This window comes from Orcinus orca, chromosome 4 (genome assembly GCF_937001465.1).
Source record: "Orcinus orca chromosome 4, mOrcOrc1.1, whole genome shotgun sequence".
In the NCBI taxonomy this organism is placed as follows: Eukaryota; Metazoa; Chordata; class Mammalia; order Artiodactyla; family Delphinidae; genus Orcinus; species Orcinus orca.
The window spans coordinates 49,062,932-49,126,323 of record NC_064562.1 but is presented as its reverse complement, the minus strand read 5'-3'; the positions used below and the strand labels follow the sequence as shown (position 1 = coordinate 49,126,323).

At 39.9% G+C, this 63,392-nt stretch overlaps 2 protein-coding genes across 14 annotated transcripts; one reads left to right on the top strand and one right to left on the bottom strand.

Moving 5' to 3' along the window:
• The first annotated feature begins 5,093 nt into the window (after positions 1-5,093).
• ODAPH (odontogenesis associated phosphoprotein) lies at positions 5,094-13,610 on the top strand. Of its 2 annotated transcripts, none has more exons than XM_033406523.2 (3): positions 5,094-5,400; positions 6,347-6,976; positions 12,938-13,610. In XM_033406523.2, exons 2-3 carry the CDS (start codon positions 6,910-6,912, stop codon positions 13,300-13,302), a joined length of 432 nt encoding a protein of 143 aa, XP_033262414.1. In that variant the 5' UTR covers positions 5,094-5,400; positions 6,347-6,909; the 3' UTR covers positions 13,303-13,610. The 2 variants fall into 2 exon arrangements, with proteins under 2 accessions (XP_033262414.1, XP_049564947.1); XM_049708990.1 differs by having other exon boundaries at positions 5,094-6,525; positions 6,839-6,976.
• Positions 13,611-21,563: 7,953 nt separating this feature from the next.
• Positions 21,564-57,109, bottom strand: CDKL2 (cyclin dependent kinase like 2). Of its 12 annotated transcripts, none has more exons than XM_033406514.2 (14): positions 56,946-57,099; positions 54,203-54,401; positions 45,626-45,820; positions 43,285-43,463; positions 42,061-42,173; positions 40,537-40,676; positions 38,547-38,635; positions 36,570-36,705; positions 35,241-35,539; positions 34,546-34,639; positions 30,665-30,788; positions 30,329-30,435; positions 24,663-24,751; positions 21,564-23,681 (listed from the first exon to the last, which is right to left on the bottom strand). In XM_033406514.2, exons 2-13 carry the CDS (start codon positions 54,368-54,370, stop codon positions 24,686-24,688), a joined length of 1,710 nt encoding a protein of 569 aa, XP_033262405.1. In that variant the 5' UTR covers positions 54,371-54,401; positions 56,946-57,099; the 3' UTR covers positions 21,564-23,681; positions 24,663-24,685. The 12 variants fall into 12 exon arrangements, 10 of the variants coding, with proteins under 10 accessions (XP_033262405.1, XP_033262404.1, XP_033262407.1 ...); XM_033406513.2 differs by having other exon boundaries at positions 56,607-57,080; XM_033406516.2 differs by lacking the exon at positions 56,946-57,099 and adding an exon at positions 46,301-46,411 and having other exon boundaries at positions 54,203-54,339.
• Between the last annotated feature and the right edge of the window lie 6,283 nt (positions 57,110-63,392).

Here is a 63,392-nt window from a genome sequence, read left to right as displayed (position 1 = left end):
TGCGCGTCCGGAGCCTATGCTCCGCAACGGGAGAGGCCACAACGGTGAGAAGCCCGCGTACCGCAAAAAAAAAAAAAAAGATAAAATTATTATAGAAATAATTTGAGTGGTGAAGAATCCACTATATATTTGAAGAATAAAAAATTTTTTTCCAGTAATGTTCTCTGTGTGGTTTTTATACATTCAGTTATTCAATAAAATGAGCAGAGAAAAATCAAGAGTATGTATACAGTGGTTTTGCTTTAACTTCTGCTACATTTTTTCCTCCACCAATAACTGTAATATCTTAGGGTCTGCTAGGTTAGGTGACCCAAGTAGCAGGCCTGCTTCCACCACAATATGAATCTGCCATAGACCTCTTTCCTTTCAGCCTCGCTCGAAACTGGCAGCCTCATGTCACCAGTATATAACTGAGAGCGGTATTCTCAGATTTGTAATACACTGCCGTCAGAACCCAGAGAGGCTTATTAGGCATTGTGCTTCCTTATTCATAGTGAGAGATGCAAGTTGTACTAATTTGTCTTTTACTTCAGAGGGCATGTCCTAGCGTGCCCCTGGTCACTGGACACTCCTCCCCCAAAATTTTACTCATGTGGTAGGCCCCTGAATTTCATGAGTTTTATCTCACCCTCTAGAGCATAGGTACTTTATCAAGGCGTCAAATTTACTAGTCACATCTTGCTCATCCCATTTGATTAACATAATCCATCAATATAGTGAACTAAGTGATTTTCTGTAGAATATCTACCTGGATTGGGTCTCTTTCAATTATAACAGAAGCAGGAGAGTTATAACGTAGGCTGTTAACATTGCTTTTTATTAATTCCATGTGAATGTGAACTGTTTCTGATCTTGTTTTTTAATAGGGATGGGAAAGCATGCACCCAACCGATCACTGATTGCATACCATGTACCCAGAGCCATGTTAATTGACTCTAGCAAGATGTCACATCTGGCACACAGCTGTAGTCAGGGCTACTACTTGGCTGAATTTGCTTTAGTCTGCTGTCGTCCTGCAGCATCTATCTAAATCTGCAGGAGCCAGAGTGGTGAATTAACTGGAGATATGATGGGGGCCACTGCTCCTACATCCTGTAAGATCTGTAGAGGTGGCACACCCCCCACACAAACCTGAAGCTGAGGGGTCTGAAAAAAAGGAATTAGCATAGCAGCCCTGAGACTGCTGGCCGTAGAAAGACCTGATTGCAAGGTTGGCTGGCATCTGGGAATTTGGATTTCAGAAGGGTTTCCACCATTCCCTAACTGATAAGAGGGGCTCTGTGTGCCTCAACAGTTTGTAGAAACTATGTGGTTTGTGCCGAGCACATTTGATAATGTGCTGATATTGGGGAATATCTTAGGCAAAGAGTACCTACATGAGCAGCCCCCAGGAAAACTCGGACACTGAATCTTTCATGAGCTTCCCTGGTAGGCAGCATTTCCTATGTGTTGTCACAGTTCCATGCTACAGGCATTAAGTACTGCACTAAGAGAGGACTCCTGGAAGCTTACACCTGATAGACTTGGATTCCTCAAATTGCATTTCACCATACTTCTAAGAACTGTCACATCTCCCTTTTGGAGATTTGCTCAGGAGAAACCGTGGTGCCCATGCTCCCACATCCCTCACCTTCCTCCCAGCTGTACTTCTGCTCAGAGAATTATGCCTGATGCAAAGCAGGAGCTGGAAGAGATGGAGTTGGGAGAAGAAAATGTCGGACCAGTACAAGGAAACCTCAGAAGCAGAAGCCAGATACAATCTGTCATTTAAGAACCGCATGGGGGTCCATAGTAAGCACCAGTAACAGCAGTTTAAGAGGAAATGCTGAGAACTTAGCACATTCAACCATTTCACAAGTATTTTTCAAGTTTCAGGAACTGTATGCCAGAAAATGTAGGCACTAGAGAACCGATAAAGAAAAGACCAGTTCCTACCCTCAAGGAAGTTAGAGACTAGTAAGACGTTCCAAAAGTCATAATCCAGGGACACCAAGGAGTGCATTTCAGGAGGACGGGCTGCCTGATGCCTTTCTTCTCACTGTGCCCTGCTTTATTAGTAGACACACACGTGCAATAGAATTCATGCCGCAACATCTTAAAGTATAAGGGCTTCAGTCTCAGTCTCATTCATTTAATCTTTATCTTAGGCGCATAAAGAAGTTTATAGACTAGCATATTTAACATCATAACCCCATCGAGTGTGCCGCTTTCAAAGCCCCATACACTGTTGCGAGGGATACAAAGATGATTAGATGAAGGAATTCACAGCCTACAGGGACGCACATGTATGTAACACAAACACAGAGAAGTGGGCCACATGGCAGGACCATGGCAATTAAAGTAGGTGACTATGAAATTAATGGAGCCTCCAAGTTCCAAAATGGAACTTAAGTGTGTCAGTGTGGGCACCTTAAAAGGTTCTGTCCCAGGGCCTGGATTCTGTTAGCACCCTCCTTAGATGTGAGAGTAGGAGACCCAACCACCTGGGGAGAACCAAACAAACCTGGGTTCAATTCTCAAGCCTGTCAGTTTATTACATATGGGACCTGGACCAAGTTAACTGAGCTTCTCTATTTACACAGTGGACAGTAATACCTTCCTCACCCTGTTGTAGTGAGAATTATATTTAACTGGTTGTAAAACATAGACCATACAATGAGCTCTCCATACATTATTTTTCTCTCTTTAAATGCCATGGCAGGAGCATGGGAAAAGGAGATAAGAACAGGAAGAAGGGCAAAACACGAGAAGGGGAAAATGAACTTGATAGGGAGATAGGGAATAATAGTAGTACGGGCAACAGTGGCCAGTTGAGCTATTTGTGCCTTAAATAAACTTTCCCTCTCTGTGGCAGCTCAAAAGCAGGCAAGGAACATTGTCCCACTGAAAGGGAAAATTTTATTTAATCATATCCTCCCACGTCAACCCTGAAAAGTCATTTATCTTAGATATGTCTCATTCATTCATTTATTCATTCGATGTCACTTTAAACAGTGCTACTCATCATGTGGTTCAGAAACCCGTGTCCAAGTGAAGGAGCTGGCACCAGAAAGTAAATCAACTACATCACCAAGCCCACTATTTAGTCAACATTTTTTCACAGCAAGATTTTCTCCCTGGATGAAACAATGTGTCGATTTACATTGTAGAACGAGGAGCACCTTATCTCATTCTGGACTAGCTACTTTGAGTAGCACTGTCTCAGAGTACCCAGTCAGTTACTAAATAGACAGTCTTTGAACTAACCTTAGCTGAGGAGTCCCCGACATATTTGTGTCAGATAATAAATTTCCCAAATCCTTGTGGTAGAGCTTGTGCAGTTCAAAAATAACATCACATATGACTCAGCAAATCTGGCCTCATGCTTTTCAAGAGACAAGTGTTTTATCAAACAAAGATAATGAAGCATACAGGCTGTGCAGAATGCTAACCACAAATACTAGAGGTGAGCACCTTGTGGAGATGGGCGTCAGTTGCAGACTTGCCAGCAAAGTGTACTCAACATAGAATTTAATTAGAAATGAAGGGTACTGGTGCTTATAAAAGAGGTAGACTTTATAATGGTACAACGTGCTGCCAGGCTTTACAGCTGAAGGGAAAGACCTCTGAAATCCTGAGGATTTAAAAAAATGTTTTGGCTGCCACTCTATGAGTGACTGTGAGTTGTGGGTGGGTCTTAAAAATAGGGAATGCCTTATTGAGATGTACATTTCACCTTTCTGTGGCTGTCACCATTATCTGGACATATTTTGTTGAAAAGATAGGAAATGGTTTTAGCCAGCAATGAAATGTGGCTATCCAAAGGATCAAACTCACCAAGGCCCATAGGGACTGGAAAATTTTAGAGTGAAATGAAAATGTATTCTATAATTTAAATCTAAAAACAGTTTCAGCAAGTTATTTTTAAATGTACCTTATAGCAAAGGCACTCTGCATGTGCCCAGAGAGGGCTATGGGAGGATTGTTTGTAAGAGCAGAAAATGGAAAGCAACCCAAATTCCACCAAGTGGTGAATCAATAAATAAAACTATGGTGCACCCGTAAAGGCAATAACAAGCAACAATTCAAAAGAAAGAGACCAATCTATATGGATTGGCATGGAAAGAAAAGACATATTTTAAGTGAAAAAGAAAGAATTTAGAAGGCAACACAAAATATCCCATTTATATAAAAATTTTTTAAAGCCACCTACAGAACAGTTTCTGAGTATGCATGTATGTAAATATATAGGAAAAGGTATGGAAGGATATATGGCAAGCTGTTAAAAGTGCCTAGTTCTAGAGAAGGGAGCATATACTTCCGGTGGGCGGGGGCGGTGTGAGAGAGAGAGAGAAAGGAGAGGAAGGAAAAAGGCAGGCAGGGAGGGCGGGAGAGAAAATAAAATGTTAACAGCATTCTACAAATTTAAATCAAAACTATGCCATTTCTGAAAAACTAGTAGTTGCTTGTTACCATTACCCTCATCATCTCCTGGAGACATTGGCTAAAGTTGAATCCAAGTCTTAAATTACTACCATTTCCTGTTACTCCTGGATATTTCCAAGAACTCTCTCAACCCCCGCCAGCTTTACTATTGCAAGTTACAGAAACCACTGTCTGGGAAGGTATGATGACAAGATTTTAGTTAGCTTGCCTGTGACTGATCACCTAGCAGAACCCCAAAGAAAACCCCCTTCATTTCCTGTTGAGAAATTTCCCATTCAGCTTTCCAACTGACTCAATACCTCAAAAAACTAAAAAACAGGACTTCAAAGTACTGCTACCTGAGAAGTATTGCACACTCTCATAGAACTTTTCACAATCTTCATAAATCCTCACATTCTGCCTTTTCTTTGTTTTGTTTCAGATATCCAGGTTCTAGAGGAGATGTTTGTCCAAGACAGAAAGTTATATTATTTTTCAGTAGTAATGATAGCTAACATTTACATGGCACCAATCTCCACTGAAAGTGCTTAAATGGTATTAACTCATTTAACCTATGAGGTAGGTACTCTTATTATTCTCATTTTATAGATGAGGAAATTAGACAAGTCAGGTAACTTGCTCATGGTCTCACAGCTGGTATAATGACACATTTTCTCGCTATTATACAGAGACACGTTGTCGACCCTGATCTACAACGCCAGACCCAGAGATTTCGATTCACTGAATGCTGAATTACTATTGAATATTCAAAACACCTGAAGGCCAGACTTCAATCATTCCATTCAGGAGCTCCTACTGGGGCAGTTAGAGGCTGAAGGATAAAATGTGAACTCACCCTATGTCTGAGGCTGGGGAAAGCCCATAGTGACTCATCGCCACAATCTGGATCTGTCTGATGCTACTGCCAAGCATAAACAGGGCGGCTGAGCACGCAGGGTGAAGTCACCTCACCGCATATATAGCCAAGACATTCAGGTATCCACAGCTTCCACCTGCTCGGGTGTCTGTCTAGTCACCGGCTTTCTCTCAGCTCTCAGGAAGAATGCATGGAATGAGAAAAAGATCGGTCTTAATCTCTGCAAATGCCTTACCCAGCCACTGGAACTGACGTAATTTTCTACTCCCTGTCTACTTCTATAGTTTGTAATCAAATACAAGAATATAAAAGTTAATAGCTGCTCTTTCCATTTAGCAAGCAGCACTAGACTTAGAATCTTTATTCTCTATGTGATTTGTTTCTATAAGTCTATGTTGGGAATACTTTAAAACCCATTTTAGCATACCACATGCCGTGCACTGTGTACGGCTTCAGGTATAGCTGGATTCAGAGGTTCAAATGTTGCTGTCAGAATCTGATAACTCTCCACTCTGCTTTATTGAGCAGACTCTCTCTTCATGTCTCTTCCCAACTTCAAGTCCAAAGGCAAAATGTGTGCCTTTTTTCCAATCACTTATACAAAAGACCCAGGACTAGTTTTTTTTTTTCTTTCTTTCTTTCCTTTTTTTTTTTTTTTTTTTTGTGGTACACGGGCCTCTCACTGTTGTGGCCTCTCCCGTTGAGGAGCACAGGCTCCGGACGCGCATGCCCAGCGGCCATGGCTCACGGGCCCAGCCGCTCCGCGGCATGTGGGATCTTCCCGGACCAGGGCACGAACCCGTGTCCCCTGCATCGGCAGGCAGACTCTCAACCACTGCGCCACCAGGGAAGCCCGTGTCTTTCTCTTTCTGACCTACTTCACTTAGTATGATCATCTCTAACTCCAACGTCCGTGCTTTTAAGCACTTGTGACCGCCCACTCCCATTCCTCCAGCAGCTGACAGGAAACAAACCAGGCATCTTACGGGCAGTTTGATGAATCAGAGGGGGCCTTGGAAGGACAAATCACTAAGTTAATCTCCCAAAATTTTCATGTTTGTTTAGACAGTGACCATGATGGCTACTAGAGAAGATAGTTTTCTGACTCTGCTGCTCTTGGCTCCTTGACAAAAGCAGAGAAGAAGTCGTAATCCCTGATCCAAGATCTGTGAACAGCCTCTTCAAACTGCCGGGGTCACAAAGCCTTTAGATAACGTCCTCCCTGTCCTGTTTGGTTTTGTTAAGTAAGTAAGCTGCACAGAAGGAAGCGGTGCTGTACATTTCCTGGACAGATTCTTTCTCTTGCTGAGGGAGACCTATATACACAAGTAATGAGAAGGCACTAAGAGGGGAAGTTTGAAGGAATTAAAAGGATAGTGAGGGCGTGGTTGTCCACAATCCAACTCCAACCAAGGACAGATGAATGACGTTTGGCTGTCATTACAAGAAGCTCTGGTTGACAAATACTGTCTGGTATTTCCTTGCTGATTTCTTACCCTCACACCACAGGCCCTAATCCCTGTGGTCCACTATGCAAATGAAAACTCCCTGAATCAGTCTGCGGGTGACTCACCAACCCCTTTTAAGCCACGTTGGGTTCAAGGCAGTGACTGCTTGGGGTAGAAGCCATGGCTCACAGACTCTGCTTCTCCTACTGGCTACTGGTCTGCTGGTTGGTGGTAACTGTGGCAGAAGGTAAGGGTTTTGTTTTTATTCTACTGTGGGTCCAGTAATTGATAAGTTGTGTGAAAAGACAAAATTTGGCTCCGTGATTATGCATATCGTGAACTGGAACTATTTGCGTCAGCTTTCATCAGCCTGTGTGGTTAAAGAGGCTGAATTTTATCATCGGAAGGTCCTAGTCTCAGGCCTAGCTATGTGACTTTAGACACACTTAACTGTTCTGATTTCCATTTCCTCAAGTGTGAAGTGACAGCATTAATGATGTCCATTATTATGGGGGTCGTGAGGACCAAATGAGCTATCATGCAAGAAAAGCTCTTCATCCTTCAAGCACTATATGAATACTAGTTATTATTGATATAGAGCTAACAATTTCCACCCTGAATTACAGCAATGTCCACCTCTTTATATGCCCAACAGCCTGGTATTTTGCCCATGGTGGGTGTTCAGTCTCTGTTTATTAACTGCTTTAATTAATCACATCTAGTCAGTTGTGTCTTGGTGCTGTGGAGGTTAGCCTAGACTTCTTTCTTTAAGGTTCTATTAGATTCAATTTCTCCCCTACTCCTTTCTCTTTCCTTTTCCCCCACTACAAAATTTCCAGATGGCCTGAGCCAGAGCATTGGTTTACAAACGCTGGGGACAGGAAAGAAAAGGGGGAGAGCCCCAGGAGTCAAACTGAGTCCTCCACCACTTTCACGTGGCCTGGGGCTTTGCAGGAGCTCAGTCAGACCCTAGTCATCCCCTAGCAAGTTCCCTGCACCCATCCACCAAAGCTCACAACAGAACAGAAAGGGGCAGGGGCATCAGAGGTGGTGGTGAGGCCACCAGAGATCACCTTGTCCAATCTCTGCATGAACTCAGGCGATCAGAGGGCAAGGAGACAGATTACAAAGAACACCTGCCCGATTCCCAAGACAAGACTGCAAACATCACCCGCTAAAAGTGACATCTGAAAGTGGCACCATAACACAAAACCTGACACCGGGCACCTTTCCAGAAAGTCAACCACTCTTCAGGAAACCTTGTAAATACGTAGCTAAATAAGTTATAATGAGATTAGAGGTTTACTCACATTTTTTTTAAAAACACCATTAAAATGTGATTTCTGATTTAGGCTCACTCTTCCACACTATCCCTCAGACTAGCCTCAAAGACCTTCAAATGCAGCTTCACTCTCTCCAGGCAGCCCTGGCTCCAGGCCATCACCCACTTACACATGCCCTGGCTCTGCCAGACGGGGTCATGTGTGGGTCTCCAAACCCACCCTGTTCTGTCTCTCCTCCACAGCAGCAGCTATGGTTGCCCCCGCTCCTGATTTCACCTCTGTTTATTGCAATTCTGCTTCACATGGTGACGTTTAATGTCACTATAGTATTACCTTCACATAAGGCTTTCTTAAGACACATAGCTTTAAAATTGCAATCTCCCTCTCTCTGACATCTTTGAATTCTTAGAGCAATTTGTATATCACCCATGGTCCATACTGCATTCTGCTCTGCATTATAGATCCATGTATTTGTAGCGTCTCCCCACCTCTCGAGGGCAGGCCCCGTGTCTTTATCATCTCTGCATTTGTCACAGCACTGTTGAAACTACTAGACTTATAGCATAGGATTGAAAGAGGCCTGTGTAAACTGGTATGAACTGGGCTCCTATGTCTTTACCTGTAAAATTAGAGATTTGGCTAAAATAGCCAGTTACTCTGTGAGTCTACAAAATGAAGTAAGTTGCAGTTACTGTGAGCAAATTAATCACAGGACTTATATTTCTTTTTGGTTCGACTCTAAAGGCACCTGAGAATTTTTGTGATACTCCAAGTGTAAAAGAAGAACTGCATGCTTATACATCAAGTATAAAACTTACTTCTCTTAGAAATCAGGGTAGTTCACTACAAACCAGCTATTGTCTGCCCAAATAACCACAGAGTACAGATAATTATATATTTTTTAAAAAGGTCATCTCACCCTTACTTTTTTTTTTTTTAAAGTACTAGTTGTTAGCATACGATGAATTTCATGTCTAGACTATAGTAAACCCACTTAAAATTGATGTCCAAACTCCAAGCAATATTTTGGGTCTTGATTATTTTATTAGCCTTTAATTTTTTTAATTTATTTTATTTTATTTTTGGCTGCATTGGGTCTTCGTTGCTGAGTGAGGGCTTTCTCTAGTTGCAGCAAGCGGGGGCTACTCTTCGTTGCGGTGCACAGGCTTCTATTTGCAGTGGCTTCTCTTGTTGTGGAGCACAGGTTCTAGGCGCACGGGCTTCAGTAATTGTGGCTTGTGGGCTCTAGAGCACAGGCTCAGGAGTTGTGGCACACGGGCTTAGTTGCTCCACGGCACGTGGGATCTTCCCAGACCAGGGCTGGAACCCGTGTCCCCTGCATTGGCAGGTGGATTCTTAACCACTGCGCCACCCGGGAAGCCCTATCCTCTAATTTTGAATGTAAGTTATTATTGCAATTTTCCTGGGACTGGAGGGACTTCCCTGGCGGTCCAGTGGGTAAGACTCTGCACTCCCACGTCAGGGGGCACAGGTTCAACCCCTGGTGAGGGAACTAAGATCCTGCATGCCGGGCAGCGAGGCCAAAAAAAATTTTTTTCTGGGACTGGAATGAAATACTGAGCTTCACAAAACTCTACAGAGAGGAACTCAGCATCTTCACTCAACATCTGCCTCATTCAATTAATCAGCTATGTACGGGGCATGAGGCCAAGCCAGGGACTGTTCTGGGTACTAGGGACATAGCAATGACCAACAGAGTCAACAGGCCTTGTGTTGATGGAGGCCAATAACAACAGCTAAGACCTACCAAATGCACGTGTCAGGCATGTTCTCAGCACTTTACAAGCCAGTGAGATAGGTAGTTATTATTTTCTCCATTTTACAAATAAGGAAAAGAAGACTGGGAGAAGTTAAGGAAGCTGTCGATGGTCACACAATTATTAAACGGCAGAGCTCAGGGATCCTATGCCGTTCTGCCTCTCAAAATGTTTCCAATCTGCACTTAAATATTTGACCTACTTTGGTCAAATTATGGTTGCAAAAGAGCTCTTTGTGTTTGATATTCAGTATCTTTGGTGTCATGTCAGTATGTTACATAATGAGAAATATTTGCTTATTAATGATCACATTATCCCTGAGAGGTAGGAATGTGGTAACTTTTGAAATTATGGAAACTGAGATTTCTCTCAGTCTGTTCAAGTCCACTGTAGGCACTGGGCTAGCGATGAGACCAGGTGTACAGAATGATCAGACAGATACTTCAGTGCAGGAGGAATACAACCGCTGAATGGTAATCACATGACTGATGAATATGATGAAAGTGGACTCACGGGGTGCTAGGGAAGCATATTGCCAGGGGCCTTAAGCCAGCCTCAAGGGAGGGAAGGCCTCCCTGAGGAAATGAGACATGATCTACCATAAACTTCTTTGGTTCTACTTCTCTCACTTCTAAGAGAACTCTACACACTTCTGAGTCTATTTTTTCCCACCTATTTAAGCCACTGGAATCTGACTCGGTTTCCTCCATTCCACAAAAACTACTTCAAAAAAATCATCCATGGCTCTGGGCTTTTAAAATTCTGGTTCCAGATGCCTAGAGCACCGTTGTCAGGAGGATTTGGAGAATAGCCTCAGTTTTAAGAAGTAGAAAAAGCACAAGGGGTGGGTGTTTTTAAAAACTGGAGTCCAGCTTACTGAGTGGCAGAGCCCAAGACCTAGCTAAGCCTGATCTGATAGCAAAATGTCAAGATGGAGCTTAAGAATAAGGCTAGCTTCAGACTCCCCTGGTGGCACAGTGGTTAAGAATCCTCCTGCCAATGTATGGGACACGGATTCGAGCCCTGGCCCGGGAAGATCCCACATTCTGCGGAGCAACTAAGCCCGTGCGCCACAACTACTGAGCCTGCGCTCTAGAGCCCGCGAGCCACAACTACTGAAGCCCGCATGCCTAGAGCCCATGCTCTGCAACAAAAGAAGCCACCACGATGAGAATCCCGCGCACCACAACGAAGAGTAGCCCCTGCTCGCCGCAACTAGAGAAAGCCCGTGCATAGCAACGAAGACCCAACGCAGCTAATAATATATAAATTTTTTTTTAAATTTAAGAATAAGGCTAGCTTCTCCCCTAGTGACTGGATTCTCAGCAGAAAGTTTTCATGTTACAAAGGTTCAGAATTGATCTGATTGTGTAGAGGAAAGAATGAGCAATATGGGATTTAATCATCTTCTGTAGTTAGAAATGTCTTAATCTAGTTTCAGCCATAAGATTTTAATACTCAGTAGCCTGGGTGGGTATGGGAGAAAGGGTCAGTATTTAATTCAAGAAACAGACACCCATTCAAGCTGGCTTAAAAGAAAATGAATAGAGCTGGAGGTGGGGTGATTATTATAAAGATATTTCCAAGGAACTTAAGTACAGCCAGCCCTCAAAAAGACCAGCCCTGAGAAAGTCAAGAGTCAAGGTTACTCTCATCATCACTCTGTTACCACAGAGGCACTTGTCTCTTTTTCTCTTTGAGAGACTTTCCCCATTTTACAGCTATGGAAATATTGGTTTCTCTGTTTATTAAACATTCAACTGGCCAATACCTGACACTCCAGCCCCCGCCCTACCACTTCCAGTAACATCTTCCACTAGCTGTGTCTCTGTTGAAATTCTTGAGTGAGAATCTGATTGGTCACTGGCCAGCCAATGAATGAGTTGAGTGTCTAACAACAGTCCAATCATCCATAGCCGAAGGAGTGTAGTACTGACCTTTCCAGATATTATGGGTGAAACAGAATCTCTAGAAGGGGCTTTGAATAAGCAGACCCAGTATAACCAAGAAACCTGAATTCAGCTGTTTTAAAGGTGAGGGGAATCTAGCTCTCAACTTACTGTGAGGAATTCATTTTTCCATCATTCACACTCAGCAACCCTTTCCAGGCCTGTTTTGGTAAGTCTCTAAGGGAGTGAAGAAATAATTTCCTAAAGGAAAGCTTGCTTTTTTGCAGCCAGTTTGATTGTATGATACAGTTAGAGGGAAGACCTTGACACTGGAGGTTGATCCAAATTTCTTCTCAGAAATTAATGTCATCCTGGTCCTCAGTGCTCATTCCCCTGGAGCAAGTAGATGTTCCCTCCCTTCCTCTTCAGGGAATGATTTCACTGCTGGGGAAGTGAAGCAGGCCTTTTCTTTACATTACTTTTTTTCCATCAAATTTTCTTTCTTTATGTATAATTTATGCACAATAAAATGCACAAATCTTAAGGGTATATATTGATCACATTTTAGATATGTGTGTGTGTACATTTGTATTTTTGTGTATATAGGTATGTATGTGTAAATATAAATGTGTGTGTGTGTATATCTATCTCCATATTCATGTAACAACCACCCAGATCGAGATCTAAAGAATTCACTGGTTACTTTTTCCACTAAATAACACCTACGCTAACCCTAAGCTAACTATTTTTGACTTTTTTTTTTTACCATAGATTAGTTTTGCTTGTTCTTGAACTTCATAAAAATGGAATCTTACAGTATGTATTCTTTTGTGTCTAACTTCTTTGCTCAACATAACATCACAGGATACATCCATGTTGTTGTATTAGTAATTCTTCCTTTTCATTGCTGAGTATTCTTTCATTGTATGAATACACAGTTTGTTTATCCATTCTCCTATTGATGGACACTGGCATTGTTAGCAGGTTTGGGTTAATGTTAATAAGACTGTTGTGAACGTTCTTGAACTAGTCTTTTGTAGATATAAGCACTCATTTCTCTTGGGTAAATTCCGAGTGGAATTTCTGGGTCATAAGGAGTGTCCGTGTCTCATTTTCCTGGGCTGGGCAGTTCTCTCAAACATGCTTTGAGACTCTAGAATTCTCTCTTCCCCTCTTTCTCCCCTGCCTCCACCTGAAGACTCTCCCCTCTGCTCGTGTCATCAGGCCTGTTTCCTGACTTGCGCTTTTCTCCCCACAGGACAGGAAGAGGTATTCACCCCTCCTGGAGACTCACAAAATAATGCAGAGCCTACAGACTGCCAGATCTTTACACTTACCCCTCCTCCCACCACAAGGAACCCAGTGACGAGGATCCAGCCCATCACCAGGACACCCAGGTGTCCCTTCCATTTTTTCCCACCACAAAGGCCCAGAGTCCACATTAGGTTCCCATACAGACCTTTCCTCCCTCCGAGGTGCTACCACCATTTTCAGTTCCATCCATTTTTTCGGCCGCACAGTCGCCTTCCTCCTTATTATTATTTCCCCAGAAGAAGACTCTGGAGAGCAAGCTCCTCTGAGGAAAGCAGAGAAAGTAGAGAAGCGCCAAACGTGCTGAAGTAAAAGAAGCCAAGGCCTCAGGAAAAAGATTTCTGTTTTCAGTGACTAAACTAAAACTATTGGACTGGAAAATTAAGCATCGGTGATATCTCATTGTGGTTTTGATCTGCATTTCCCTGATGATTAGTGATGTTGAGCCTTTTCATGTGCCTGTTGGCCATCTGCATGTCTTCTTTGGAAAAATGTCTATTCAGTTCTGCCCATTTTTTAATCAAGTTGTTTGTTTTTTTGATGTTGAATTGTATGAATGCTCAGGTACTTTTATATGTAAGAAAAAAATAAAGAAAACCACTTCTTTCCTTTTTCAAGCACAGAGCATATTTGACTAATTTTTATAATAAAATTTAAGTAAATATGAGGTTCCAATAGGAACTTCCTTGTTCTAAACAGCAGAAGAACCAAAGCATTGAGGAGTGGGAGGTACAAACGAGCAGACACAACTGGAGCAGTGTATTTGGGGCAATAAATTCTGTATACCTGAGCAACTCCTAGAGTTATCACCAGGTAAAAGCACTGAGTCATCATAAAACAGCTCTAAACTGGAAACAGCATGAATGTCCACCAACAGTAGAAAGGGTAAATAATGATCATCTCATATCCTAGAATACAACACAGCCATGAAAAACAGCAGATCGCTGCTTCACACAACAACATAAATGAATCTCACAATTTCGTGTTGAGTGAAAGAAGCCAAACACAAAAGAATACATACAGTAAGATTCCATTTATATGAAATTCAGGAACAAGCAAAACCAACCCATGGTGATGTGATAGAGGTCAGAATAGTGATGACTTTTGAGGGGATATTGGCTGAGTAAGGGCAAGAGGGAGCCTGCTGGGAGCTGAAAATATTCCATTTCTTAATCTGGGTGATGGTTACACAGGGTGTACACATTTCTAAAAATTCACCAAGCTGTATGTTTAAGATTTATGTATTTTACAATATGTAAATTATCTATCAATTGAAAATGTTTTAAATGCTGCAGTGCAGAGGAAATCAGTAAAAGTATGCTAATTATAACTGTAGATTTAATTTGTTAAACAAGCTTTCAAATATTTCATTGACTGGTAGTTGGCAAGGTTATATTAAGTAATATTTCACTGATAAGTCAGACATAGAAAGACAAATACTGTATAATATCACTTATATGTGGAATCTAAAAAAGCCAAATTCACAGAGAGTAGAGTGACTGGAAGAGGTGGAGAAATGGGGAGATATTGGTCAAAAGGCACAAACTTCCACTTCTAAGATTAACAAGTCCTAGGGATCTAATGTACAGTGTGGTGATTATAGCTAATAATACTCTATTATATATTTAAAAGTTGCTAAAAGAGTAGATCCTGAACGTTCTCATCCCAAAAAAGTGATGGTAATTGTGTAACGGGATGGAGGTGGTAGCTAATGCTTTGGTGGTGACCGTTTTGCAACAGGTAAGTGTTACAAAATCAACACGTTGTACACCTTAAACTTACACAATGTAATATGTCAATTACATCTCAATAAAGCGGGGAGGGGGAGGCACTATTTCACTGAAATATCACCTCATAACAGTAAGCAGAAGGGACTTCCCTGGTGGCGCAGTGGATAAGACTCCATGCTTCCAATGCAGGGGACCCAGGTTCTGATCCATGGTCAGGGAATTAGATCCCACATGCTGTGACTAAGAGTTCACATGCCACAACTAAGGAACCTGCGTGCCGCAACTAAGGAAACTGCGCACCGCAACTAAGACCCAGCGCCACCAAATAAATAAATACTAAAAAAAAAAATAACAGTAAGCAGAAGACTTTGCATATTTTTTAGCACGAAGCAATATGTATTTGTCTTTCCCAACTAAGGCAAATTTAAACCAGAAATTTTTTAACAGCCTCAAATATAACCCTATAGTTGGCTATCAAAAGAACCAGAAAAAGAGAGAAACACACATTCTGAACAGAAGATATCTCCCACAATGTTGACATTGGAAATTTACGATAAGCATGAATTGGACAGTAGCAGTTCAATGATTTGTGTAGAAGGGACCATCTCTACTAATACATCTGAAACCTCTTGACACAGATGTCCAGGTCCTTAACAGTGGCCTGCATGACTCGGCCTCCCCACGCCTCATCCCCAGCCTCTTCCTCTCTGACCTCATCTCACACTACTCTTTTCCCTTCTCACTCCACTCCAGACACACTGCCCTCCTTGCTGGTCCTCACACCAAACGCACTCCCTCCTGAGGACCTGTGCCCTGGCGGTCCCTCTGGCTACAGTGCCTTTGACCCAGATAATACAGGTTATCCATAGGGGTCCTCCCCTCACTCCTTTCAGGACCTTCATAAAATGCCACCTCTCAGTTCCTGGCCACCCGAATTAAATGTGCATGCACAGACCTACTTCCTCTTCCCATTCCTGGCTTTATTTTTATTCCTAGCACGAATCACATTCAATCATTCTATATGTATTCATAGTTACCTCTTTTATTATTTGTCTTTCACATCAGAAAGTAAGCTCTTTAAAAGCAGTGATTTGTATCTATTGTGTTCATTCCTTTATCTCCAGGACTTAAAACAATCCTTGCATATAGTAGGGATTCAATAAATATTTGTTAAATAAATGAACTTTTAAGGCTCCTGGTATTTTAACCCTATTTGCTTCCAAATCAATTCCCACATGTCAGCGGAAGTCTCAGGATTTTAAAATCTTCTCCAGCAAAAAAAGAACTTCTACTGAGGAGAGAAAGATAAGGTATAAACATCTCTCTCAAATAAAACAGTTACTGGCCACTGGTGCATGCTTTCAAACTTCTTTGAAGAATTTTAACATGAGTCTTTCTCTTTTCAGTGCTGGTAAATTGTTTCCCTTTCAGTAGTTCGTTAGAAAATAGGTCAGAATGGTAACCAGAGACAGAGAATCCTCCAATTTAATTGCTCACTTAATTTTGTAATTTTTTCAGGCTTTTATTAGTAGAATCTATCACTTTTTTCAAAATCTGAGTCCAATCCTCTTTGTAAAATCTCTCCAGGCTAGGTGAAGACATACAGATTTCCTGGGAAAGCTATTATCTGAGATGCCTCTTCAAACTGTTATTCTTTAAATATCTGCTCAACAAGCAAGGAGAAACTGATTTTCTGACAACAAAATTTATAGATATCTTGGCTTATGTTCTAAAGAGGTGAGTTATTACATGTTCTGCACATAGTAAACACTTTACCTTTTTTTGGAAAAATCTTTCACCATGTTCCTTCACTTGGGGAATTAGATGCCCACCATCACTCAGAATAGAGGTAGATTTCATACAGTCATAGAATTGTGTGCAAAATGTGTCTTAAGTTTCTGTTTCCATGCTGGCAAAGTATTTCTCTTTTCCTATTGCCTCTTTTCAGTTTTCATTGGTGATTTATTTTTTCAAATCAACATGTTGAGAGGTATATTGAGGACTTTATTTTTAGCCACATAATAGATAACTTGTTTCCCCTAAACAACATGCCCTACACTTTTGTAAATTCAGAACTCCAGTGGACTGACTGCTGACTGAACATACATCTTAGCTGACTGATACCAAGGTTGGAAATATGCCTCAGGCTGTACCATGCGGACTCCCTATGCTGCATTCCAATATAATCAAGAAAAGTGGCCAGAGCCACAGTGTGGACTAATTTTCCAATTTCCATTCATTGTGAGCATCAACTTACATTTTGCTGCTTGTAAATCACACTTGAAAACCATATTTCCGATTCATTCCAAAGATGTTCAGCGCCCTTTTGTTGGATCAGCTCTCTTGGAAGTAGCCTGATCAGCCTTCCTGCCACTCTGCATTTGCCCATCCGCTCCCATTTCATCGTTGTGAGGCAAATTTACTTTCATAACTCTTCAGGTTTTTTCTCTTTTACTCAGGATTCTCAGTGAAGTCCACAGCTCCTCCTCATTGCCCCCACGCTCCCACCAGCCTAGCTCTCCTCCAGCCACTGGTTCTGCCTTGCTGACCTCTGAGTCACCAGCCACCTGCTGACAGTAGGGGAGCCCTGATCCAATCAGAGAGATAAACGCCACGTGCGTTGGGTCTCCTCCGCTCCCACTCTGCTTCCTAAACCTTTTAAGACCGGACTAACAGAGAGTTTAACTATCAATGTCCACCAGGGCGCGCCCCTCCACGGCCGGCACCATCTGATGGCCCGTCTATTACAGTTCTTCCTTGCCACCCCTGCGGTTCAAATAGATTACGCAATCCTTAACACTGGGCCCTTAAAAACGGGGAAAGAAGACGGCTTATTGCATGGACAAAAGAGCAGATAATACCCCTCAGGTGAAATTTATCGCAGGTTTTAGCGCTTCTCTCCTTGGGAAGGAAATCGCTCTCTACTGCCCCCTCTTGGATCACGCTTGACAGCCCTGGGCAGTCCTAGGCGGAGCCAAAGGAGTAAGGTGTCGTCGTAGTGAAATGGATGTAAGGCCAGCTGCAGCAACCCTCGAGCTCAGACCTTTCACAACCCTCCTTAAATAATTCCTGTCCATCCGAACAGAGCTGACGTCTTCATTCCTCTGCCCTGGAAGGGAAAAAGTGCTTCTCTCGCATTAACTTATTTCCTCCCAAGACTCAGCAGAAGAAAAGGGATCTGAACACCTTACTTAGGACGACAAGTATAATTTAAAATACGTTCTTCTGGCTGGGCTGCATTTCCCAGTTTAAAATAATTTTTGATCTACAATATACTTTGAGCCAAGCTATATTATCTGAATCTGGTGTTTACCTTTGTTTTCAGGAAGTATGAAACGCATCTACAAAGGAAAATCTCCAACACTCAAGCTAAAATTTGCCTCACTTTTTAAGACCTTTAGTATCCTTTCTTCAAAGAAGGAACCCAAGTGACCAATAAATATCTAAAAAGAAAAAATATATGAAAACATGTGTAACCTCAGTAGTAATCAAGACAATGTAAACTAAAGCAAGACAATCTTCACTCAGCAGATTGGTCCACATGGAAATTATTAGTAGTATCATCTACCATAGTCCAGGCGTGGGGAGGTACTTTCCCAGACACTGTTGGTGAGAATGGAAATTGGTACGGCATTTTTGGAGGACAATTTGGCAGAATGGGTGAAAATCTAAAAGGAAGCATACATTTGCAGCTTCAAAACATCCTTATCTGGTGAGCACTGTGACTGTTTTCTCCAGCATCCATGTCCTGTATGCCTCCCCAGCTATGCGGAAGCCTGGTGGTTCCATGGGTAGGCTGTCATTAGCCTAACCCAATCAGTATAATCCTGTTTCCTTTTGCTCTTGTTATTAATTCAAGCAAAGGAATGTAACAGAGCCCCAAGCCAATCAGTGCACACCATTCCCCTGGCTACAATGCTTGATTCAAGGTGAGCAGTATCCAAATCTGGCTTAATAAGAGTAAAGTGAAGTTTTGTTTATGGCTGGAGAAACATGCTTCCTCCTCTGTAAGTGGACGAGGATGCGTGTAGCTCCAGGAGCCTAAGCTCCCAAAGTTTTTATTATCTAAACAAAAAAAATTTTAATTGATTCCAGATATAAGTAATCATGACCATATATCTATTTCAACAAACACCCATGGCTCTATCGTTTATTGAGTGACACTGAGTAACCTTCTTAACTTTCAAAGCCTATGCAGTAAGTCCCCTACATACGAATGAGTTCCGTTCCAAGAGCACGTTCGTTAAGTCCTGTTTGTTCATAAAGCCAACAGGGTTAGCCGAGGTGCCCAACTAACACGGTCGGCTATATAGTAGTGTACTGTAATAGGTTTATAATATTTTTCACACAAATAATACATAAAAAACAGACACAAAAAATAAAGAAAACATGTTTAATCTTACAGTACAGTACCTTGAAAAGTACAGTAGTACCAGCTACATCACTGCTGCTTTTACGTTTGCTTCCAGGCATCCTGGGCTTGAAATAAAGACACTGTACTACTGTACTCTATACAGTACTGTACAATGAAGTACACAAAAGCACAACCACTGGTAGAGGATGCATGCACGTGACAATGTACGCCAGACACGTGAACTAACTTACGTGACTGGACACACGAACGCACGTTCACAACTTTGAAAGTTCAAAAAATTGAAGGTAGAGGACTTACTGCACTTTGCCTCTAAACCATGACTAACATTCCTACCTTCACAGGGTTACTATTATTATCGTCACGTAGAAATCACAGAGCTAGATGGTGTGGAACAGAAATAGACAAATAAGATGTAGTTCCCAATCTTTAGAGACACAGAAATTTTGGTGGGGGCGGTGACACTGGGTATTGTACTTGCCCGTGTGCCTTCAGAATCTGGCCCTGACTCTTCTGGAGGGTCTAGGAGCAATTTAATAAACAGCTTTTCTACTTAAAAAATATACAGTGGAGGAGACAGACAGGTAGGTATACATGTAAGCAAAAGGAGTGATGATCTAAGGAAGAAGACTAAACGCAGGTTCAGGAGGGAAGTAACCAATGGGAACATTACTGTGGGATGGAAGGATTGTTTTAAATTCTAGTGGCAATGTTAATGGAGATCGCTTTCCAGAACTAGAGGCATGGAGATAGCTAAATGGAGGTAAACTGACATTAAAAACCTGTTCTCTTGACTGATAAGAGAGCCTACCCTAGTGTAGGGACAGGAAGACATGCTGAATTGAAATATTTTGGTTTCATTTCCCTGACTCCTTCTTTTTTTTTTGATTTAATTTTGTTTTTTTAATTTTTTTAAATTTATCTTTGGCTGTGTTGGGTCTTCGTTGCTACGCACGGGCTTTCTCCAGTTGCAGCAAGCAGGGGCTACTCTTCGGTGCACGGGCTTCTTATTGCGTGCAGTGGCTTCTCTTGTTGCGGAGCACGGGCTCTAGGTGCGTGGGCTTCAGTAGTTGCGGCATGCAGGCTCAGTAGTTGTGGCTCACGGGCTTCGTTGCTCCATGGCATGTGGGATCTTCCCAGACCAGGGCTCGAACCCATGTTCCCTGCATTGGCAGGCGGATTCTTAACCACTGCACCACCAGGGAAGCCCAACTCTTATTTAATTCACATTAACCAACAACACAGTTTTCAAAGTTTCGCTAGAACCTTCCTCACTTCTACAGGAGATGATCTGGCATGCCAAAGTACAAGTAGGGATTAAATAAGGCTACGTCATGGGGGGAAATAAAATTTCACTGAAAGCAAAGGAAAATGACATTTGGTGGATGGGTTTTTGTTTTGTTTTCTGTTTCTCAGCATATAATAGAGTCGATATCAGATATCCACAAACATCTACAAACACAAAGCTCTAAATCACAAGTTACTTACAAGTGATGACGAGTGATTTGTGGGAAGGCACTTCTCAGGAAGACGTGTTAAGAAATAGATAAGCTTTATGGTAATTACATTTTCAAGTTACTTCATGTCTGAAGCTATAAAGAGAGAAAATAAGACCCTTTAAAAAGCAATGTGAGAACATAATTTTTCATTCACATAGAGGAGTGTTAAGGACCCATTTCCAATTCTAAAACACAACACAAAACAATAGAGAAAAATCCATTTAGTCCAATTCTCTAGGACTAGTCTTAAAACCTTAAAAGCAGTGATGCTGATGTTTCTAACTCCTGCCAGTGGTTCGGTTACATAGAGGAGCATTTAGAAAACAAGTGAAGCACATTTTTCCGTCTAGTCTGACTCATAATTTAGTACAGATCCAGCCTTATATTGTAGCACAACTAAAATAAAGGAACCAATAATGAGAGAGTCACATAAGAAAACACATCTTCTGTGTCCCCATTTCTATAGGAAGTCAGCTATTCTAACCAAGCAAGGATTCTCAATCAGGAGAACCAGGTTCTAAACGAAGTCTGTCACAACTTTTACCAAGTCATCTTTTTTTTTTTTTCGCTGTACGCGGGCCTCTCACTGTTGTGGCCTCTCCCGTTGCGGAGCACAGGCTCTGGACGCGCAGGCTCAGCGGCCATGGCTCACGGGCCCAGCCGCTCCGCGGCATGTGGGATCTTCCCAGACCAGGGCACGAACCCGTGTCCCCTGCATCGGCAGGCGGACTCTCAACCATTGCGCCACCAGGGAAGCCCTACCAAGTCATCTTTACAAGACATGCTACTTTAGGACCAGGTTGCTTGTATCACTGGCTGTACAAGAAAATTAACTTGCCACCCCTATATACAAAATTTCAAAAAGAGAATTAACAGATTATTTCAAACTTATTTGTTAAAACTGTACGGTGTTGTATACATTATTCATGGTCTCTTAAATAAATTCAAGTAAAAACCATGTATGGAGCTCAGTAAGATATAATATTTATTAATTTTAAAACATACATACACACAGCAAGCCCACTTCCCCCCACCAGTACATACACATATTTTCTATTAGTAAGTGGCTTAATCATATCCTTGTAGGTGAGACAAAGTAAAGTCATCTTAAACTGAAAAAAGGGATTCTTTTGGTTCAGTGTCTATGGCCCCAATTTGCAAAATCTTCTTTTTCAAGTTCTGCCACGGTTCTAACCAGATATGATCCTCAAGTCTCAAGTTGGACTTAGAGTGAATAACTTTTAGTTCTTTAATTCTAAAGTTCACAAAATGTTTTAATAGACAAAAAATACCAAAAGCAAATGAGAAGGTAATTGATCTTGGACCCTCAGACACTGGGGTGATATTTTCACACTGATCTTTACATAAAAATAACATCGAAATAAGCTAGAGAAACACTTGGCTTTTAAGTATTATCTGCTTTCCATGCTAGAGTCTGTTGACAATATTTTTCAGAGTAAAAATAAAATAATAATATTTTAATGTGAAGCCTACAAATACTTACACACTAATTTTGTTCAGCATGTTAGCCACACCAATCTAGTCAAACACCTGGTCAGAGTTTAAAGATAGAGCTTCAAAACCAAGACCAAATTTCAGTTGAACCACCTATAGACTCTACATTGGAGCCCCTTATTTTGCCTCTGGAATGTCCTACTCTTTTGAAAGCCCAAGTGTCTAAGGTCAGAATTTCAATATTAACCTCTTTAGAGTAATAGAGAAGAGTGCTAGTTAAATGTTTGGGCTAAGTTCTAGCCAGTGCCTTTTAGAAAAAACAACATATTGCTCATTGGTTAAGGCAAAAAAAAAGTCTACACAAGTTCTGGCCCCCTTAACAACCATCCTCTAAGATAATGAACGCAGAGCACGACTTACAACCCAGAAACCAAAACCTGCAGTCCAATTGGTTTCACTCTCCCACCTAAAAGCTGTGAACCAGCGCATTAGAAAAGATGCATGGGCTGTAGGTAAATGATTTTGCACCTTGTGAAAAGCTTTGGGGGAGGCCTTGGAGGACCCAAGGAGACAGAAATATCTCTAGGTTCTGTCTGATATCACCTTCAAACTATCAGTGGGACAAGAGTGAAGTCCTAACAGTGGATATTCCCTCCCCAAAATTTCTCCAGCTGGGAAGTTCCATAGCAACTGGCCCAGAAAAGAGTAATCAGCCCTAGTCATTGGTAACCCAGCTTCCATCCCCAAATTTTGTATGTCTACCTCTTTTTTTTAATGAGAAGCACAGTACACAGCTCCAAGGTAAACGTACAAAATTCTCCTTCACCACTCTTGTTCCAATCACGTTCCTACACACAAGAACATTAGCACCAGAATCTTATAAAACAGAGGACTACCCAATGCCGGAGTCATACTAGGTCATTAGAAATAAAAGGCTTCTTTGCGACATTTGCTTTAGTGTGGTTCTTAGAAGATCAGCAGAGAGGCCAGATTCCCACAATAACACTGATCAAACATCAACAATAATCACAGAAACCAAAGATGTACATCTATCCACAGAGAGCAGTTACATTTCTCCTTAAAGCCTAGAAACAAGCAAGATTTTTGAATGTGTTTTAGTTAAGTTAGGGTAAAGGAGACATTTTCTCCTACTGATCCCAGGTTTTTTTTCATTTTCTTCAACTGATCCTAGTTTTTATCACCTACCACCACCAAACCCACTCCCAAATAAATGTACACATTTATACAAATAACACACAAGATTCAATGCATAAATAACATGACCTTTTAAATGCTTCTCTCTTTCTCCCTTTTTTTTTTACTCACTTTAAATACACGATCTACTAATATTAAATACACATTCATGTAACAAGAACTCTATCACTATTCTTTCATTGGATACATCTTGAAATAGCATCAGTGGACTTGAAAAGTGATGGGATAACAGTTGGGAAGGGACAGTTGTTCAATGTTCCTTTGAAACACATGGATGTCTTTGTCTTTTCTTCTGCTGCAAGGCCTTTCTCAGAAAATGTAGTCAGTTCAGAAGTCAAGGCTCAAAACCACAAATCTCTGCTTCTAGGATATCAGCACTTTTGTTGCACAAGGATGTCATCTCAAGGGCTAGGGCAGCATCTAAAAGCAAAGGGGGACATATGCCAGCAAACAGTTTACATATATTCTTTCTAGAAATTGATTTCTACCTCACTTGCTTTCTCATATTGTATGTATTGACAGTATTGGTAGGTGTTACATGGTCTAAGAAAACCTTAGATCATATGTATAAAAAACAAGATTTTAAAGACAGTCTTCAGGATAATTATCCACCAAAACTACCATGTATAGCACAGCATCTCCTTTTGTGTAAACAATGACTAATTTTGACAAAATAGATACAAGTTTTATAGAGCTTGCAGTTTATGCAGTATGTATAGCAAATGCATTGCAACGACTTCTACTAGGCCCTTGGAAGGGACCCTGTAAAAATGAGAAATGAAAACTTAAGATTTGTGCACATCACAGTAAATTCACATTTGATGTCACAGACATTCAAAATGCTTTGTGGAGGTTAACAGGTTAATTCCAACAACACTGTTATAAGAATGCAGGATTTTATTTTTGAATGACTTGTGTGAACTCACATAGCAAATTATCACCCAAAAAGGTCTGATTTTTTCTCTTTTATTTTTCAGTACTAAAAAGTTACATTTAGAAGGAAGGCAATCACTTGGTATGATCCCTCTTTATTAGGAAAAAGATTGCCAGGCAATCATTCACTCTTTCTTGCTTTACAAACCCAAAGGGCAAATGACTGATACAGGAGATAAGTATATATCCTTCTGGAGCACTTGTCACCCTAAGTTCACATTACTGTATCCAATAAAATACAGGCGATTAGTTTAAAAGCAAGAGATGCAAGCGCTATGAAAAGGGATTTCATCACAGGGACAGAAGCTACTCCTGTTTTTTTAAGTAGTACAACTCCTTGTCTGTCAAGAGTTCTCATAGAGTCAATCATTGGAGAATGTTTCAGCTGTAGAATTTGTTGCTTCAGCAAGCTACAAAATATTTCCCATGAAAGGTCACACAGCTTCAAGGGTGAGAAATCAGACCTACCCCGCTCAGAACCAAAATGACAGTCAGTGCTGGTGTTCCACTTGAGGCAGATCGGCCTCTGAGTCATCTGACAGGGGAGATCCTGATACCTACAAGTTAATAAATGAGCATTATAGAGTCTCAGTAATTGTAAAAGTCTTACTTCCTCAAAATCCCAATTCTTGTTCAAATATCAGATGATTAGAACTTGGGAACTAGTCATAGCTCAAGTTGCTTACACAGAAGAAGATGAAGTAAGGGCTTCATCTTATTCTTTGACCTCTTTGTTGGTACATATGTTAAAAGATACTTCTGATGTGCCAGGGCAATGTAAACCCGCTATAACCCATGTCTACCTATCACCAAAATCAATGAACGAACAAAACAAAACCCTTTAGAAAAAATAGAAAAAAAACTGAGGATTAAGGGAAAGAGTCAAAACTTGGAGATGTATCCCTTCACAAGGGGGTAGGTTTCCAATTTTGTTTGTTTTTCACTTCTGTGACTTTGCCCAAAGGGCAAGCCCTAGTCTCAGAGTCGTAAAGAAGTGCGAGAAGCTAAAAGTCTGAAAGGAACCCCATCTTTATAGTCAGAAAAAGGGGTCCCTGCAGGGCAAAAAGTATGGGGGGGGGACTCCGGAGGGAAGAGAACTAGAGAAGGGGACCCTCTAATTCTATGTATAAACCCACAGAAGTCTCCGTCCAGTTCCTGAGGTATGCATGCATGCGTGGGATAGCTCCCAACAGCATAGCAATTGTCTAAATTCAATTTAGAGAAGTGAATGAGATTTTAATCACTTGTACAAGCCTCCAACCAAGCCCTGAACTACACAAGTGCAGGACAGAGGCAAACTAGGATGACAAAGACTTAGAGAACTGAGATTTAAACCACCTCTCACAGAAGGTAAGGCAGAATTTACAGTGTAAACAAAACTTGGGTGACTGCTTACTAAAATAAAAATTTCAACATTCTCCTGAAGATTAGAACAAGACCCAGAGACTATACAATACAACGTTTACAATATCCGAGATACAATTCAAAATTACTGGACATAAAAAGATCCAGGAAAGTGTGATTCATTCTCAAGGGAAAAGGCAGTCAAAAGATAAAGGCAATGCTGAGGTGGCCCAGATGCTGGAAATTTATACATACTTGAAATGAATGAAGGGACAGGAATTCTTAGTAGAGAAATAGAATTTCTAAAAAAGAACTAAGTGGATATTTTAGAACTAAAAAATACATTATCTGAAATTTTTAAATTACTAGCAGAATGGAAGTGACAAAGTAGTCAAAGAACTTGAGGAAGGAGCCATAGAAATTACTCAATCTGAAAAATAGAATGAAAAAAGATTGAAGAAAGTGAACAGTCTCAGGAACCTGTGAGAAAATACCTACCAAAAGGTCTAACATATATGTCATTCATTAGAACTTCAGAAGAAGAGAAAGAAATTAGGCAGGAAAAAAATGTTTGAAGAAATAGTGACCAATAACTTCCCAAATTTGGTAATAGAGATAAATTTACAGATTCAAGAAGCTTAGCAAACTCCAAAAGGATCCACTCAGAGAAAACTATGCCTAGACATATCATATTCAAACTAATAAACACAAAAGGTAAAGATTAGATCTTGAAAGCAGCTAGAGAAAAATGAAACATTACTTAAGGGTAACAATTCAAATACCTGAGAATTTCCCACCAGAAATCGTAGAGATCAGAAGACGAAGAAATAATACCTTTATAGTCCTGAGAGAAAAAGAAATTTTTTAAACCTACCAACTCAAATTCTACATCTAGTGAAAATATATTTCAGGAAAGAAGGCAAAATAATGTCATTCCCAAATGAAAGAAAACTAAAAGAGTTTGTCACCATCAGACCTGCTCTGCAAGAAACACTAAAGGAGGTCTTTCAGATTGAAGGAAAATAATACTAGAAAATAAAACTGTAATCTTTAAGAACGAAGAACAACAGAAACAGTAAGTAGCTAGGTAAACATAGAAAACTACTTTCTTCCCATAAAATACTTATGACTATTGAAAGCAAAAGGTATAACATAGTATAGTGAGGTTTTCAATGTATGTGAACAAAATACAAATGCAAACTGTAACATAAAGTTCAGGTGGGAGGAACGGAAATACATTTGCAAGGTTTCTACATTTTACAAGTGGTACAATATTGACTCTAAGTAGACCATGAAAGATTAGTTATGTATGCTGTAATCCCTAGAGAAGTCACTAAAAAATAATGCAAAGAGGTATCTCCAAAAAGCCAATACTAACAATATTCAAATTCAAAAGAAGGCTGGAAAGGGAAAACAGAGGAACAAAAAACAACTAATGAAAAGACAGAGCTAGATCCAAACATATCAATAATCACATTAATGTTAATGGCCTAAATATTTAGTGGTAGGCAGGATTCTAAAGATATTCCACTAAGATTCCTGTCCCTGGCTAGTCAATCAAACTAATTTAGCTATTGCTGTGAAGGGACTTTGCACATGGAATTAATGCTATTAATCAGCTGACCCTAAGATAGGGAGATTATCCTGGTGGGCCCAAGAAATCACATGTGCCCTTAAAATGGGAAGAACGTCACAAAGATGAGGCAGAAGGGGACGTAAGAGAGAGTCAAGGAGTAAGAAAGGTTCAACCACTGTTGCTGGCTTTGAGGATCATGGAATTAGGCCATGAGCCAAGGAATGTGAGTGGCCTCAAGAAGCTGAGAACGAGAACAACTCCCAGGAGCCAGCCAGCAGGGAAACAGGGACCTCAGTCCCACAACCACATGGAACTAGATGCTGCCAACAACGTGAATGAGCCTGGAAACGGATACCCGCGCGAGCCTCCAGAAAGAAATGCAGCCCTGCTGACATCTTGGTTTCAGCCCATGAGACTCTTAAGGAGAGCAGCAGCTGTGCCTGGACTTCTGACCTATGGAACCTATAATAAATGGAGATTGTTTTAAGTTGGTAGTAATTTGTTAGCAGAAATGGAAAACAAACAGACATTCCAATTACAAGAATCAGAATTGAGAGAATAGCTACAAAGGGAAGACCCTAATTTATATGCTGTTGTTGAAAGAAACACTTTAAATACAAAACCAGATAGGTTGAAAGTAAATGAAAGTAGAAAGATGTACTATGGAAACAAATAAGTGGAAGTAGGCTGGAGTGACTGCTTTAATCTCAGATAAAATTGACTTCAAGGCACAGAGCACCATGAGAGAAAGAGACATTTCATAATGATAAAAGGGAGAATGTATCAGGAAGACAAAGCGAGTATAAATGTGTATGTACCTAATAAGACAGATTTAAAATACATGAAGCAAAAATAGACAGATGTAAGAGAAAAATAGACAATTCCACAATCATAGTAAAAGATTTTGACAGCACTCTTTCAGGAACTGATGGAACTAAACAAAAAAATCATCAAGGATATAGAATGTCTAAACAACACTATCAACCTTAATTGGATTTCACATTTATAGAATACTATATCCAACAACTAAAGAATATACATTATTTTCAAGAGAACAAGGTTCATTCACCAAGACAGACCACGTGCTGGGCCACAAAACACATCTCAGTGAATCTAAAAACATCAAAATCATACAGAGTATATTCTCTGACCATATGGAATTAAATTACAAATTAATAATAAAATATCTAAGGAACGCCCAAATATCTAACTATTAAACAACACATTTCTAAACAATTACTGGGTTAAAGAAGAAATTACAAGGAAAAATGTTTTAATGTTTGAATGGAATGATAACGAAAATACAACATATCGAAATTTGTGGGATGAAGAAAACAGTGCTTAGAGGAAAAAATCTGAAGCTATGTCTCTAAGTACATAAGACATGTAAGCATGTAGGGGGTGAGGGAGTGGAGACAGATTCCATGGATGAAGTAATATTTTACTCACAAAATCTATCTTACAGATTGTTCCAGAGGTACATAATAGAGTTTCATGAATGTGAAAATGTTTGTGTTATGTACAGAAACAAAATGTAGTTTAGTGCATAGATGAATACCATGAAGTAAGACTGCAAGGCAGGTCACAGCCTCTGCCAGCAGGCCTTTTGCTTTCAGTCTCCTGTTCTCTTTCCACTCAGATTTTCCAGACACAAGCTCGTGTTACTTTGGTGTTAATTTGTGTTTTTCACTACACCTACTTTCTTCTTTATTTTAAATGCAAATGGAAATTTAACAAATAAACTGAGAGTAAAAATGCAGAACCAGTGTATAAATATAAAAGGATTAGTTCCGAACGAGAAATAAAAATATTGAAGAAGTGGGAAGGCAGCCAAAGCCTTTCTTCCATTGCATGAAACTAGATTGAGCTATGTCAACCCTGAAAAGTGATTTGAACAATAGTGTGCTCACAAAGAGCAAGTGGAAAATTCTGCAGCTTTAAAATCCATATTTAAGTTTAGAAGTATACGGGAATTTCCTGAGACTCTGTAGTCCCTCAATGTAAAATCTGTGGCAGTGATTCATCTTCACACAACAGGAATTTGTTTAGCTTTGACGATGTTGCTCCCGAAATTGCTGGCAAGAGATAAGGCAAAAGCAGCAGCGGTCTGTAAACGTTTTTTTCAGAATCACTGGGTAACTGCCTCTGCAATTTGTTATCCTCAACAATATCATTCCCCTTGTTTGCAGAGCTCTACAAAATAATTTAAAGAGTAACAGTAGGAAAAAGCATGGGCATAGAGAAGGAGGCTACCTACAGGGGCTGTCTATGAAATGGAAATCCTTAAACAATGAGGATGGAGAATTCCAAAACAAAAGTTGCCTAGCATCAAGCAAAGGTGAAAATCTGTCTGAAGAAGTAAAGGGAAAGTTCAATAGTTCATATCCCAAGTTTGTAGTTAGTTATGGATGGCTCAGGAGATTAAAAAGGTGGCCGGTTTTCTTAGTGATATGACTGTTGTTTATATAAAAGTAGCAGAAACATAAATATTCTGAAGAGATAAGAGGAATTATAGCAAAAGACTATATGGAATAGAAAATCTTTAGCATGAATGGAATGGATTGCCCCGGGGAAAAGTGTCAAATGGAGAATACATTTTAAGATAATAAAAACTATTCCAGGGCTTCCCTGGTGGCGCAGTGGTTGCGAGTCCGCCTGCCGATGCAGGGGACGAGGGTTCGTGCCCCGGTCCGGGAGGATCCCACATGCCGCGGAGCGGCTGGGCCCGTGAGCCATGGCCGCTGAGCCTGCGCGTCCGGAGCCTGTGCTCCACAGCGGGAGAGGCCACAACAGTGAGAGGCCCACGTACCACAAAAAAACAAAACAAAACAAAACAAAAACTATTCCAAAAAGGGTTTCACTCTTTGAAAGGTAACAACTTTGGTATTAATGCAGTGAAATATCATAAACTACCATAAAGCCTATAGTTATATTAAAGCCATAGCTAGGCTACACACATGCATGCACACACACACACAGTTTTTTAATCTATGAAAAATTGATCACTGTAAACTGGGAAATGTTCATGTAAATATATATGTAATAAGGGTACTTAATGCAATGAACCATAGAACAAAATTTAGCAAGCAAACTTTTTATAGATCCCACTAATAAACCTGCCCAATTCTTAAGAGCAAACTCTCCATAGGACACTTTGAAAGGAAAAATGAGAGAGACCCGAGTTCCATGCGTCCTACAGAGAGTATTTCTATACCTGATGTAATGCAGTATTGAAGGTGTGCAAGTCAATAGCGACCAGAGAAGGAATTCGAGATTCTGAAAGATTTTTGTTCTCCTTCTTTATTAGCCTGGAATTTCCAGCTAGATAAAGATAACCATAAACACAGTGAGAAAATCAGACGTTTTTGTTAGTTCTTCACATTCAGTATCTGTCCCTTGGTATGTACTTATTGTACATAAGTCTGTACATTTTCACATACTTAAATATGTAAAGTTACTATAAATTTTTAATATTCTATTAGTTTACTTAACATACATTTTAAATAATGTAAACAAAAGGGCTGAAAAAGTAAAAGCGTTACAAACATACCGATGCCTTCCAAGGCTTTTAGTTCAGGGAGATGATTATAGTTTAGTTCAGGCAAACGGACATCTCTCTTTGAGTATTCCCTTCTTTTCTTATCTGCCTGAAGTAGACTCTTTTCACTAGCAACCTAATATCATCAGAATGGTTAACACAAATGAATTAGCCTCCAGGTAAGCTTGCCCCCTTTCATAACTACTATGTTCATATCCTAAAATTTATAGAATTGAAAAGCTAGAATAATACAAAATTTGAAGAACACTAATAACATACAAAACAATTTCATCCAGTTATTTCAAACCTCTTCCTCTTTAAATCTATTAAAATTACTAACAAGCAGATTGGTTGGTTGCTATGTTTCTCCTTCTCCCCCCACCAAACTTCAGTGTAAGTCCTGGCAAGCAGTACGAGGTTAAAAGATGGGCATCAGTGTCCTGGTCTTTCAGGCCAGCAAGGTCAGGTCTTATGACACTTGCTGGGCTTTTTAGCATAGTTGCTGTTGCCACATGAATTTTGAATAGTTCATCTTGTCATGTATATCACATCTCCTAGCACATTTTTTGCTTTCCCAATAATAATCTTGTGACTCATTCTCTTACATCTGTCCTTGTCTTACTCCTCACTGTTAGCAAATATCATTTTCCTAGAAATACAGTTTATTAAGTATAAAATTATAACTTCAATCATATTCCTAATCTTTCTAAGCACTATTACTTCATATTTGATAAAGTCTGGAAAAATAATAAAGAGAAGAACAGCACAGCAGCACTTCACTTCTGCACCTTTATGAATCTGACAAGTTCCCAATCTGTTTCATTTGAGAATCACAGAAACTCTACATTCTTTTCCACATTTTCAAAACAGATGATACATAGAGAGATTATATGATTTACTAAAAGGAAACAAACCACATATAGATAATGAAATCCTATGTATGTCCATGTATATCCACATATATGTATGTATACTGAAATATACACACAAAGAGTATAATGACAGTGTCAAGCCACTGAGATTCCAGATACCTCGAGTTTAATATTCTGTGAATTATGCTACTCTGCCTCTCAGAAAGTCTTCAAAAGTCCTGTAGTGAGCTTTTGAGTGTCTTTCTTTTGGCTGTTTCTATTTGCTCTCTCTTTTTTTAAAAAAAATAAATTTATTTATTTATTTATTTATGGCTGCGTTGGGCCTTCGTTGCTGCACATGGGCTTGCTCTAGTTGCAGAGAGCGGACGCTACTCTTTGTTGCAGTGCATGGGCTTCTCATTGCAGTGGCTTCTCTTGATGCAGAGTACGGGCTCTAGGCAAGCGGGCTTCAGCAGTTGTGGCACACGGGCTCAGCAGTTGTGGCTCATGGGCTGTAGAGCACAGGCTCAGTAGTGTGGCACAAGGGCTTAGTTACTCCGTGGCATGTGGGATCTTCCTGGACCAGGGCTCGAACCCATTACCCCTGCATTGGCAGGTGGATTCTCAACCACCGTGCCACCAGGGAAGCCCCCTCTATTTGCTCTTTTAATAGAATGAGTGCTAAGGCTCAAGGTTCAAATCAGCTGTAAAATAAAATAATTAGTTAAAAAAAAAACTATCTGCAAGTATAAAACAATAAAATAATGAGTCCAAACTACTAGATTTATATACTCAAAAAGTAACACATGGACTTCCCTGGTGGTGCAGTGGTTAAGAATCTGCCTGCCAATGCAGGGGACACGGGTTCGAGCCCTGGTCCGGGAAGATCCCACATGCTGCGGAGCAACTAAGCCTGTGCGCCACAGCTACTGATCCTGCATTCTAGAGCCCGCAGGCCACAACTACTGAAGCCCGTGCACCTAGAGCCCGTGCTCCACAACAAGAGAAGCCACCGCGATGAGAAGCCCACACATAGCAATGAAGACCCAACGCAGCCAAAAATAAATAAATTTACAAAAAAAAAAAAAGTGACACATAAAATACATAAGAGATGTTTATAATAATATATGTATTCACATCTCAGAATCAGGGCATAAAGCATGGGAGAAGCCTATCGATGTTCAACCTAGAAGCTGAAGAAAGTTCAGCCTTAGTTCTGCCTCGGTTAATTTTCATTAAGAAAAGACTCCAGTGGGTCTTCTCCCTACTAATCTTTACCTCCTTTCTTGATTGCCTATTCTAAAGAAGGATAAACAGAAATGAGATCTAAGATTATCAGCCAGCATTGATAATGCAATGCCCGAAAGAAGGCTAATATCAATTCCAGCAAAATGGTATTGAGCCAGCTACTTTGAAAAGACTTGCTGATCAAAATAATCTTCCAGAGCAGACCAGGAAGGTAAAACACAAAAATATCCATAAATAAATGAGTAGGATATATCAAAAAGGAAAGTATTATGGGTACCGAAATTATAGGCTAAGAATAGTTAAAAGAAAAACAAATGCAATCATGAGAGATATGAAAAGAAGGCTATATTTTTCAGCTCTGAGGATAATGGGAGAGGTAGAGAAGGGAAATTTGTGAGAAAAATACTCTTTGGGGAATACACCCATACCTCCCCTTCCTTGGCAGAAAAATCTATTCACCACACTTCTTAAGCAGCTTCAATGCGTTAGACACTGTTCTAGGTGTGGGGCAGAGCAGTGAGGAAAACAAACAAAGCACAAATCCTTCCTTGGAAGTTTACATTCGGGGTAGTGGGCAGGGGGAGGGAGAGACAGACCATATATAAATAAGAGAATAGAGGATGTCAGGTAAGGCAATGGAAGAAAAACAATTAAGCAAGGGGAGGGGAGAGAATAATAGACAAAATGAGTTAAAATATTTGGGAAGACCTCACAATAAGGTTTCATGTAAGCCAAGGAGGAGAAAAAGCAAATTCTTTGGATTATCTGGGGAAAGAATGTTCTAAAACAGAGGAAATAGCAAGTACAAAAACCCATATGTGGGAGTATATCTTGCCATGTTCCAGGAATAACAAGGCAGTCAGTGTGGTTGGAATGGAGTGATCAAAAATGAGAGTAGCCAGGGGTGGGATAGAGGGATGAGGGAGTGAGTCACTCAGGGACTAACAGGCCCTAAAAGCACTTTGGTCTTTACTCAGAGATGAGAAGCCAATGGAGGGTTTTGAGTGGAAGAACAATGATGATTCAACTTAACTTTAAAAAGAAGCATTCTGGCAGCTGTGTTCAGCATAATAACGCTCCTCTGAACCTTCAGAAGACCTCTGAATCTTGACATGCTTCTACTACTGCAATCTGACACTGTTTTAATGTGTTGATTCTCTACTAAACCACGAGATTCCTGAAGAGAAAGACTGACATTCTTCTTCAGTGACTTAAACATAATAGATAATCAATATTTATTAAAGGAATAAATAGACTATTTCCACCAGAAACCTGGTGTGGGTGAGATAAGACAACTTATCATCTCATCTACTCTAAAAAAGAACTGATCACCAAGCATTAGGTTAAGAAATTTTACCATTACTGAAAAAATTAAAACAGATATCATTTTAATAATAACATCTTTTTATTGAAGTATAGTTGATTTACAATATTGGGTTAATTTCTTCTGTACAGCAAGGTGATTCAGTTATACATATATATATCTTTTTTATATTCTTTTCCATTATCTCAGGATATTGAATATAGTTCCCTGTGCTACACAGTAGGATCTTGTTGTTTATCCATTCTATATAACAATAACATCTTATATTTAAATTTCCAGACTTATGAAACTTAAAATTGTCTCTCACATTTATGATTTTGACACGCTGGGATGACATATACATCATTAAGTTTCCACTTTATGATACGTCTCTCAATAAAACTCTCAGTTCTTCACTATCATATTTACTATTAATAGAAGTCTAGAAATGACTAATGTTTGCTCTTCTGCCTCTGAAACAGTTCACTTACCGATGTGGTCACATTAATATTATAAACTCCTGCTGGAGAATGTTTATTTGGTTTAGCAAATGGAATACAATACTTCTTGGTTTTCTCATCCACTCTGTAACAAAAGCCACAAAAAAATTTGCGTTAGACCCAGCAGTAATTATTTTTTTCAAGCACAAAATCAAAAGACCCAACATCAAGTGACATGCAGTTTAATCAGAATTTAATGCCTACTCTTAAAAACATACAATGCTCACAGATCTGGTGAAACATTCTGTCCTTTACCACTACCTTCATGCCTCCCACCCAGCCTTCAATGCCAATAAATTACCTTCCTTTCTGCGAAATTCCCAACAGGAGCTCCTTTGTACCATTACATGCCCACAGCCATGCCATGAAGCAGCAGACGCTCAAAACCAATTATCTCTTTTATAATGACAAACTCCTTTTGTGTTATTAGACTAAATAGCTATAGATTCCTTCACCTTAAATAATACAACCTTATTTTCTTAGGACTCAGGTAAATTTTTTGATCCAATGCTAATCATTTTTAGCACATTAGCCAAGAAGTCTTTTGAAACAGTAACCTGACAAAAATGAATAGGATTCAGAAACCTGAGAGTAATAATACATGTGGCTGAATTGATAAATATTTGCAATTTGTAAAGATGTCCTTTCCTTAAACAACATTTTGTTCTTATTTTCCTAATTCATACCTGTAACTCTGAGCTCCTGAGATAGTTCCCATTCCAGAATTAACAGTGGGAGCCACCGCAGAAAGGTTGTACGTAAGTGGAGGAATTGCCATGCCTGGATTTCTTGTGTGGCCCACGCTGCCATTGCTGCCATGTCGGAGGCTTGTTGAAGGCACTGTTTTGATGTGGCTCATCCCATTGTCATTGAGACAGCTGGTGTTTGAAGCTCGACTGACTTTTTCAACTTTTTCTCCATCCATTTTTGATCCTTTTACTTTAAATGCTTTAGAATCCTTAATTTTGGGATCAGCATTTGTATCCTGTTACAAAAATGTTAATAACATTAATGATCTGAGGAGAATGAAAAATCACCTTGTCCTATAAAGTATTTTATCAACGAAAGCAGAATTCCAGAGACATCCCGTTTTTAAAAAAAATTTTTTGGCTGCACTGTGCGGCATGTGAGATCTTAGTTCCCTGACCAGAGATCAAACCAGGGCCCCCTGCATTGGAAGTCTTAACCACTGGACTGCCAGGGAAGCCCGAGATATCACCTTCTTGTGCTCCAGTTTTTCTTATTCTACCTATGGAATTATAATTAAACCCGGGATTCTCAGTCAGACATCTATTTCAAATGAAAATGAAACTCACACTAGCTCTGAGATATATATATATATATATATATATACACATATATATATATCAGATTTAATGATATACACACATATCACATTTATATTTCAGTGGAAAACAATGGAAGAGGACTCAAACATGCTCGCTTTTGTTCTCATATATTTAGAGTCAGGGAACACAGAATTGAGGACTCATTCTTCTTTGGGTTCACTTGAGAAATGGGAGTGGGTTGGTGGTAGATTTGAATTATCTTACCAAGAACAGATTCTGGATAAATTACCAAGAAAAGTAAACTTTAAATAAATTGAGTACCCAAATCTCAATTTTTAAATGCTCTACTTTATATAAAATTCTAAAAATTACATTTTTCTTTCCTATCATTTAAGGCAAAAAAATGGTGTGTGCATGTGTTTGTGTCCATGTGTTTGCATGTGGGTGTGCACACATGTGTCTAAATGCTCTTGGATGAGAGTGATTTCCTGACAAGCCCTATTGCACAGATTGGCACACAGTAGGCATTCAGTACATGATATGCTAAGATTTTTTTTAAACAGGTAATGTCTACAGAAAAGATACATTTTTACAAGTAAGCTAAAAGTTAACTTGTTAGCCACTCAGGAAACTTTTAAGATCTTCATTATTCCCTGCCCCCCACCCCCCAAATTTAAGGATATATTAAATTTAAAATTTAATACACATTAAAACATGGAAATTTACCTGTACCACAAGTGTTTTTCTCTCTTCACCCAAGGAATCATCTTTTTCCTTTTCCTTCTTTCTGTTTTGGGGTTTTTTAGATAAAGAAATGTTTCTGGCATCTTTCTGTACTTTTAACTGCAGTTCCTGAGAAAACCTACATAAAAATTACATGTGTCAATAAAATAAGATTGTATGAGACAGATAAATCTAGAAAAAAAATGGTTTTCGAGATATTTATTTTTAAAAATTGAGTATTAAACTCAACTGTGTTATTCAAAACAAGAAATGAGGTAGTCTGCAGAACTGGGAATCCCTGAGAACATTTCAGGAGGTTCACGAGGTCAAAGCTCTCATCTTATTACGAAGGCGACTTCTTTTTCACCATGTTGACATTTGCACTGATGATATAAAAAGCAGTGGGGGGTAAAATTGCAGGTGGCTTACCAAGAATTGCAGCAGTGGGACCAAACTTTACCAGCAGTTATTGTATCCTTCCTAGCCACACATTCTCAGGTTAAAAGGGGTGGGGGGCAGTTTTGTTTAAGAATGTCCCTGATGGAGCAGTAAAAAATATATATATTTATTTAATTAAATCTAAACCCCTGAACATATCTTTTTCCACATTCTGTGTGACAAAATAGGAATATGCGTAAAGTACCTCTGCTACAAATCAAAGTGCAATGGTTGTCTGAAGAAAAGCACTTGTGTAACTGGTTGAGATACAAGCTAAACTAGCCACTTTTTTCATGGAAAAACACTATTACTTGAAAGACTGACAGAAAAAAAAATTATTATTATTATTATTCAGACTTGTGGTATTCAGCAGATATTTTCTTTTAAAAAAATGAACGAAGGAGATTGTTACTTCAAGGAAAACAACTGATAATATTTGCATCAATGATAAAATTCAAATTTTTATGCAAAATTAGAATTCTGTTCAACTTGTCTCCACTACCATGAACTTAGCAGATTCCTAATACTACAGACTTTTCTGATGAGAGAGAATATGACTTTTTGATATTGTATAATGAAATATCAACATTCTAAAGCTCTGCATAACTTAGCAAAACAATATTTTCCAAATGACTAATGCATCATGCTACAAAAGCACGCATGGGTAAAAGGTCAATTCAAAGTGCAAGTTAGACAAGTGGATTTTAATGTAACGGGATAAGAAGTTCATTGGTATGGTTTCAGATTCCACAATGCAAGCAACGTTAAAGAAACTACCATTGTCAGTTTTGGTATAGAATCAAAGAAGAATACCCACAGTAATCTAAAAGGGCTATTAAAATACTCTTCCATTTTCCAATTACATATTTGTATGAGGCCAGAGTTTCTCCACTTATTTCAACCAAAACAACATATCACAAGTAATCGAATGCAGAAGCAAATATGAGACCCCAGCTATCTTCTATTCAGCTAGATAGTAAACAGATTTGCAAAAATATAAAGCAATGTCATTGCCACTCATCTCACTACTTTCTGTTTTGTCAGCTGCTCTGATGCCAGCAGCTGGAACAGCACAGGAGACCATGCCAGCCGCTCTGGCACCTACAGGTTTGGCACATCAAGGTCTCCAGCACATCAGCAGTGTCAGCAGTGTCATAGGACTGGGTGTGGTATGAGTTCAGCAGCAACACGAGATGGCACCATTGCAAATGCATCAGCACCCAAGATGATGGCATCACACAGCTGGTAGCAACACAGAAATCAGTGACCTGAGTGGTAGATGTCACCAGGGGGAGACAGAAAGAAAGCATGAAGGGACTGCTTCGTGAAAACCAAGAGCCCTAATTTACTGAATGCAGGGGACCACTCTTAGGAATACACTATTGCTAAGGGTGAATGGAGGTAGGGTGGTAAATATTTGAGCTCCTGTAATAGTAGGTGGGTAGAGTAATAAGAGAAATACTGTTTGTTACAGTTATGTACTGTTATGGGGGCCTTACTTTAACTCTAGGTTGGTATGACGTAGAAAACACAGTACTGTACCTCTCAGCAAATCCATCCATATGAAAGAAATCATGGTGCAGGAGCTCAGCACAGAAGGGCCTTTTGTCTGGGTCAATATGCAAGCATTTCTGGGAAACCAAGGAATACATACAGTTCATATCAAAGAAAAACTGCCTACATTTACATTTCTAAATATAGAAAATTCCTTTTCACAGTCAATGAATTTTAAACATCTATAATAAATGATAAATAATAAAGCACAAATCTAGACAATGACTACCAATGGTTACTAATATCACAAAAAGAAAGAACACCAGACATTCAGTGTCTCTGGGCAGAAATATACAAACCTCTTATGAAGTAGTCTTGCCAAAAAATCAATCTGATTCTGATCGGGCTCTAGCTCTGCTGTGAGTTTATACAAAATACAGGACACAAAGGAACATATTAAACTACACTATGTGGAAAATTCTAAGGGACAAACAACCTATTTTCTTTAACAGATAAATGGCAAGGTTTAAACAAAAAACAAAGAGATGAAGAAGAGCTTGTAAATTAGGAATCTTAAAAGACATATCAAGCAATTGCGAACTCTAGTCTTCATGCGGATCCTAATTCAAACTATAAAAAGAAATTATGAGAAAATTAATGAAATTTTGAGCACTGATTAGATATTTTACGATATTAAAGAATTTTTGTGAATTTTTAAAATTTAAAGTACTTACAGAATGGAAGGGAAAGAACCTACTCTGTGCTTATTACTGTGCTAGATACTTGACATAGATGATTTGATTTTATCTATGTTCTTTCATTTTATTATAGATTTTATTATATCTTGTTCTGATTCACTGGAACCACTCACTGCCAGTAAGAATGGAAGGGACTTATCAATAAGTAGCTTTAAATGAACAAGAAAAGTCTACAAATAATTAAGGCATTTATAAGTGAAATAATATAATATCTGGAATTTGCTTCAAAATACTCCCCCAAAAAAAGTTGCTGAGTGTGTGGACAGGATAGATGAAACATTTTCCAAATATTGTTAATTGTTGTAGCTAATGACTAGCTCGTGACGGTTCACTACACCACTGCTTTTTCTACTTTCTTTTCTATGTTTGAGATTTCTTATAATAAAATATTTTAAAAGTTATATGATTCTACCATAAGGGATATAAGTTGGACAATATTGTTTTACCTTATTCCCTTTAAATCTCTTCACAGACAGATCATAAAGCTTGTCTCAATGAAAAATATTTGTATCTGTTAGACTATGTAAAAAAATAACAATGTATTATTCTAAGAACTTGTTATAATTAGTTATAAGCTTACTAAGCTTTTTTTAAATGAGTTGTTTAAAGAAGTAAAAAAAGCAAAAAATATCTTGGGTAAATGTTATGTGACCCTGCTCTTTTAGAGATACTTAGTTTATCAACACTTTTGGACAATCCTAACTAATAAGAAATTTTTGAGCGAATAATTCCAAAAGGTCCACTTTTAGAGACAATTTGATCCAGTGAGAATCTCCCTAAAGTCTTCCTCAATCAAATACAAGGCAAAGGTGATGATCATTTAAAAATTAGCTTCAGTGAATCTAGTGGTTAAGCAAAAGCCCCTTTTTAACAATACACTACAGGCCATGATCCTATGCCTTAGACTTTAATATTTTCCTGCTTCTCTACCCTTCTTTTTATTTTCTTACCCTATTTTTCTTCTCTTTTCCACTTACACAAGGCTTGCATTTTAAATGTTAAACATTAAAAACATGTCATTATGAGAATGTTTTCACACTTAAGACTTGCCAGATAATATGAAATGGTTTCTTAAAACAAGCAAAAATTTCAGGTCTTTATCTCTGAAGTCCCTCCATCTCCATGCCCACCAAATAAAACTCTTAAAATGTACAAAAATTTAAACCATCAGAGGAAACTGTTGTCCTAAAAGATCAACCGGACAAGAAAAAACTAACAGAAAATCAAATCTCCATAATGTAAATTCCCTGTCAGAAAGTGCAAAGAAAAAGTACGATTACCTTTGCTAAATCTATCACAACTTCAGGGAGCCTGGGATAGCGTCTTTCAAGAGGAACCGTTTCTTTGATTTCAGGCAACCTTACTCCAGCAAACACAGGATTTTTATAAAACAGCTCCTGATGTCTTGGAATGAGATTACCTGGCAGTGAGAACGGCACATATCTCTGTCATTACGCAGCATGGGACAGGTGGTGTGGAGTAGAGATGAGTGTAACACAGCTTGTAGAGCGGGGACTCTCTCCGCATGCAAAAACAACCGAACACACAGTGTTCTTATTGTGGTGGCGCCTGGCAGCGTTTAGGTGGCTTTGACATAAGTCAACGCAAAAGAAATTAACGTTCTTATCTCAACATACTCATTCAGAAAAGTTCACACGCTACTATACATAGAACTGAAGACGCAAGGGAGTATAGGAAAAGCACAGGTAAAGAACATTGTATAATTTCTTAGATATAAGTACCAGCACTGCATTTCTAACTACAAAGCATAAAGTGCTGACCAAAGATGAAAATATTAATAGTCATATGGTCAGAATCTAATCTAGATAAATAAGTTCCACGCTTTAAGAATTTAATTTTTGCCCAGTGTATCTGTATCTAAGGGCTGATTTGATCACTTTTATCTTTTCTCTCAACTTTAATACCTAACCTAATATAAAATATATATGAAAATTCTGCTATAAGAAACCATTGTATTGTTTATTGAACTTCTAACCTGGAAACTAAAATCTAAGAGTTAAATAACCCTCAAGTAATTACCCATTATTTCTATTTTACAAACTCCATCACCCAACAGAAAGTTGATATTTCAACAAATGTAAGATGACTTTGATAGTCTAGCTTTGAAATTCTGTCCAAAGCACTAGCAACAAAAGTCAGAACTGCAGCAAGATTAAATTACTTTGGAAGGGGCTTCCCTGGTGGCGCAGTGGTTGAGAGTCCGCCTGCCGATGCAGGGGACACGGGTTCGTGCCCCGGTCCGGGAAGATCCCACATGCCGTGGAGCGGCTGGGCCTGTGAGCCATGGCCGCTGAGCCTGTGCTCCGCAACGGGAGAGGCCACAACAGTGAGAGACCCGCGTACCACAAAAAAAAAAAAAATTACTTTGGAAGTCCCTGTGTCTCTCAGTTTGAAGATGAGAAAGAGGGTAATAGATATATAACACAAATGCTTGCTGACCCAAAGATAATATGATCATTTGTATTCTCTCTACATGTGATTTATTGAATGCAAAAGTGCAGAGAGAATGTACAATGTTTGCTTTTTTCTTTAGCGGGGGAGTTGGCAGGAGGGCAGGTGAGAGCATGATTAGGACAATATGTCAGATAGACAAAAGCCAGACTGAGAATGACTGAATATATATATAAAGAGAGAGATAGATGAGTTTTTCCTACTTGCTCCCTACACCCATTCAAAACACGTATCATCTTTAATGTACCAACAGCTTGTAAAATAAATATAAACAAACAAAAACATAGGGGAAAAAAATCACTAAAATTTAAAATGCAGACGTATAATCTTACCCAAACACAACATAATATGATATAGCTGATCGATATCAGAATCTCCAGGAAAAAGGGGTTCCCCCATGAGCATTTCAGTTACCAGACAGCCAATGGCCCACACATCAACAGCCCTGAAAGAAAAGCAATGTGGTATAAAACCTGGCATCCTACTATGCTTACTATGACTGAATCTGTTCTGCATATTACTATTTGGTATTCTTGGTACTGAAAAAAGTAGTAGTAAGCCTTAGATTACTCTACAAAATACATTTCCCTATAAACTTAAAGTGTTAATTTCCAATTTTACATAAATCAAATTTCCAGAAACTTCAATCATGTGACATGAGGGAAAAGACTTCCGAAGACTCAAAACAGTTGTTAAGTATACTTTATTCTGAAAATAAGCCTTCTGGGTTTCCTTTCAGTGGCTATTCATTTTTTGTTCACACATAATTTTGACAAGGTTCCTCAGTCTATCCCACCATACGCTGAAAACAGCGTACCAGAAGGAGAAGGATGTTGCGAACACAAACAACAAGGAGAACTGAAAGCTAATAGGGGGAAATAGAAAAACTGTCTTAAAAATCGGTCACAAAAACTTAAAGAATATTCCGGCATCATTACCATAGGGACAACTACCTTGAAATTGCTTAAGGTCATAGTGGAATTATAACATGGTACAAAAGTGACAGTATGGCGGTAAAACGAGAGCTCAGAGTAATTAAGAAAATATTAAATGAACTGTACTCTGAAAACAGAGAAATTGCAAAAAATATTTTAGAACAATTTCTATCAAAATCAGTAAAACTTCCAATCCCTTCTTCTTTGAAGAATTCATTTATGAAGACGATTTATGTTTTTAAAACTATTCACTCAGTTCCATTTCTACCCTCACCCTTGCCCACGCTACTTTGCCTCATTGCAAGTGTCAGACTTACCTGGTCAATGTTACCTCTCTTTACAAGTGAGAAGTATACCTATTTCTAACTTACTATTAAAAACAGACCACTTACCTTGATTTCCCTACCTTTAAAATAATTGTACTCACACCAACTTGTTTCACAAGAATGTTCAAAGGGGAAGCACCAAAAACGTTTACAAATAACTTTATAAAGTTCTCTGAACTGAAAACTTCCTTTCCGTGTTAGAGGGATCTTTCATCATATTAAAAACACGTTCCATTTTATCAAGAAAAGAGAGTTAAATCTGCCCTCCCCACCGCCCACCTTGCTCATGTCTTACTTGCCATACTTGACATCACCAACCAATAGTTCTGGAGCTCTGTACCATCGGGTTGCCACATAATCAGTATAAACCTCCCCAGGAGCTGCCAGTGTCCGCGCAAATCCAAAATCACATAACTTGACAACACCAGACTGGGAGACTAATATATTCTCTGGCTTTATATCTCTGTGTATGATCTAAGACAAAAAGCAGAGTATGAAATATATTGGCACATCAAGTTAAGCAAACTAATTATTTTTGAGCACCTGTCATATGCAGGGCACTGTTTTTGTCCCTATAGTAAGTACAAATAAAAGCCTATAAAACTGTTCCTGGCTTTAAAGAACCTGGGACCTAGTTGGGAAAAAAAGAACATTTATGCTTAAAATTTTATTTAAACGATCAAAGATATTGGATGAAATATATATTATTAATTACCAAATCAATTGCTCTGATAAGGACTGCTCTCAAGACTAAGAGAGTAAAGCTGTCATTGAAGACTGGGCTGGTCAGGGAAAATTTTTGTGGAAAAGGGTGGGCTCTAAGACAGGTCTTTAACACTAGTATGACCTGGATAAATGTAGAAATGAAAGGGCAATCCAAGTGAGGGTAACAAAAAGAGCAAAAGAGTGAAGATGGGAATAGATCAGGAGATGCTGGGGAAATGTTTTTTCTGGAGTAGAGGTTATGTACTAGGTTTTGCTTCAACTACCACTCTGGGAAGTCTGAGCTTGTGTCAGGGCCATGGGAACCCATGGAAGTGACATGACCAACAGGTGTTTAACGAAGATGTTGGCCATGAACACGGTAAAGCAGAGAGGGGGACTAGAAGTGGGAAGAAGAGCAGTGGGACAACTAGGAGGTGATAAGGGCCTAAACTAGTCTGGTGCTCAAAGGAATGGAAAGGAAGAGGTGCAGTGTAGAAATATTTTAAATCAAGAATCAACAGAATTTAGGAAGTAATCTCAGATATTTTACTTAAACTTGGGAAACTAAAAGAACAGTGGGTCCATTACCAAAAATAGAAAAGTCTGGAAAAAGTTAGGTTTGATTAAGAATAATTAGTAGTTTAGTTTTAGCCATATAGGCTTTTAAGTGGATTTCTGAGTACCCGATTGGAGGCACTCATCAAGCAATTATAAATGTAAAAAGGCTAAAACAAGGTCAGTTGGTTATGATTTCTAAAAGAGAGACTATGGAAGGAGAAAACAGGACACTGGCAGACAATGTTAAAAATTCTAGAGCTGGGCAAAACAAATTATGAGGCCTAGTTCTCTAATATAAGTAAACTGTATTTTGAAATTTTAAAAAATATATTTATTGTAAACTCAGAGGACCAGCATCCTAATTGGCATTGCTGAGCATTTTGCATAAGCTACCAATTTCTATTACATCCTAGACATCCATGGTAAAGGTCACAGGGCCAGCCCCGCATCTATCATTAGCATTTGTTACTTTTATAATCACACAAAAAATGTCATCTAAAATATTTTGTAAAACTGGCAGAATCACTGTGTTAGTTATTTTATACTTTGTGTCATTTTACCTAGAACTGCTTTTCCTTTTTTTAAATTAATTAATTAATTAATTAAGTTAGTTTTGACTGCGTTGGGTCTTCGTTGCTGCACACGGGCTTTCTCTAGTTGCGGCGAGCGGGGGCTACTCTTCGTTGTGGTGCGCAGGCTTCTCATTGTGGTGGCTTCTTTTGTTGCGGAGCATGGGCTCTAGAGCGCAGGCTTCAGTAGTTGTGGCTCGCAGGCTCTAGAGTGCAGGCTCAGTAGTTGTGGCACGTGGGCTTAGTTGCTACGCGGCATATGGGATCTTCCTGGACCAGGGCACGAACCTGTGTCCCCTGCATTGGCAGGTAGATTCTTAACCACTGCGTCACCAGGGAAGTCCCCTAGAATTGCTTTTATATGATTCTCAAAGGATATAAATTTGTTGTGATAGACAACAGAGTAATAGCAGGCATTTTCATATTTCACAACTAGGCAAGAGAATCTGAACTAACAAATAAATGGATTCTTACATGTATGTATCTGTCAAAACTCATTACTTAAAGTTTGTGCATTTCACTCAGTAAATGTTACCTCAAAAAAAAAAAAACTCTGCAAACTCTAGTTAATGACATGCAGAGCTGAAGTATTTAGAGTTGAAGTCTGCAACTTACTTTAAAAAAATGCATAACTAAGACAAATTAATAAGTAGATAAATGGATGAACAGATAAATAAATATGTCATAAAACAAATATAGCAAAGTGTTAACAAGTATAGAATTCAGCGGTAGGTATATGGGTGTCCATTGTACACTCTTCTAAATTTTCAACTTTTTAAATAATTGTTTAAACTAAACACTTACATTGTGACTGTGACAAAATCCAATTCCACTGATAATCTGAAACAAATACTTTTGAGCTAGTTGGTAGTCTAGTCCATTTGGAAAGAGCTCCAAGTCATCAAGAACTGTATGGTCAACAAATTCAAAGACTAGGTACCATCGCTTTTTTTTCTTCCACACTTCCAACAGATTCACGAGATTTTCATGCCTCAGTTGCTGTTATAAAACGAAAAATACAAAATAGTTTTTACAAGATCAAATTACTAGTAACTAGTCACAGTCTAAAAGAGATCTTAGCATAAGAGAAACATAAATAAAATGCATAAACGGTATAAATTGTGAAACTATATTTTGGTTTTTTTTTTTTTTTTTGCGGTACGCGGGCCTCTCACCGCTGTGGCCTCTCCCATTGCGGAGCACAGGCTCCGGATGCGCAGGCCCAGCGGCCACGGCTCACGGGGCCAGCCGCTCCACGGCACGTGGGATCCTCCCGGACCGGGACACGAACCCGTGTCCCCTGCATCGGCAGGCGGACTCTCAACCACTGCGCCACCAGGGAAGCCCTGGTTTTAAAATTAGAGTCAAAAAGACCATACTGCTCTATTCTCCTCTCAGAGAACACAACAAAGCCAATGAGAAAAAGAAATGTAGCTCCATCTTTGATGAAACTAAGAAGGATTTATGACCCCTACCCACAGCAAACGAGGTGGCACTGTGAAGGTCCAACAGGAGTCTAGGAAGATACCAAGAGATCATCTGTGGCTACAAAGCTGGCAGAGCAGAGTTTTCCAAAGTTGGTGACATACCCTGAAAAGAAAAACAACAAAACAAAAACAAAAAACCTTCTTTGGTATAATGAGAACAGGGTTCATAGACTGTCAGTGAAACCATCCCTAGAACTGAATGGCACCAGGGAACAGGAGGAGAGGGCGTCTGAATAATCACATAGGAACTCATTTGCTGGAAACAATCTGTCAGTGAAGCCAAGTGGAAGGCAAAACAATTCATTATGAACAAACCTGCACTACAAGTTTCAGAGAAAGTAAGGATAACATAAGTCAATCCCACACTCAGGCTTGTGTTGTAAGGAAAATCGTTGTGAACCATGGTGGATTCCTGCTAGCCTGGAACAAGACCACAGGTTTTCCTGAAAATGAACCTCCTACAAATAGCTGGTCCAGGAGGGGCTCACTTTGTTACAAGATAAGAAACAATCAAAAAGGAACCGATCCAGTCTCTATTCAAAGATACTATAAGAAAAGAGAAGGAAACACAAATGGCAGACGAACACTCACCAGGAAATGTTGCCTCTTTTTTTTTTTTTTTGGCCACACCACGCAGCTTGCGGGATCTTAGTTACCCGAGCAGGGATCGAACCTGAGCCCTCGTCAGTGAAACCACAGAGTCCTAACCACCGGATCGCCAGGAAATTCGCCGTTGCCTCTTTTTTAAAGAGGAGGAAACTACTAGAATACAGTCCTCAAAATCCTCAAGGAAAGAAAGAATATTTATACCCCAAAAAATTGTCATTCAAGAAAAAGACAGCAGAGAAAATTTTCTGAACATGAGCAGTAAATCCATTAGTGCAGGACTAAGTGTTATACAAATGTGGGTATCACAGTTACAAAATAGAAAGTGAATATTTAAAACCTAACAATGTACAAATGATACTAGCAACAAACTTAGGAGAAAGAAGAGAAGATGCAAACAAAATAAGAGAGTATGAAAAAAAAAAGAGAGTATGTATGTGGATTTCCTTGTCAATGGGACAGAATTATACTTTTAACCTGAAATGTTTAATTATAAGGTCGAATTATATTTACAGGTTTAATGGTAAGCACTAAGATAAAGAAGATAGCTTCTTCAGATGGTGGATGAATGGGAGAGAGGAGGAAACAGAAATATAATAATTACTTTACAAAGGATTAACTATATTATATAACTCTATAGTTATAAAGGTAACAAAAAGTACAAAATAAAACCTTTCCAACAAAGTATAATTTATAATTCCTATTTAATATTTTATGTAAAAGTTAATCTTCTGAAGACTCAGGGAAATCATTGTAGATTAAAATAAGAAATAAAGATTTTCATTTATAAGAAAAAAAAAAACCTTTCCAAATTACCAAAGGAAACACATCCAATGTTTAAAAAGTAATTAGGGACTTCTTCCCTGGTGTCAGAGTGGTTAAGAATCCACCTGCCAATGCAGGGACACAGGTTCGAGCCCTGGTCCGGGAAGATCCTACATGCCACAGAGCAACGAAGTCCGTGTGCCACAGCTACTGAGCCTGTGCTCTAGAACCCACAAGGCACAACTACTGACCCCTTGTGCCACAACTACTGAAGCCCACGTGCCTAGAGCCCGTGCACCACAACAAGAGAAGCCACCGCAATGCGAAGTCTGCGCACGGCAACGAAGAGTAGCCCCCGCTCACCACAACTAGAAAAAGCCTGCGCTCAGCAACAAAGACCCAACACAGCCAAAACTAATTTTTTTATTAAAAAGTAGACTATATAGAAAAATAGTTTTAAAGTAGTAATAAAATACATAATATTATAAATAATAACTAACCCCTACATAGTGCTTACTATGTTCCATTACCTTAAGCACAAAAACCCTATAAAATAGTTGCAATTATTATCCTGTTTTACAGATGAGGAAACTAAAGCACATAGAGGTTAAGTAACTTGGTCAAGGTCACACAGCAATAACTGGTAGAGGAGGATTAGAACCCAGGAATTGTAGCCTCTGTCTTTTCCTGAAAAGATTTCAGTTTTGTTTAGTTCCTCCTTCATGTCCAGAACATCTGCCTTATAAACACACCCAGACCTGCAGCTGACTTGCATACAAAATATTTAGATTTCTTATTCTTAACCACTAAGCCATTCTGACTCTAGAGGGGGAAAAAAAGGAAAACTAAGACCAAACTTATGTTACATCATAACTATAAATGGGCTAAACTTAGCTATTAAAACAAAAGATGCCAGGTTGGATCACAAAGCACTTTCCAAATATATTAAGTGAATTAACGCATATCCATACAATGAAATAAAATGCAGCAGTTAAAAAGAACAAGTCAGGGCTTCCCTGGTGGCGCAGTGATTGAGAGTCCGCCTGCCGATGCAGGGGACACGAGTTCGTGCCCCGGTCCAGGAAGATCCCACATGCTTGCGTACCACAAAAAAAAAAAAAAAAGAACAAGGCAGTTTTATGTCCACGGGTATGCAATAATCACTAAGCTACATTAAGTGGAAAAAAGGCAAGATGCAGGTCAGTGTGTAGAATATGCTGACGTTTGATATATGTACACACACCAGAATTCCTTTGATGGATACAGTTACTTATGGAAGGTATAACTAAATAGCTGGTACACAAAGGTGGCAGGGAAATGCATTTTAATTTTATAGCATATTCATATGTTACCTTTTCAAAAATTAAAATAAGTAGATAAATAAAATTTGTATCGGTGTGTTAAAGATAAACACGCTAAAATTGACAAGAGTTTATTTGAGCAAACATTGATTTGAACTGGGCAGCACGATACTGAAAGAGGTTAGGAACATTCTACTGGTAGAAGCTAAGGGAAAGGGTTTCCCTGGTGCTACAGTGGTTAAGAATCCACCTGCCAATGCAGGGAACACGGTTTTGAGTCCTGGTCCAGGAAGTTCCCACATGCTGCAGAGCAACTAAGTCCCTGTGTCACCATTACTGAGCCTGCACTCTAGAGCCTGTAAGCCACAACTACTGAGCCCTCGCGCTGCAACAACTGAAGCCCGCGTACCTAGAGCTTGTGCTCCGCAACAAGAGAAGCCACCGCAATGAGAAGCCTGCCTGCCACAAGAAGAGTAGCCCCCGCTCGCCACAACTAGAGAAAGCCCGTGCGCAGCAAGGAAGACCCAACGCAGCCAAAAATAAATAAATTTATTTTAAAAAGAAAAAAAAAGAAGCTAAGGGAAAGGCTTTTATAGAGCAGACATGGAAGCAAAACAAGTAAATTATTTGATTGGTTGGTTCCAGCTTAAGTGGTTGCTTTACTTGGGAAAGTCTAGTTGACTGTGACTGGTTGTGCTTAACTTACAATGTCTTAACCTTGAGCATTTACAGGAATTGAGTCTGACTTAGGTTTCCTTTGATTTGTTTACACAGGGTGCCAAGATATTAGAGCCACCTTAGTCTAATGGCCTATTGTTTCACTTGGTTTTTTATTATAAGTACACACACACACACATACAAACTTCTAGTAAACTTAAATTTTAATAGGTATGTAGAGAATTCCCTGGCAGTCCAGTGGTTAGGACTCCACACTTTCACTGCTGAGGGCCCAGGTTCAATCCCTGGTCGAGGAACTAAGATTCTGCAAGCCTCGCGGCCAAGAAATTAAAACATAATAAAATAATAAAAGGTATGTAGACTTTCAGTTTCCTTTTCCACATGTAAGGAGCTTGGAAGTCTCCACTCCATCCTAACAAGTAAAAAACTGAGTAGACTAAAAAATCAACAACTCTTTTTGGATTCATAAGAGATGAGAGGACATCTCATCTCTTATGAGGACATCTCAAACCACCGGCTCCAAGACTCGAGAGACAAACCAGCAAACACAGGGAGTCTCTGCTTCCTGGAACAGAGACTCACGAGGGCAAAGCTCTGTGGGAACCAATGCCAAGGTAGGAAAACCTGAACTGCAATGGATAAGTTACCGGAAGCTCAATGTGGCCAAGCCTGAGAGTTAAAAACTTCAGGGAAACCCTGTCACAGGGGCATCCACATAAAACTGTAAGATGTTATTTCTAGGAGCTCAGCCAAGTTCTGATAGTAAATTTCAGAGAAGAATCTCCTTCAGCTTTCACAGGGAGAGGAATAAAGGAACCATTTGGAAAAATGCCACCGCACTCTGTCCTTAACAAGGCCTGCCCTTGGGGGGAACTAGTTAAGCAGAGCCTAACCAGCTGAGGAAGGGAGATAGCCAACTCTAGCCTACTGTAGCCATCCTATCCCACCTAAGGAGGGGACAAAAAACCTGAAGAACACTTGTAAAGTTCACAGGCTAGCAGCATAGGCTCACTGAAAGACTGAGACCTAATCATGGCACTACCGAACACTTCCCTTCCTCCAACCTCACCACCACATTACTAAAAGCCTATTCGCAGCACTTCCTTTTACCTGGTACATCATGCCCAGCTCTGAAGAAAAAAATTACGAGGCATACCAAAAGACAAAAACCACTATTTGAAGACACAGAAAAATCATCAGAAGCAGACATGGCAGGGGTGTAGGAATTATCAGCCCAAGAATTTAAAACAACTATGATTAATATGCTTAGGGCTCTAATGGGTAAAGTAGACAGCATGCAAGAACAGATGGGCAATGTAAGCAGAGAGATGGAAATCCTAATAAAGAATCAAAAGAAATGCTGGAGATTAAAAAAACAAAAAACAGGGACTTCCCTGGCGGTCCAGTGGTTAAGATTCTGCGCTCCCAATGCAGGCGGCCCAGGTTTGATCTCTGGTCAGGGAACTAGATCCTGCATGCCGCAACTAAGGAGCCCGCATGTGGCAACTAAGAGCTCTCGTGCCTCAACTAAGACCCAGTGCGGTCAAATAAATAAATAAAAATTTAAAAATTTAAAAATTTAAAAAACAAAAGCACTGTAACAAAGTAAGAATGCCTTTGATTGGCTTATTGGTAGACTGGACACAGCTGATGAAAGAATCTCTGAGCTAGAGGATATCTGAGTAGAACGCTCAAAAACCAAAAAGGGAAGAGAACAAGGACTGAAAACCTTCTTAAGCATATAGAAATAGACCAAAGATGATAGCAAGGAATTACTGGGTCAAAATCAATAACAGGAGAACTCAGAGAATTAATCTCAGGACTCAAAGCTGATTTTGCTATGAAGTAACAGATATGGAACTGAGGTTAGATTTTTGTGTCCTCTTGGGACTAAGACGGAAGGAAGAGTCAAGTCTAAATGCCTTGCAAAGGTGGGGTCTTTCAGAAAACACCTCCAGTTTAAGCTGGGACCCTAAGGACTAAATCTTCCCCAGTGAAAATGAATGGAAATGAACCAGTCCAGGCTTCACATCACCTGTACCTTGAATTTGGATTAACATACTAGACTGGGAGCATCCCCATGCACCTGGCAGAAGCAACTGAATATCCTCTCTGGAAGAAGATAACTTTTATCTATCTTAGCCTCAAAACATTTCTACAAATAAATTTCCAGAAACAATATCCAATATAAATAATAATGAAGAACACAGAAAACAAGACACTCTAAGCAAGTACTTTGAACTTACTGAGGAGGCCCTGGGCTGGTAGTGTGCCTGTGCAAGGGAAAATTTAATGTAGATCAGTGTTAACTAGTAAAGGTAGTTAATCCCTAAGAGGGGTAAGAGGAATCCAAGGGATATGTAAAAATATGGCAGGGGCTTCCCTGGTGGCACAGTGGTTAAGAATCCGCCTACCATTGCAGTGGACACGGGTTCAAGCCCTGGTCCGGGAAGATCCCACATGCTGTGGAGCAACTAAGACCGTGCGCCACAACTACTGAGCCTGCGCTCTAGAGCCCATGAGCCACAACTACTGAACCCACATGCCACAAGTAATGAGCCTGCGCTCTAGAGCCCGCAAGCCACAACTACTGAAGCCCGTGCGCCTAGAGCCCATGCTCTGCAACAAGAGAAGCCACCGCAATGAGAGGCCTGCACACTGCAACAAAGAGTAGCCCCCGCTCGCCGCAACTAGAGAAAAGCCCACGTGCAGCAACAAAGACCCAACGCAGCCAAAAATAAATAAATAATTTTTTTTTAAAAAAGAAAGAAACTCAGGAATAATTGATAAATAGTGGAAAATATAAATATTAGGTATTTATCTGAAGGAATAAAATCTTACATAGCGTATACTCAGATCACAGGGCAATTGGGTCAAAAGTAAATAACCAAGGAGAAAAACCTAGAAATTTTCCACATGTTTGGCAATTAAGGAAAATGAGAAAATATTTTGAACTGCTAATCAAAATTTCTAGGATACATACCAAGCTGTTCTTAGAAGGAAAGTTATAACCTTAAATGCATATATGAGAAAAAAAAAACTAGAAATTAAAGAAGTAAGCATATAACTCAGAAGTTTAGGAAAAAGAACTGTAAAATAAACCTAAAATAAGTAGAAGGTATGAAATACTAAAGAACAAAAATTAATGAAATAGAAAAGAAATACACAACAGGGAAGATCAACAAAGCCAAACATTGGTTCTTTCTAAAGATAAATAAAATTGATAAACTTCAGGTTAGACTGATGGGGGGTTGGTGGTGGGAAGCAGTTAACATAGCAGGTCTGAGACTTTTATCCCTAGAAAGTTGGCTTGCAAAGTGAGCCCTTGTTCGCTACCTGGGTACTTGGATTTCAGAAGTGTTCCTTCATTTCCAGAACTGATAAAGTGGCTCACTGTGCAAACAATATGGTTTATGCTGAATACCCACATTTCTTCCGAGAGTCTGGGATTTTGTTATGAGCCAGGCAGGGGGTACCTCTGTGATAAGGCCCCAGGAGAATTCTGGGCACTGGGTCTCTAATGAATTTCCTTGGTAGACAATATTTCACACGTGTTGTCATAACTGCTGGAGGAAGTAAGTGCATCCTGTGTTAATCCACTGGAAGAAGAGTGACAGGTTTCCTCTGGAATTCACCCCACGTGCCTTTTCCCTTTGCTGATTTTCCTTTATATCTTTTCTCTGTAAGAGAGTACAACTGTTTGCTGCGTGCTGTGAGTCCTCCTAGTGAATCATCAAACCTTGGGGTGGCCCGCCAGCCTGTACCGCCAGCTCAGACCTCCCGGCTCGACTGGCTGCGCGGGCGGCGTGGAAGCGCAGAGTCTTAACCACTGGACCGCCAGGGAAGTCCCAGGGCCAGGCTCTTGATGTCGAAAGTGCTCCTGTAACCCGACCCCACCCTCCTGGCCAACCACTGCTCACGCCCCCACAGGACACAGGGGACATGGGTTCGAGCCCTGGTCCAGGAAGATCCCACATGCCAGTTGCAGAGCAACTAAGCCCGTGCACCACAACTACTGAGGCTGTGTTCTAGAGCCCGTGAGCCACAATGACTGAGCCTGCGTGCCACAACTACTGAAGCCCGCGTGCCTAGAGCCTGTGCTCCACAGCAAGAGAAGCCACCACCATGAGAAGAGCACGCACCGCGATGAAGAGTAGCCCCCACTCGCCACAACAAGAGAAAGCCTGTGCACAGCAACAAAGACCCGATGCCGCCAAAAAAAAAAAATAAATAAAATAAATTTATTAACAAAACAAAACAAACAAAACCTTGGGGTGGTCTTAGAGACCCCCAACACAGTTGTTGGTAAATAGATAGATAGGCAGATAAGAGAGAAGCAACATATAATTTTAAAATCATGTTTATATTCATGAGATAAATGAATATTTATATGTAATCTTGTTGTTTACTGCCAAAAAGGAAGAAATTTATACTTTAAACCAAGTTATGTAAATAAAACAAATATAAAAACAGCATTTAAAAAAAATTACTGTCACTCAAGAAACAACTCATTTTTTTCCAATTCAATATATGTGATAACTTACCTTTAGTAGCTTGATTTCTCGCATAGCAATTTTTTTAACCATTTTGTCATCATCACTTTCTAAGAACTTCTTGATGGCTACAATTCTTCCACTATCTTTATTCCTACACTTCATCACCATTCCATAGCTCCCTTCTCCAACCAATCCTAGGTTCTCATATTTTTCCATTTTAATTAAAAACCAGTAGGAATTCTTCTTGCTGTGGAAACCAAAACATAGAGTTAATTATGTTGAGTATATTAATTTCCTTCACCCTCCCAAATTAATTCTTCCACACCTGTTTTCCATATTAGAGCAGACACTGCATCGATGGCTGTCCTGTGTAATGTTTCTGCATCTAAGTTATGTTTTCAAACTATTCACATACATTTCATAATAGACAAGGCAAATGGAATTTGCCATTAACTTCAAATTTAAATTACTAAATGTCATGTTAATGAAATTTCAATATATTTTTAATTAAGATAAAGCAATACTTGAACTATTATACAAAACAATAACAGTTTACTTTAGAAAAACACAATTCCTTTTCACTTTAAGGTAAAAAAGGCACAAGGGAATTTGGTTACAGTGAAGATAAAATTTATTTTTTTACATCAGGTCTAAAAGATCAAAGTTGAGGCTCTTTATGCGCTTTCTAGTCTATTGGGAAAAATATTACCAAGTAACACTAACAACTTCTGATCAACTATTTTTGTTTACTTTTATTACCATAGTAATTAAATTCCTATATTGAACATATAAAATAACAGCAATGATCTCACAGTATGTAAGCAGATTTTTAATAATTAAATGTTAGTGTACCAAATACAGTATTTCAAAAATCTTTTTAATGATTAATCACTATAAGTATGATTATTTGAATTTTGTGTTTAGAATTCTTTTACATCCCATTATGTGACATTTTCTGGATGAAGGCAATCCTAACAAAATCTTTCTTACGTTACTAATAATTGGTGAAGGACCAGCAATCATTCCACTACATATTTTGGTATAGCAAGAAACTTTTCAGCCCAGATACGGTTAGATTTTACTTCATAAGTTTTGATCGCCATGAAATATAAAAGCTAATAAACTACAACTTCAAAGTTAAATTTATTTTTACAATCTGATTTTGAAATTAAATTCCAGAAGCAAAGAATAAACAACATTTCTGTTAATCCCAACATGGTTCTAAAAGTTTTTTGGGGAAAAAAGTAGTCTATTGGTAACTATACATTCAAATGACGATTCATAGTTGAATTTTTTTTTAACCTGACAATATAAAAACACTCATCCATAAAACTTGGTAAGAAAAAAAATTCTTACCTATAACATTAGTAGTGTACCTACAGCAATCTAAAATTAATTTACACAGATTGTGAATTGTGATGTTTTCCTTGCTTCCCTATTGGTACACTGATGACAAAGACAAAACAAATATCCTCTTTGTTCTAGCAAATTGTGATAATCCGATGTATACAATACATTTTCAACAGTTTACATTTGACAATTTAGGGGATATATATATATATAAAATTATTATATAGATTATATATATAGTATATATACATGGAAAGTCAGAAGACTGATCTTTGGGAGGGAGAAAATAAATAAATCCCAGTCAACACCAACCCAATTATTTCATTATTTTACTACCAGCTTTGATAGTAGGTTCTACTATAAACTGTTTACAGAACAGTGTCTCTGACACTAACTTTCTATACATTTGACATTTTAACTTCCATTTAACCTCTATTAACTATTTTTAAATAAAATGTCAGTGTTTGAAAAAAAATTCTCAATGTAATTCTCTCTTTCCTTTAATTTTTTTTCCTTCCACTAAAACAGCATATTTTATTAAGGACTAGACTTTAGGCTTATCATACCAAGGACAAAAATAGCTGGAATCTATAACCTGGATCATTTTAAAGCATTTGCAATTAGTGTCCTCAATATTTGGAAATGCAAAGTGAACACAGTTAAAATTACCTTAAGTATGTCTAAGAGGATCTGAAGCATGTCACAAGCTAACATTCTGCACGTTGACTACAATTGTATTCTCCCACCAACTGCACATTTGGTCACAGCACATTGAACACACTTGTTTTTTCAAGTGGCACTTCCCACAAATACTTTAGAAGTATCAAGGCTTAAAAAGCCTCTTGTTTCCTGAAACAGTTACTCATAAACCATAACTTCTCATGCCTTCTACTTGGGAATGTTAAGGGTTATACAAACTAAAAGGAAACCTGGCCAATTGGCAATGTGGTAGTTCTGGACATGTGCCATGGAAGCATATGGTTCTCATACTAATAATTTAGATAATAAAAAATTGCTATTTTTTATTTTGTTAAAGACAGGTTGAAATCTTTTATAGATAAAAGAACGAGATAATAGAAGCTTTCAAAAGTATTATACTTACTGTTCCTTTTAAATCCTTTGGCGTGGAAATACCCAAAGGTTTTCAACTTGGAAATAAAATTGAGGTAAAATGCATCTCGTTCTCAGGTCTAAAAGATGCTGACTAGCAAACTAGCAATTCTACTGCTGTCGCGATTTCTTCCGCAGACACAGTCTTCCCAGGTGAAGCAGGCAGGGAGGAAGACTGGCCTCAACCCACCGCAAGTTCACACTCAGGAGGACCGCGGCCCGCATGCTGTCGTCGTCAAGGCAACGACCTCACTCTGTCCCCAACCATAGGCACAAAGTCTCCAGTGAGAAAAGACCGGAGTCTAAATGCGTCCACGGCAGGCACCAATACCTGTTAAGGCCAAGGCCTGTAGGGAAGTTAGCTGGGGTGCTAGGGCACCGCCTCCCAGCTCGTAAAGCTCCCGGTCTCTGGAGTCCGTGAACCTGCTCGGCTCTAGCTAGCCCTGGGCCAAGGCGTTGGCCACCAAGCTGCAAGGGGCGGATCCTCACCCGTCCGGACCCGCCCCCGAGTGCGCCGAGCCTCCCGTGTTCTGATTGGCTGGGTTCTGTCATCGCGATCTCTGATTGGCTTAGCGCCAACCACCCATCCAGTTCGCCTGGGGCTTGGCTCAGGTTCTGATCACTGACGCGCAGACGCCAGCATCAGCACACACCTACCTTCTCAAGTAAGGAAGCACCTTTCTGCCTTCACCTGGAGACCGCTCTTCGCGACTGAGGACAACAGGCGATTCTGGTGCTCACGGGGAGGCTAAAAGTGGTGGTGGTTTTGTAGGATTGGGTGAAAATGTTAGGGGGTGACCGTGCAAAGAGCGCGATGAAGGGTTCTTCAAGCTCCTCGGCTGGGCCGGGGAGTGGGCTCTGAAGCCCCTCAACCGGGAAGGTTCGGGCTTGACGGCGATTCGACGCTTCCTTTCCGGTCTGGGCAGTGGGGTCAGTCTGCCAGGTAGGAGATGAGGGTGACAGTCTAGGAGGTGATAAGTAGGCGAGGCAAAGGTGAAAGTAGGTAAATGATGACAGAACTGGCGTTAGAAGGGACCCTGGGGAGGACAGCCTGGGCAATGAAAGTGAGGGAAATACTTGGAGATAACGGAAGGGGAAGAGAGGACATGAATGAAATAAGAGGAAAAGGGCTAAGACGGTTGGGGAACTAAAAGACATGAGCAATACTGGCATATGACAGCCAAATAGGGTGCAGCTGGGGATGCGATGTTTAAGGCACAGACCAACTCAATCCATCATTAGGCAAGACTGGTAGGTCAGAATCATGCACATGCTGAAGTCACACAAGAAACAGGGCTTTCCTCATATTCAAGGAATTTGGGGTTTAAGCCATACCTCTGCGGTAAGGAAGCCTTAAGCACTCAGTTATTTTCATGTTAAATCATAAAAACTAACCATTTTGTAATTCTATTTGGTATCCATAATACCATGATCCAGTTAGGAGAGTGTCCTGGATAGCAGGTATTTATACCCATAGTCAATATTAAGGTATTAATTCCTTCTTGTATACAAAGAAATAAACATTCTGGTTTATAAATAAGCTTTTGTGAGTTTGCTTAGAATGAATTAATCTTCCAGTGCCGGATCACCTTGATCGAACTGCTTAAAATCCAGTTCCTGAAGCTGTAATAATGAGGACCAGACCTGGGACCTGGATATGGAAAGAATATAATTCTTTAGTTAATGCAAGATGTAATTAGCTCTACCCTTAGGTGTGACCACGTTGGAGGGAGCCATGCCCCTTTTAGTTATCTCTATAGGCTATAATAGAATGTGATGAACTTCTTTTATATGAGAAGCAGATTCCCTTTTATAAAGTGGCAAATCGGGGTTTGTTAGGCCTGAAGCTTGAGAAGAATTTTAAAGGTACCTCTAAGCAAAAGGCCCTGAAGTTTAAAATAACCTGTTTATATCCCACAGGCAACCAAAAGGATAAAAACTAAAAACTGGATTTGGTGACTAGATAATGCCTGAGAAAACAATTTCAAAAAGAATTGAGTTTGAAAGCCAGCTGTAAAGGAGGCATAGGGTATTCAAGAATTACACATCCCTGGTGGCCCAGTCCTGCCCCTCAGCCCAGGCCTCCCACAGGAACCAGGTTGTACCATGTAGGGAAGGGGGGATCTATTCACATACCTCAGGTAATAGAGGTGTGCGGATGGGGGAAGGGACTGCGCAGCTCAAAGGCTGGGGGGGCGTGTCATGGGGATCTCGAAAGGCTTGAGGATGGGGCTACTTGGGGGGATGGCGAGGAGGCAACCTGGCAGGGGACAAGTGGGGGGCCCAGCAGGTTGAGCCCCTGGGCCCCAGGTCTGTACAATACGGTTTGCTATAAAACTCCAATCTTCTGTGGGTCGGGGGCAGGGAGGCAGAGAATTACACATCCTGGGTAAAGTCATCTATTGATACATGTTTGGTGAAGAGGAAGTAGTATTATGTAGAAGTGTGATTGGGTTATTGTTTATTTTAAAAAGAAATTTTAAACAAGAAAATCTTTGTAGGGAAAAGGAACAGAGAGAGAGGGGCTTTAAAGAGACAAGAAAAGGAATAATTAATGAAAAACCAAGGACAGGTAGTGAAGAGAAGGTGATAGAGTATGAAAAGGACTTAGCCTTGAAGAAGTTTCTAGAAAAGAGGAAAAACAGAAAAGTGTAGGACAGACACATTAGCTGGCTTAGATCTTCTCTAAAAAAAATTTCTGCAGGAAAAAAGATAATGGTGAGATTGAGGCTCAAGGATATGTGAGCAGAAATTCCTTGAAATAGGTAGTTATGAAAGAAGACACTTTGATGTGAAAGGAATACGAAATAGTAAAATGTGCCCACTTGAGCATGGACACCATGAATTTACAGTGAAACCAACTGACTCTGTTTCATAGGACTTGGCATCCTCAGGTTCAAGAATGGAGAAAATAGGGGCTTCCCTGGTGGTGCAGTGGTTGAGAGTCTGCCTGCCGATGCAGGGGACACGGGTTCGTGCTCCGGTCTGGGAGGATCCCACATGCCACGGAGCGGCTAGGCCCGTGAGCCATGGCCGCTGAGCCTGCGCGTCCGGAGCCTGTGCTCCGCAGCGGGAGAGGCCACAACAGTGAGAGGCCAGTGTACCACAAAAAAAAAAAAAAAAAAAAGAATGGAGAAAATAGACAGTATGTAAGCTACTTAGAGAAGTGGTAGTGCAAGGAGATTAAACAAAAAAGTTAAGAAATCAAGGGTGATGGAGAAAGCACAATTGAAATGGTTTGCCATGGTTCCAGCTAGATCAGAAGACAAATTATGACAAGTTAACTAATAAGCTGAAAATACAGGGGCACTGAGAAAATGGAGCTCATCATAGGCACAAAGAGTAAGTTTAATGGGAGTGAAAAAGGAGAAAAAGTTACTGTCAAAGAAAGCAAGTTGTGAATTTAAGATTTTGGAAATGGCACAAGATGATGATGATGAGCTCTAAAGAGTGGAATGTTTGGCCATCCCTTTGGGTTGCTGAAGTTTATTGAAAAATGTCACTGGAACTGAATTCAAAGAAACTTGAGGTCGCAGTATGAAAAGTCAAACTTTTCCTAAAAAATCATAACATGAACAAGTGGGACAATACAGAAAGAGGTTGAAATGCACATTTTAATCACTAAAGAAAGTGAAATGTTCTAAAAATCTAAAGAAAACACTGTGGGAGTGTATGAGACTGGCAACAAGAAGAAAGCCTGGAGAGATGGCAAAGAAACAAAGGTTAAAAAGAGACTAAGGAGGGCTTCCCTGGTGGCACAGTGGTTGAGAGTCTGCCTGCCGATTGCAGGGGACACGGGTTTGTGCCCCGGTCCGAGAAGATCCCACATGCCGCGGAGCGGCTAGGCCCGTGAGCCATGGCCGCTGAGCCTGCGCGTCCGGAGCCTGTGCTCCGCAACGGGAGAGACCACAACAGTGAGAGGCCCGCATACCGCAAAAAAAAAAAAAAAAAAGAGACTAAGGACCATATGACCCAGCAATTCCATTCCTAGGTATAGACCTAAGAAAAATGAAAACATATGTTCATACAGAAACTTGTACATGAATGTTCACAGCAGTACTGATATTCATATGAATTGATTTCATAGTAGCCAAAAAGTGAAACTCTAATATCCATCAATTGATGAATGGATAAACTGTGCTATATCCATACAATGGAATATTATTCCCCCTTAAAAAGGAATAAAATACTCATAGGTGCTACAACATGGATGAATCTTAAAAACAGTATGCTGGGACTTCCCTGGTGGTCCAGTGGTTAAGACTCCGTGCTCCCAAGTGCAGGGAGCCCAGGTTTGATCCCTGGTCAGGGTACTAGATCCTGCATGCTGCAACTAAGAGCCCACATGTCACAACTAAAGGAGCCCACATGCTGCAACTAAAGATCCCACATGCCACAACTAAGACCTGGCACAGTCAAATAAATAAATAAATAAATAAATATATATTTAAAGAAGTATGCTAAATGAAAGATGCCAGACACAGAAGATCACATATTATGTGATTCCACCTATATGAAGTGTCCAGCATAGACAAATCCATACAAACAGAAAGTAGATTAGTAGTTACCAGGGACTGAGGGGGATATGGGAATGAGGAGTGAGTACTAATGGGTATGGGGTTTCTTTTTTTGGTCACACTGCATGGCTTGCAGGATCTTAGTTCCGTGATCAGGGATTGAACCCGACCCCAGCAGTGAAAGCGCCGAGTTGTAACCACTGGACCACCAGGGAATTCCCTGGGGTTTCTCTTTAGGCTAATGAAAATGTTCTGGAATTAGACAGTGATGAGTTATACAACCTTGTGAATATACTAAAAACCACTGAATTGTACACGTTAAAAGGGTGAATTTTATGTATGTGAATGACATTGCAATATAAAACAATAGACTTCCAAGAAGATAAGAAGTAAATAGCCTGCCTAGAAATCTTTTTTCAGTAAATTTATACATTTTAGCTTAGAGTAGCCCAATTCTCTTTCTCACCTTAGCAATCATCTCTGTTAAGTAACTCTTGGCAACAATCATTCTCTACATATCTGGACATCCCCGCAAAACGTGCTTTTCTTGCCAAAAAAACAAAAAAAACCCCACCACTTAGGTCTCATGAAATACTGATTGATCATGGGTTTTGGCACACTTCAGCTGAGTTACCAAGTGAAAGGAACGGCCATAAAATCTTCAGACTACAAAAAGGTTCTTTATTTTCAGTATATTATTGAGCATACAGCTATGAATACATTCTGACATTCTGTTAAAAAATTGGACTGGGGGGGCTTCCCTGGTGGCACAGTGGTTGGGAGTCCGCCTGCCGATGCAGGGGACACGGGTTCGAGCCCCGGTCCGGGAGGGTCCCGCGTGCCGCGGAGCAGCTGGGCCCGTGAGCCACAACTACTGAGCCTGCGCGTCTGGAGCCTGTGCTCCGCAACGGGAGGGGCCGCAACAGTGAGAGGCCCACGCACCGCGATGAAGAGTGGCCCCCGCTCGCCACAACTGGAGAAAGCCCTCGCACAGAAGCGAAGACCCAACACAGCAAAAATAAATAAATAAATGAAAAAAAAAAAAATTGGACTGGGGACTTCCCTGGTGGTGCAGTGGTTGGGAATCTGCCTGCCAATGCAGGGGACATGGGTTCAATCCCTGGTCCGGGAAGATCTCATGTGCCGCGGAGCAACTAGGCCCGTGCACCACAACTGCTGAGCCTGCACTCTGGAGCCAGTGAGCCACAACTACTGCGCCCACACGTCACAACTACTGAAGCCCAAGCACCTAGACTCCGTGCTCTTCAACAAGAGAAGCCACCGCAATGAGAGGCCAGCGCACCGCAACGAAGAGTGGCCCCCACCCGCCGCAACTAGAGAAAGCCCACGTGCAGTGACAAAGACCCAACGCAGCCAAATAAATAAATTAAATTAAATTATCAAAAAAAAATGGACTGACTCATTTTGAAGTTCTTGTTCTTTGACGGAAGGACATTTGCCTTAGAAGAGAGAATTCTGTTCTCAATCTAGTAATTGATTCAATGACCTCATTACTACATTTAAAAGTGATTAAGACAATCAGATTTGGGGGGGTGAAGAAAAATGAACCCTCCTACACTGTTGGTGGGAATGTAAATTGGTACAGTCACTATGGAGAACAGTACGGAGGTTCCTTAAAAAACTAAAAATAGGGACTTCCCTGGTGGCGCAGTGGTGAAGAATCTGCTTGCAAATGCACGGGACACAGGTTCGATCCCTGATCCAGGAAGATCCCACATGCCGCGGAGCAAGTAAGCCCATGCACCACAACTACTGAGCCTGCACTCTAGAGCCCACGTGCCACAACTACTGAGGCTGTGTGCCACAACTACTGAAGCCCGTGTGCCTAGAGCCTGTGCTCCACAAGAGAGGCCCCTGCTCGCCGCAACTACAGAAAGCCCGCATGCAGCAACAAGGACCCAACGCAGCCAAAAAAAAGAAAAAAGCTAAAAATAGACCTACCATATGACCCTGCAATCCCACTCCTGGGCATATATCCAGAGAAAACCATAATTTGAAACAATACATGCACCCCAGTGTTCACTGCAGCACAATTTACAATAGCCTGGACAAGGAAGCAACCTAAATGTCCATTGACAGAGGAATGGATAAAAAAGTTGTGGTACATATATACAATGGAATATTACTCAGCCATAAAAAAGAATGAAATAGGGCTTCCCTGGTGGCACAGTGGTTAAGAATTGCCTGCCAATGCAGGGGACACGGGTTCGAGCCCTGATCCGGGATGATCCCACATGCCG

Coding starts and splice junctions, on each gene's coding strand:
- ODAPH (XM_033406523.2), top strand. CDS start 6,910: ATGGCTCACAGACTCTGCTTCTCCTACTGGCTACTGGTCTGCTGGTTG. Junction 6,977..12,937: donor GGTGGTAACTGTGGCAGAAG/GTAAGGGTTTTG, acceptor TTCTCCCCACAG/GACAGGAAGAGGTATTCACC.
- CDKL2 (XM_033406514.2), bottom strand. CDS start 54,370: ATGGAAAAATATGAGAACCTAGGATTGGTTGGAGAAGGGAGCTATGGA. Junction 30,789..34,545: donor ATATTAATGTGACCACATCG/GTAAGTGAACTG, acceptor TGATGATATTAG/GTTGCTAGTGAAAAGAGTCT. Junction 30,436..30,664: donor AAAAGCCTTGGAAGGCATCG/GTATGTTTGTAA, acceptor ATCTTTATCTAG/CTGGAAATTCCAGGCTAATA.